Source organism: Mauremys reevesii, linkage group 15 (assembly GCF_016161935.1).
Source record: "Mauremys reevesii isolate NIE-2019 linkage group 15, ASM1616193v1, whole genome shotgun sequence".
NCBI classification, from domain to species: Eukaryota; Metazoa; Chordata; order Testudines; family Geoemydidae; genus Mauremys; species Mauremys reevesii.
Genome location: NC_052637.1, coordinates 10,368,080 through 10,440,168, shown reverse-complemented (window position 1 = coordinate 10,440,168; position 72,089 = coordinate 10,368,080). Strand labels below are relative to the sequence as shown.

Sequence of the window (72,089 nt, the reverse complement as noted above, 5' to 3'; positions counted from 1 at the left end):
TGTTAACATGTTTAAAGCACTTACCAACTGATCCTTCCCCTGATTCAGGGTCATGTTAACAGCTGGGGAGGGTTGGTGGGGCTTTCTCAGTGAGGGTGATGAAGAGATCCTGGCTGTCGGGGAAATCAGCGTTGTAAGCGCTGTCGACTGCCTCCCCCTCCTCATCTCCTTCCTCATCTTCCCCGTCTGCGAACATCGCCGAGGAACTGGCCGTCGACACTATCCCATCGTCAGAGTCCATGGACACTGATGGGGCAGTGGTGGCATACCCACCGAGAATGGCATGCAGTGCCTCGTAGAAGCAGCATGTCTGGGGCTGGGCTCCGGAGCGTCCGTTTGCCGCTTTGATTTTTTGGTAGCCTTGTCTCAGCTCCTTGACTTTCACGCGGCACTGCGTTGCATCCCGGCTGTATCCTCTGTCTGTCATGGCTTTGGAGACCTTCTCGTAGGTCTTTGCATTCCGTTTGTGGGAGCGCAGCTCCGAAAGCACAGACTCATCACCCCACACAGCGATCAGATCCAAGACTTCCTGGTCAGTCCATGCTGAGGCCCTCTTTCTATTCTGAGATTGCATGGACACCTCTGCTGGAGAGCTCTGCATTGCTGCCAGTGCTACTGAGCTCGCCATGATTTCCACACAGGAAATGAGATTCAAACTGGCCAGACAGGAAAAGGAATTCAAATTTTCCCGGGGCATTTCCTTTGTGGCTGGTCAGAGCATCCAACCTTGGACTGCTGTCCAGAGCATTAACAGAGTGGTGCACTGTGGGATAGCTCCTGGAGCTACTAAGGTCGATTTCCATCCACACCTAGCCTAATTCGACATAGCCCTGTTGAATTTAGCGCTACTCCCCTCGTCGGGGAGGAGTACAGAAGTCGAACTAAAGAGCCCTCTATGTCGAATTAAATAGCTTCGTGGTGTGGACGGGTGCACGGTTAATTTGAATTAACGCTGCTAAATTTGACATAAAATCCTAGTGCAGACCAGGCCTGAGATTGAAGGAGAGAAACTGACATGAAAAGATGGTGCTAAGGCAAGCTGAGATTTGTGTAAAATCATGTTTTTTTCCGATTGGGAACAGAATAAGCCTTGCTCCCTTCATTCTGCTCCCAAGAGCTGACACTAGTGGTGTGCAGTGGGAAAACCCGATCACCAGGAGGAGTCTGAGAAATGAAGGTGTAGGCACTGGTTTCCCTGAATTCTCACTGCCTCCTTTGGGCTGGTAAAACACCCCACAATTTTGCTGGCTGTGAATCAGCTTGGTTTGGACTTCAGAAGCTTCCATTCTCCCTGACAGAAACTAACTCACCATGAGTGAGGTTGTGCCAGTCCAAACCCTCATTTCCTAAGCCTTTTTAGGTGGTCATCATTTGATTTTATTTGTGCTGTACCATGCAGATCAGTTGTTAGGCTGCTTTGTGATCATCACATATTAACTTTTAAATTTCTCTGCCAAGGGATATTGTTGATTCAAACTGCTTAGTGACATTCTGAAAATTAAATGATCTTCTCAGTATTGATTACATAGGCTCTGAATACAGAAATGAGTCAGTGATCTCTGCATTACGTTCTAGAGTGTGAGGGATTTAGAGACCTGAAGTTGGGGCTTTGGGTGAGGGCATGTCAAAGAGTTCTCCTCTGCCTAGAGCACCACATCGGGAATTCTGTGGGCCTGATTTTAGTGGAAATCAGGCAACTGGAAGCATCTCACCTCCCTATCATCATTGAAGTCATCAGCCAGAGAGATGGCCAAAGAGCCATTTGTAGAGGAAATTCCCAGTCTCTTTATATGTCCAAACGCTCACTTTGGATAATTAAAACCTATTACTGGGGATAATCTGAATAAGAGATAATACTGCAATACATAAACTGGGATTCTGGTTGAAGCCCACACCTTGGCTAGATGCCAATTGAAAATTTTCTGATGGAAATGTTGATTTATCAAAATCAAATCTTGCTACTGGGATGTGACATTTAGTTTTACAAATACATGAAAATGATAAAATAAATCAGAAAGAAATAAAACACTATACAATTATAAAAGTAATAGAATTAAAATATAAAAAAGTAAAATTATAATAAACACTATAAAAATCTATAATAATAAATATAATAATAAATAATAAAAATCTGACTGAATGGGATGTCAGCTCTTTGTTCTGCACATCTGAAAGTGAAGCTCCACATATATACAAGAGTCTGTCCTGGCCTCATGAAAGTGAGTAGCTATTTTGACATCAATTTTTAATAGAAATGGGAATGAAGCCAATGTTGTCTCCAATATCAAATCTATGTTTGTCCCCATGTGACCCTGTAGAGAAACTAAACCTTTCCTCCATTATCTGCCCATGAGACAAATATCTAAGCAAAGAGATGGAACTTGTACCAGAACCTGGCTTTCAACATAGTCAGATTCTGTGCAAAGGAAAATTTCAGAATGGAGACAGGTAAATAGCTGGTCTCAAGGATCAGAACTAGAGCCAGTGTTGTTTAACATAGTAATAAATGATGTAAGAAAAGGAGTAAATAGTGACGTGGAAAAATGTACACACTATACAAAATTATTCAAGATAATTAAATCCAAAGCAGACTATGAAGAGTTACAAAAGGGATCTCAAAAAACTGAGTGACTCAGCAAGAAAATGGCAGATTAAATTCAATGCTAATAAATGAAAGTAAAGCACATTGGAAAACATAATCCCAGCTATACACACAAAATGATGGGGTCTAAATTAGCTGTTACCATTCAAGAAAGATCTTGGAGTCACCGTTGATAGTTCTCTGAGAAGATCTGCTCAATGTGCAGCAGCAATCAAGAAAACTAACAGAATGTTAGGCACCATTAGGAAAGGGACAGATGAGAACACAGACAATATCATAATGCCACTATATAAATTATGGTACACCTACACCATGAATACTGAGTGAAGTTCTGGCCACCCCATCTCAAAAAAGATATATCGGAATTGGAAAAAAGTACAAAGAAGGGCAACAAAAATGATTATGGGTATGGAACAGCTTCCATATGAGGAGAGATTAAAAAGACTGGGGCTGTTTGGCTTGGGGAATAAGAGGGGATATGAAAACATGTATACTGTGGAGAAAGTGAATAAGGTAGTGTTATTTACATCTTCACAAAACACATGAACCAGGAGCCACCCACTGAAATTAATAGGCAGCAGATTTAATACAAACGAAAGGAAGTATTTCTTCACGCAATGCACAGTCAAGCTGTAGAACTTATTATCAGGGGACATTGTGAAGGCCAAAAGCATAACTGGGTACAAAAAGAAAAACATCATTTCATGGAGGATAGGTCCATAAAAGGCACACGCTCTCCAAAAAGAGAAACTGCAGCTAACGTGCACCAAATGAACTCCATTTTGTCAGTGCTGCCTTCAGAAATAGAAAGAGAGCAATGAGTGATTCCAGTAGTATCTGGGTTTCCAATCAGAACCCATTTGTTGCAACTCACTCAGTGTGAGCATGCAGTGGAGTTGTAGCTGTCTCTGTCCCACAATATTCGAGAGACAAGGGAAGGGTGAGATAATACCTTTTATTGGACCAACTTCAGTTGGTGAGAGAGAAGAACTCTGTCTGGCTCAGAAACTTGTCTCTCTCACCAACTGAAACTGGTCCAATAAAAGATATTACCTCACCTACCTTGCCTCTGTGTGAGCAGACTGCTGCATCCAGGCAAATGTCAATGAGACCCCGTTGAGAGACCCATCCCTAGATAAGGAGTGGGGGAAGAATCTGGTCATGTGTAAAGGAAAGGATAAAATAAGATTAAAAAGGAATAAAAATATTCATCAACTCACCTGCCTTTTAAATGTGGATCATAAAAATGGTGAGATACTTCTGGCCTGTGGTTTTCTCTTTCTGTTATCTTAGTCTGTTTATCTATCTACTATTGATTTGTGTCTAGTCTCTCTATCTGCCTCTGCAATACACCATATCAGGATGTCAACCCTTCTTTACTCCAGTCACTTAAATCTGACAAGGTAGGTAGGGTTGTCCTTGGGAGTGGATCAAAGAGCCTTTCCTCATCTGACTCCAAACTAAGAACTGATTTTTGAGAGCTATTTAAATGCTGTCTTGTTCCCCTGGGACAAGATCCCTGCAGCTCCATCTCTGTAACAAGCTACCTGTAACACTGAGCTGGGTCAGTCCTTAAGCAGCAGAGAGTACTGAGGCTTGGATTGCCAAAGGAGTCTAATGGATTTAGGTATCCAATCTCAGTGGCAGGCTTGGATTTTAAAAGTGCCCTAGGGGCTAGACACCCAAACAGAAAACTATTTAATCTCCCATAAGCTCTTTTGAAGATGCTAGCCATAATGAGAATGGAGCAAATAGATTGCATGAGGTGGTAGGAAAAAATAGGTGGTGAGAGAGGAGTTATATTGTGTAGAGTTGGGTTGACCTCATATTATTTGCAAATTTGACACCTATTCACCAAATAAATCATCAGCAGGAGATATACATCACGATAATGCAGCCATGCTGGAATGTGGAATGGATTTCCATCTTGAGTCATCCCTTGCGAGACTTCTTCCTTCCAAAAGAGGGAGGGTTTAGATTTCCTACATTTTTCAAAATTACATCTTCCAATCTTATTCATGGTCACCCTTATGCTCTACTTCCTTAGACTTCAGCTTTCTAAACCTTCAGTAAAAGTGTATCTTCTTCTGCACATTGGACATGACCCCACCTTTGCAGCCATCATCTCAACTGATGCAAGACTGTAACTAGCTGGGATCATCAAAGCATGTCCTCGTTTGTGACAAAATCAAATCAGCAGTTGTTAAGAATCCTCTGTAATTTTGACACTGAAAACCATCTAGTGTCGTCTCCTAAGCTATCTAATGGATATGTTTCTGCTCCATATAACAGCGTTGCCATCGCTACCAAGTTGAACACTTGTCTCTTAGTTGTGAGGTAGACATTCTGCCACGCAAACAGAGGCATTTGAAAATGGTGAAGCGCCACTGACACAAGACTGATCATTCGTGTGACCTCTTTGGACATAGTCCCTCCTGCTGTCAACCAGCTACCCAGGTAGATAAAACAATTGACCCATTCAATGTCATTACCATCTTCATACACATCACCAGATCATTTATTTCTGTTTTATAGGAGGCATGGATGGCTTTCTTTTTATCATTATAGATAAATCAGTTTTTCTCAGCGCATGGTCAGTAGTCTCTACAAGTAAGGCAATATCATCCTTATATTCAAGATCCACTCACAATGAATTTTTAAATAGTAAACCTCTACCTGGGCCACAATCAATCTTGTTGTCTCATAGTCTATTATAACATTAAAGACCAAGGTTTGGAGAAACATACCTGACACAACCATGATTCTACAGAAAACCAGTCTGTAATACAACCATGGACCCTCGCACAAGTCAGTGTACCATAGTACTGTTCCTCTGTGTGGCACACTAAGCCCTCATACACCCCACAATAATGAAGCCACATCCACAGCACTGGTTGATGCAGTGAGTAAAAACCGGCAACAAAGTCTATAAACATAATGGTAACATCCTTTGATCACTCTCGGAATTTTTCAGTAACATTCTATCTATCAAGTGTGACACCTGGGTTTTCTCTTTAGTAACTGTTAAGATTGTTTCAGGATGTGTCTCTACTATGGTGCTTTTTGTACCATATAATGGAATGTGTATTTCACCCAACAGGCCACTCTGGGAACTAGAACCTACCTCCCTAGGGGAAGAGGAAGGAAGCCCTTTCCAATAGTTGTCTAACCCCTTACACTTAGTGTATCTACACAGTCAGCTAGGGGTGTGATTCCCAACTTATGCAGACTCACTCATTGTAGCTCTCATTGAGGTAACTCACTCAAAATAGTAATGTAGCTGCTGTAGTACAGGCAGTGGCACGTGTTGGCATGGGCTAGGCATGTCAAATACATACCCATAAGGTTCAGGCAGGTTTCTACTCAGTGAAACTAGTCTGTGCCTCTACTCACTGCTGTCCATGATACTACTGGTACACTGCTAATTTTGGAATGCTAGCTCTATGAACTGGGAATCACACCTCTAGCTCATAGTGTAGATGCAGCCTTAATGGACATTGAGAGTGAATATGTTAAAAGTTGTAGCATACTGCCCTGGGGGAGACCTGGAAACAGTTTGAACAGGGTGGGGCAACCACATGGAGAGTTATATGGACACACAGGAGAATCTGGGCAGGCCAAGAGAATGCAAATCAGACAGGCTGCATTCCTGTAATTTAAGAGCAAATTCAAATTAATCTATTTTTTAGTGTAGTGTGAGATTAGATGAGATTAAGTATGTGTGCAGGGCTCTGGCAGGAGCTGTCTTTCAACCGCTACCCAGGGGTTTTCTTGTGGTTTCAAGTTCATCATATCTCAGATGAAACCAAGAACATCGCCTCACTCTCTGTCATTGACTTCTCCAGTTTGGCTCTTTGAAGAGACCTTGACTAGGTAATCAGCCAGAAAAATGGGTATCTGCTCAAAGTGTTGCTTCAGAAGAATGGATTTTAGGTGGGTCATTTGCATAATCTTCAACCCCAACAATTTCCTTGAAAATCCACTTCACACGTATTATCCCAAAAAGTCCTTTGAAGTCCCTAATATCTCTTAGCAATTGCATTATTCATGTCTTCCTCCTAAAGAAGCACCATGCAATCCTACAGAAGTACATAAACATTTGAATTTTAAGTACAATAAACTCCAAGGATATGAAACTTAATTCAATAACATTTGTTCAGGATGTTACAGGATCTTGTCATATCTGCAATATAGAGTTTTGCACTCTTGCACTCTATATTGCACTCCTGTAATATAGTGTCTGAACCTCTTGCTGCACTTACTTAACTCAAATCTTCGTCAAACCTTTCTCCCATCTATATGGGGTTGGTTCTTCACAGCTTTCTTATCCATTCTAGTCTCTCTTGAATGCTATTGTTTGGAAACTCTGCAGCTAATCCTTTAATATGACATCCATCCATATAGTTCTGGGTCTTGCAACCCTTCTCTTTTCCTCCACTTTTAAGTTTAACCTCCCATATATGTTTCTGCTTTTCTTTTTACATGGCCAAAACATCTATGCCTCGATTCCCTCAGCTTTTTTTTAACTGGTGCCACCTTAACACTTCCCCTATTTCATTAGTTCCAAACATGGTCCATTCCATGTAACTCCAAGTATCCATCTTTACATTTTCATTTCCATTGTATTCAAGATCTGCTCTTGTCTGTTCCTCAGTGCCCAGAATTCGGAGCCCTGTGAAAGTGCAGGCCTAACTAATATCTTGCAGATCTCACTTTTCAGAGTGGTAGGTTTAGTGAAAATTTAAATGCTCATATAACACTGGTCTACAATTTTTGAGAAGTCATCTGCTTCAGAGATAAAATGTGCTATTTATTATATATTTTGATGTGCTGAATTCAAATATGACAATTAAAACAACTGATTGGCTACTGTTTCTAAGATATTTAAGTTTTTACATTTTATGTCTATGTATATTGTGTAGATAGTAGAGTTTTAATCATAAATTGTAAACCTAGGTCTTTTCATGTGTTTATGGTTGCTTTACATGATAATATTTCACCTCTCCTGTTTATGTAACACTTTAAAAATCAGCAAAAGGGTTATATAATTAAAATTTATTATGAAACAAAAGGCAAAAATCTATTATGTACGTAGTTTAGTCCTATTCAGTGTCTACTTGGCACTTCTTGGCTTGTCTCTTGTATTCATTAAAAGGAGCATCTTTTGTCACTGTACAGAAATAGTCTGCAAGCATTGATGGGCTCCATTTGCCCTGATAGCATTTCTCCATTGTTGCAATGTCTGGTGAAATCGCTCGCCGTGCTCGTCGTTCACTGCTCCGCAGTTCGGTGGAAAAAAATCTAGATGAGAGTGCAAAAAATGTATCTTTAGTGACATGTTACAACCAAGGCTTTTTTATGCCTTGAGGAGGTTTTCCACCAACAACCTGTAGTTCATAGAATCATAGAATCATAGAATCTCATGGTTGGAAGGGACCTCAGGAGGTCATCTAGTCCAACCCCCTGCTCAAAGCAGGACCAAACCCAACTAAATCATCCCAGCCAGGGCTTTGTCAAGCCTGACCTTAAAAACCTCTAAGGAAGGAGATTCCACTACCTCCCTAGGTAACCCATTCCAGTTCTTCACCACCCTACTAATGAAAAAGTTTTTCCTAATGTCCAACCTAAACCTCCCCCTCTGCAACTTGAGACCATTATTCCTTGTTCTGTCATCTTCTACCACTGAGAGCAGTCTAGATCCGTCCTCTTTGGAACCCCCTTTCAGGTAGTTGAAAGCAGCTATCAAATCCCGCCTCATTCTTCTCTTCTGCAGATTAAACAATTCCAGTTCCCTCAGCCTCTCCTCATAAGTCATGTGCTCCAGCCCCCTAATCATTTTTGTTGCCCTCCGCTGGACTCTCTCCAATTTATCCACATTCTTCTTGTAGTGTGGGGCCCAAAACTGGACACAGAACTCCAAATGAGGCCTCACCAGTGCTGAGTAGAGGGAAACGATCACTTCCCTAGATCTGCTGGAAATACCCCTACTTATACAACTCAAAATGCCATTATTAGTTGGCACACAAGGGCACACACACTGTTCATATCAGCTTTTTCATCACCGTAACCCCTGGGTCCTTTTCTGCAGAACTGCTGCAGCCCCCCGGGTCCCTAGTCTCTAGCAGTGCATTCTTTCCTTCTTCATCCTAAGCAGGACTCTGCACTTGTGTCCTTGTTGAACCTCATCATTTTTTTTTCCCCCCCTCTAATTTGTCTAGGTCCCTCCTGTATCTATCCCCTCCCTACTCCAGTGTGTATCTCCTCCTCTCAGTTTGTCATCATCAAACTTGCTAAGGGTGCAGTCAACACCATCCTCCAGATCGTTAATAAAGATATTGAACAAAACCAGCCCCAGCACCGACCCTTGGGGCACTCCACTGGATACCGGCTGCCAACTAGACATAGAACCATTGATCACTACCCGTTGAGCCCGACCATCTAGCCAGTTTTCTATCCACCTTACAGTCCATTCATCGAGCCCATACTTCTTTAACTTGACGGCAAGAATACTGTGGGAGACTGTATCAAAAGCTTTGCTAAAGTCCAGAAATAGCACATCCACTGCTTTCCCCTCATCCACAGAGCCGGTTATCTCATCATAGAAGGCAATTAGGTTAGTCAGGCATGACTTGCCCTTGGTGAATCCATGCTGACTGTTCCTGATCACTTTCCCCTCCTTTAAGTGGTTCAGGATTGATTCCTTGAGGACATGTTCCATGATTTTTCCAGGGACTGAGGTGAGACTGACTGGCCTGTAGTTCCCTGGATCTTCCTTCTTCCCTTTTTTAAAGATGGGCACTACATACGCTTTTTTCCAGTCATCCGGGACCTCCCCTGATCGCCATGATTTTTCAAAGATAATGGCCAATGGCTCTGCAATCTCATCGGCCAACTCCTTTAGCACTCTCGGATGCAACGCATCTGGCCCCATGGACTTGTGCTCATCCAGCTTTTCTAAATAGTCCCAAACTACTTCTTTCTCCACAGAGAGCTGGTCACCTCCTCCCCATACCATGCTGCAGAGTGCAGTTGTCTGGGAGCTGACCTTGTCTGTGAAGACAGAGGCAAAAAAAGCATTGAGTACACTAGCATTCTCCACATCCTCTGTCACTAGGTTCCCTCCCTCATTCAGCAAGGGGCCCACACTTTCCTTGACTTTCTTCCTGTTGCTAACATACCTAAAGAAACCGTTCTTGTTACTCCTAACATCTCCGGCTAGCTGCAACTCCAAGTGTGATTTGACCTTCCTAATTTCACTCCTGCATGCCTGAGCAATACTTTTATACTCCGCCCTGGTTATTTGTCCAATCTTCCACTTCTTGTAAGCTGTTTTTTGTGTTTAAGATGAACAAGGATTTCACTGTTAAGCCAAGCTGGTCGCCTGCCATATTTACATTTCTTCATACACATCGGGATGGTTTGTTCCTGCAACCTCAATAAGGTTTCTTTAAAATACAGCCAGCTTTCCTTGACTCCTTTCCCCGTCATGTTATTCTCCCAGGGGACCTTGCCCATCAGTTCCCTGAGGGAGTCGAAGTCTGCTTTTCTGAAGTCCAGAGTCTCTGTTCTACTGCTTTCCTTTTTTCCTTGTGTCAGGATCCTGAACTCGACCATCTCATGGTCACTGCCTCCCAGGTTCCCATCCACTATTGCTTCCTCTACTATTTCTTCCCTGTTTGTGAGCAGCAGGTCAAGAAGAGCTTTTCCCCTAGTTGGTTCCTCCAGCACTTGCACCAGGAAATTGTCCCCTACACTTTCCAAAAACTTCCTAGATTGTCTGTGCACTGCTGTATTGCTCTCCCAGCAGATATCGGGGTGATTAAAGTCACCCATGAGAACCAGGGCCTGTGATCTAGCAACTTCTGTTAGTTGCTGGAAGAAAGCCTCGTCCACCTCATCCCCCTGGTCCAGTGGTCTGTAACAGACTCCCACCACGACATTACCCTTGTTGTTCATACTTCTAAATTTAATCCAGAGACACTCAGGTTTTTCTGCAGTTTCATACTGGAGCTCTGAGCAGTCATACTGCTCTCTTACATACAACGCAACTCCCCCACCTTTTCTGCCCTGCCTGTCCTTCCTGAACAGTTTATATCCATCCATGACAGTACTCCAATCATGTGAGTTATCCCACCAAGTCTCTGTTATTCCAATTACATCATAATTCCCTGACTGTGCCAGGACTTCTAGTTCTCCCTGCTTGTTCCCCAGGCTTCTTGCATTTGTGTATAGGCACTTAAGATAACTCACTGATTGTCCCGCTTTCTCGGTCTGAGACAGGAGTCCTCCCCTCTTGTTGTCTCCTGCTTGTGCTTCCTCCCAGAATCCCACTTCCCCACTTACCTCGGGGCTTTGCTCTCCTTCCCCCGGTGAACCTAGTTTAAAGCCCTCCTCACTAGGTTAGCCAGCCTGCTTGCAAAGATGCTCTTCCCTCTCTTCGTGAGGTGGAGCCCGTCTCTGCCTAGCAATCTTTCTTCTTGGAAGACCATCCCATGGTCAAAGAATCCAAACCCTTCTCTCCGACACCATCTGCATAGACATTCGTTGATTTCCACATTTCGACGATCTCTACCCTGGCCTTTTCCTGCCACAGGAAGGATAGACGAGAACACCACTTGAACCTCAAACTCCTTTATCCTTCTTCCCAGAGCCACGTAGTCTGCAGAGATACGCTCAAGGTCATTCTTGGCAGTATCATTGGTACCCACGTGGAGAAGCAGGAAGGGGTAGCAATCCGAGGGCTTGATGAGTCTTGGCAGTCTCTCAGTCACATCGTGAATCCTAGCCCCTGGCAAGCAGCACACCTCTTGGTTTTCCCGGTCAGGGCAGCAGATAGATGACTCAGTCCCCCTGAGGAGAGAGTCCCCGACCACCACCACCCTCCTCCTCCTCCTCTTGGGAGTGGTGGTCATGGAACCCCCATCCCTAGGACGGTGCATCTCATGCCTTCCAATCAGTGGAGTCTCCTTCTGCTCTGTTCCCTCAGATGAATCATCCACTCCACTCTCTGCACTAGTACCTGCGGAGAGAACATGAAAATGGTTGCTCACCTGTATCTGTGTTACTGGTACATGGACATTTCTGGTACTCTTTTCTCTTCTGGAAGTCACATGCAGCCAATTATCCTCGCTGGCCTTCTGTCCCCGCTGCGTAGCCTGCTCTGAATCTTCAGAAAATTGTGCCCGCTGAAGCTGATCCTGACGTCTATCCAGGAAATCCAGAACAAGTTGTCTGCCTTGTTGTTTCTGAGAAAATTTATTGCCACTAACTGGAAGGTTTTCCATGCCGTCTTTTCCTTGCCATGCAGTGCATGGTCAAAAGCATCATCTTGAAGAAGTTCACGAATCTGAGGACCAACAAAGACACCTTCCTTTATCTTAGCTTCACTTAACCTTGGAAATTTTCCACTGAGGTACTTGAAAGCTGCTTGTGTTTTGTCAATGGCCTTGACAAAGTTCTTCATCAGACCCAGCTTGATGTGTAAGGGTGGTAACAAAAATCTTCCTTGATTCAACAAGTGGTGGATGCTGAACACTTTTCCTCCCAGGCTCCAATGACGGTCGGAGTGGCCAATCTTTCTTGATGTAGTGGGAATCTCTTGCACAACTATCCCATTCGCAGAGAAAACAGCAGTACTTTGTGTATCCAGTCTGCAGACCAAGCAAGAGAGCAACAACCTTCAAATCGCCACAAAGCTGCCACTGATGTTGGTCATAGTTTATGCACCTCAAAAGTTGTTTCATGTTGTCATAGTTTTCCTTCATATGGACTGCATGACCAACAGGAATTGATGGCAAAACATTGCCATTATGCAGTAAAACATCTTTAAGACTCGTCTTCGATGAATCAATGAACAGTCTCCACTCATCTGGATTGTGAACGATGCTGAGGGCTGCCATCACACCATCGATGTTGCTGCAGGCTACAAGATCACCTCCCATGAAGAAGAATGGGACAAGATCCTTTTGACGGTCACGGAACATGGAAACCCTAACATCACCTGCCAGGAGATTCCACTGCTGTATTCTGGAGCCCAACAGCTCTGCCTTACTCTTGGGTAGTTCCAAATCCCTGACAAGGTCATTCAGTTCACCTTGTGTTATGAGGTGTGGTTCAGAGGAGGAGGATGGGAGAAAATGTGGGTCCTGTAACATTGATGGTTCAGGACCAGAAGTTTCATCCTCTTTCTCTTCCTCGTCTGACTCAAGTGAGAATGATTCTGGTGCATCAGGAACCAGCAGTCCTTCTCCATGGGGTACTGGACATATAGCTGATGGAATGTTTGGATAATGCACAGTCCACTTTTTCTTCTTTGACACACCTTTCCCAACTGGAGGCACCATTCAGAAGTAACAATTGCTGGTATGATCTGTTGGCTCTCTCGAAATCATTGGCACTGCAAAAGGCATAGATTTCCTTTTCCTGTTCAACCACTGGTGAAGATTTGTTGCACAAGTGTTGCAGCATATGTGTGGGGCCCACCTCTTGTCCTGATCTCCAATTATGCAGCCAAAATAAAGGTGATAGGCTTTCTTAACCATAGTAGTTATACTGCGCTTTTGTGATGCAAAAGTAATTTCACCACAAACATAGCAGAAATTATCTGCACTGTTCACACAAGTACGAGGCATCTCTGCTCACTTTGGCTAAACAGAAATGTGTCCCTTTGCAAAATCAAACACTGACAAATAAGAAAGCGTGACACTATATGATTTCTAGAGCTGATATAGGGCAATTTCTTCAGCAGAGTGATGTAATCTTTGTTATGATTGCATCATCCATGACTTCTAGGAATAACATGATGCTATTCATATCATGTATGACGCAATACCAGCTTCAGATTGCATCATTCATTGTTTTGCCTAAAAAGCAAGTACTGTCCAAACCCAGTCATAGATTTATTCATAGATCCAGTCAAAGATGTATTTTAGTCATTTCTGGTTTAAATTGAGATCCCTTCCCTTTGTAACTCACTTATCTTCTGCTATTCCCAAGTCAAGGGTCGTATATACTGACCCAATAGCATATCTTGAAAACTAGAGCCAATCAATAATTTTAAGCATCATTTTCGTTCTCAGTGAACCAGAATTAGTAAAGTTGGACTATATTTATTTCAGAAGCATTTTGGCTGTAGAGCAGTGTAAATAGGCATATAGTGCCCAATCCAGCAATAACTTTACCCCTGTCAATATGTAGTACACATGAACAATTTTATTGAAATTAAGTGTGAGTACGGACTCCTAGCACGAGTGTGAATCTATCTGCAGGATGGGGATCATGCATAATGTTGATTAGTTTCAGTCCTGATGGTAGTCTTTAAGTGGAAGTCTTGTTAGCCTCAGTTGGAGTTCTGAAGGCAGACAGGCTGTAGGGGTATGTCCATTTAGTCTAAACATTCAAGTGCATGCAGTATCATGTCTATAGAGAAGAAGAGATTCACAAAAACATAATAGGGAAATGAAGACTCCCACTCAGTGGAGACCTCCTCTCTTTCATCCTGTAGGATTTTCATAAGGTAAGGTTGATGGGTTTGGTGAACCACTGTTGGGAGAGTGTTCTATGCATGTGCTGATGACATGAAGAAGACACATAATTAGAAGGGGGAACTTCTTGTGACAGAGAGACTTTGAAGACCAAAAATGTAGCAATGTTCAGATAAGGTTTGGATAAGAAAAAAATATTCAGGTGTATGATAATTAATTATGACAAGTTATTTTGAAGGAATATTAAACATCATGTTTCAGAGATTAAGCCACATAACCCAGTCACTGTCCCACATTAAACAGTTTTAAACAAGGTTCAGAGTTCAGTTTGCAGAGACCTCAGTCTGTTTAGTACCTTGGCAAACACACACAAATCTTTTATTAAAGACAAGAAGGAAAAAAAATATTTGAACTGTAAAATATTAAATCAGGCTTTCATTTTAACAACATCTCTTGTTCCCTTTTTCTTGAGCTGGAGACAGTTTTAAAAAAAAACAATTAATAAGTTAATGGAGGATATTATTACTAATAATATGATTATTAGTCCAGAAGGCCAGAGAGACAACCCCCTGTTCTGGATGCCCCTAAACCACTGACTGCCAGAAGTTGGGACTCTGTGACTCAATAATTGTCTGTTCTGTTCATTCCCTTCAAAGAATCTGGCACTGGCCATTGGCAGAAACATGATACTGGGCTAGCTGGACTGTTGGTCTGACCTGGGATGGTCTTTCATTTGTTCTTATGTTCTGACGTGATCATAGGTGGCTCCCTAGTCAATGGGCAATGCTGAGGGGTGGGGTGTGTTCCAAGCCCTGCAGCTGTCAAAGAGTTCAGTCCCCATATCCCTGTGAGGGAGACAAATCTTTCTGCTTGTCATTCTCAGCTAGGAACCCTCTAACCGCAGCTAAGGTTTTTTTACAAGAACCTGGGGGTGGAGGAAGACGAAGAAGGAATTAGAAGGAGGAGACCGCTCATAACTTTTATCCCAATGGTTAGGGTCGTCACTTGGGATGTGGTGGGGCCCCACTTCAAGTGCCTGATAGAGACCGGATTTAAAGATGGGATCTCTCCCCATCAATGTGGATGCCCTAACCACAATGATACACTCATGTGGGTCTCTCTCTAACTCTCCTGTTCAAGCCTAAATTCCTTTGTGGATCTAGCCCTCTCTGGGGAGTAAACCCATTGGCTCCAATGATTATTATATTATCCTTATTAATTTTTATTGAAAATCCTTGAGATTTTAGTAGAATAGAATAAGATATCTGATATTAAATGGTGTTTAAACAAATTAGTCAAAAAACAAAAGGACAGAGATTAATAGATTAAGAGATTCTTTTTATGGAATTGGCCGGAATCTCAGCTGGCATAAATTGGCCATAGATCGCCTTAAGTCAATGGGCCAGATTGAAGAGATCTGGAGATAGTGGAAAGGAAGAAATGTGTGAATGACTCTACAGCCCAGGGCTCAGAGCACTCACTGTGGATTTAGGAGACCCAAGATCAAGTCCCCTGTGCTCCAGTGACTCTTGTTCAACTAGGAATCCAGCCCGCTGACTTCAATGGAGCCACACTCATTTAGACCAACTGAGGTTTTGTCCCAACATGTCCATCAGTTACCTGAGCTGAGAATTTCCCAAACAAAAGTTATCCACAGTTCTATGCGCTCTGATGTAAACATATGTAATTTAATTTATTTAAGATAATCAACATTACTTGAAGCAACAGAGAGTCCTGTGGCACTTTTAAGACTAACCGATGCATTGGAGCATAAGCTTTACTAAAGCTTATCCTCCAATACATCGGTTAGTCATAAAGGTGCCACAGGACTCTCTGTTGCTTTTTACAGATCCAGACTAACACAGCTACCCCTCTGATTCTTAACATTACTTGAGAAACTTTAATTTCCCCAACATTTTCCTTAGAGCTGTTTTCACCTCCTTGTTTTTCAGGCTGTAGATGATGGGGTTTAACATGGGGGTCAAGACACTGTACTGGATGGACAATATTTCCTCCAGCACAACAGAAGACACTGAGCTGGATTTTGTGTACTGGAAAAAAGCTGCCAGGTACAACAAGCCAACTACAATAAGGTGGGAGCTGCAGGTGGAGAAGGCTTTATGCCTGCCCTCCGCAGAGCGTATCCTCAGGATGGTGGAGATTATGTGAATGTAGGAGATCAGGGTGAGGAGGAACGAGCTTGACCCAATTATCACAACAGAAGTAAGAAGCACCACTTGAGTGGTAAGGGTCTCAGTGCAGGCCAGTTGTAAAAGAGGAGGGAGCTCACAGCTGAAATGATGGATTTGGTTGGAGCCACAGAAATGCAACTTGAGAGTAAAAACAGTGTTAAGAAGGGCAAAAAAGAAGCCCATGGTCCATGCCCCACTCACCAACAGAAGACAGATCCCTTTGCTCATTCTCTCCATGTAACACAATGGGTCACAGATGGCAGCGTAGCGATCATAAGCCATGGCTGAGAGAATGAGAACTTCGGTACCAGCTGAGAAGAGGAAGAAGAATATCTGAGCAATGCAGCCATTGACAGAAATAGTTTTGTGCACTGCTAGGAAGTTCCTCATCGTGTTAGGCACCATGACCGAGGAATAACAGATATCAACAAAGGATAAATGGAAGAGGAAGAAGTACATAGGGGTGTGAAGGTGAGAATCAGCTCTTATGGCCACCATGATCACTATATTACCACCCAGAGTGATTAGGTAAATAACTAAAAACACCAAGAAGAGGAAAATCTGCATCTGTTGGTCATTGGAAAGTCCCAGGAGAATAAATTCAGTCACTGTGGTTTGATTTTCCATTGATACTTTTTTCAGCAAAACTAGGACCTATGAGACAAATAAATAAATAAAATTAACTCAGATCATAAAAGTGAATTGAACTGTCATCTAGAGGTCATCTCTTCAGTAGGATGAATATAAAGAGAGCCCTATTCTATTATATATATATCTTCTTTAAATAGACAAGATTTAGAAAACCAACAGGGATAATCTGGCTGGAATTTGTGTGTTCTACAATGACAAAATGGGCCAGATACACAATAGGACTTTGATCCCTAACTGCCACTTTAAGAACCTAAATCACAGAAACTTGCCCCACAGGTATTCACAAAATCCCCACCCAGCTGGGACTATGTGACAATCTGATGCGGGCCTTGCTTAGGCTCTCCTGTTGAATCTGTTCCACTGTGGTTAAATAATGAAAGAAGTATTGGAGAAAGGGGACTGGATACTGGATCTCCTGCATGCAGGGTGAGGGCCCTAACCACCAGTCATTCCCTTGCTTGCGGTTTTTCTCTGGCCTAATCTGTCCCTTTAACATCAGCAGAGAGACAGCTGTTTTTACTCCAGCTGGGTATCTGGCCCCTTTACTCCAATGGAGCTATGGCTGATTCACACCCACTGAATTTGGGATCTGGCCAATTTGATAATTAACTCTCTCTCTATTATATTTTGTAATTTTTGTAGAGCAGTGGTTTTTGGCCTTTTTTTATTTGTGGACCCTCAAAAATGTAGGTGCAGACCCCTTTGAAAATCTTAAACATGGTCTACGAACCAGCAGGGGTCTGTGGACTACAAGTTAAAAAACACTCTTGTAGAATATTTTATATCTATAGTATATTATTGGATTCATCCCTATTAACATATCTAGGATTTCTACAATAACAACAATAATAATAATTCATAATTAATAATAAACCCCTGAGAATTAGAAATGCTGGTTTGGGCATAGGCTGGCAACCCAGTCAAATACAGGCAAATTGATAAATATTACAACTGCCATAAAGAGGGCCTCAGAAGAGCTTAGCTGTATGACAGGCTCCTTCACTGCCAAGGCTGCAAAGAATCCTGTGGCATCTTATAGACTAACAGACGTTTTGCAGCATGAGCTTTCATGGGTGAATACCCACTTCGTCGGATGCAAGTAGTGGAAATTTCCAGGGACAGGTATATATATATATGCAAGCAAGAAGCAAGCTAGAGATAACGAGATTAGTTCAATCAGGGAGGATGAGGTCCTGTTCTAGCAGTTGAGGTGTGAAAACCAAGGGAGGAGAAACTGGTTCTGTGCCAAAAATTGGTCCTGCTAATGAAGGCAGGGGGCTGGACTCAATAATAATTCAAGGTCCCTTCCAGTTCTAGGAGATTGGTATATCTCCTATTATTATTTCTTGGCAAAACCAGAAGAGAGAGGCTGGAGGACATGAATGCACCAAGATTTGAAGAAGAGAAATGACCACAGCGAGAAAGAAATGACTGAGCATAGAGTCACTGGACAACTGAGAGGTTAATAGAAAAGAGGAGTTATTTATGCAAATGGAGACTGAAAGCCTGAAAAGGGAGATTAGTCATGTTGACCCACATGCAAACATTTTGGTAGAGCAATCACACAGGATAAACAGTAGTGTGGCACATTGCCAGGGAGAGCAAGTGGAATCAAGGGGATAAGTAAAAATTTGACATCCAAACCAGAAAGCTGCTAGTGATGCAAAGAGTATTGAACAGCAATAAAAACACAGACAAGACGTCTAACAGTGTGATACCGGAAAATATCTGCTATCCGTGGAGGAAGAAATTGATAATCAAGAATACAACATCAAAACATATTAAAAGTGAGACAGGGAAAAAGAGCATCTGGTGATGATAAAAAGCAATGACTGAGAGTGCATCCCAGCCAGGGCCGGCTCTAGACCCCAGCGGCGCGCCACCCGCGGGCGGGGGCGGCCTCCTGGGGCGGGGGCTGGGCTGTGCCGCGGGCCGCAGTCATGCCTGCGCCTGCGGGAGAGACCAGCCGGCAGCGCCCGCACGCCCGCCAGCGCGCGCGGGCGCGGGGGCGTCGCTGGAGGCTGGACCCCTCCTGCAGGCATGGCATGCAGCAGAGAGCCCGCCGCCCCGGACCTGCGAACCTGCTGCGCTGCGTCCAGCAGAGCCAGCGCGCCCAGTGACGCCGCGCTGGTCATGCGCGGGAGGTTAGGCTGCTCGCTCCGGCTCGGCGCCTCGGGGCATGACTTGGGGGGAGGCCAAACGCAAGCCGCGCCCCTGAAAGAAGAAATCATGAAAGATAGTAGAAACGAAATCCCCACAGAAAAACTCCAAAGTTTTAAACAGAAATGAGTGCTTGGACAGTGGTGGAGAAAGATCAAACATGTTAGGGGTAGAAGGTGCATAAACTCATGTCTTCTAGAAGGATATCGGAAAAGAGACAGAGAGCCTCAATATGAGTGCACAAGAGGAGTCCTTAAGGGTTATTTACATAGAAGTAAGATCAAGCAACAAACCTGCTCCTTGAACTGCAGAATGTGTTCTGAAAAGGAAGAGACTGTGGAGCGCCTGCTGAGCCTGGCTAGGAGAGAACACACACATGAGGCACCAAGTTCCTGCCCTGGAGTCTCTGTGGAAGTACATATTTAAACAAAGTGTTATTATAACCACCAAACCAGAAGTGCTGTAGATAATGAAGAGGCTAAGATTTTATGGGGTCTGGCAATTTTCACAGACTGAGCAGTGCAGAAAAATAGGCCAAATATTAATATATATCACCATGCTAGCAGATAGTGTCATAAAAAGAAACAAAAAGACAAGATTGCAAAGTATGAAGAACACTTTCACAAAGTAGATTGATTGTGGAAACATAGAACACAGATGACCCCAGCGATTATTGGAATAGTTTGAGTGATCCCTAAGGGTCTGAATGAGCAGCTGAAGAACATGTGAGATGTGCAAGACATCATGGTCAGTGACTTCCAGCAGACAGAGCTCTCAGACACTGCGAGAATGTGAGGGAAAGTCAAAGGAAAATGAGAGCATTTGATCATCTAAAATATATGAATTGTGCAGAGGGTTTAACAAAACTCCTGACTACCCAAACCTACAGACTCAGTGCACAAAGGATTTATTGATGACTTATGGGGATACATTTTAGACAGTAACGTTACCCTATTTATGCTTAAAGATCTTATATATTGTGAAAGCTCATAATAATGATCATAATAAATGAACACTCTCTAGGCACACTAACATGATTTTAGAAAGAGGGGTCTGATTGTAAGTTAATGGGAGTTTTGTTCCTAAATCACTTAAATTCTACCCAATGGGACTTTTGACTCAGGATCCTGCACATCTGAATATCAGGCTTTTCCTACATAAGAGAATCTCTCCTGCCCTAATGTAATTTACATTGATTTGTAGTGTAAATGGGAATGAAGACAATGTTCTGTCCAAGTTCATATCTGTGTTTATCCCATATATATCCCAGAGCAAAGAGATCATTTCTTCATCTTTTCCAAACTATCAGCTAATCAGACAAATGCCTGAACAAAGAGATGGACCAAAGATGTAACAAAGGCACTGTTCACAGTGAAACTAAAAGCTAAGAGTCTTCTCTAGAGAATGCCCTGCCCCTAATCTACTCAGCCCCCAACACACAGACTCCAAAAGTAGAAACTACTGTTATCCTGCACCAGCTGATCTCAGTTTCTCAGTGCTGCCTTGAGAAACACACACAGAGAGAGAGAGATGGCTGGATTGCCAGCCATGACCCCTATGCTGCAACTGACTCTGTGTGAGCCGGCTGCTGCATTCGGGCAGAAATCAAAGGGACTCTGCAGAGAGATCCACCCCTAAATAAGGGTTAGGGGCAGAACTTTGTCCTTTGAAATTAAAAGGAAAATAAAAGATTACAATGAATAAAAACATGAATCAACTCACCTGCCTTTTAACGTAGATCTTAAAGATGGTGTGATCATTCTGACCTGTGATTTTCTCTTTTTGTTTTCTTAGTCTATATACAAACTTATTGATTTGTCTGTCAAATCTCTCTCTCTGCCTCTGGAAAACACCATTTAAGACATCAAATATTTTTTTACCAGGAGCAGTGAGACCCTTTAAGTGTTATCAGTGGGAGTGGAACAAAGACCTTTTCCTTAACAGACCCCAAGACTAAGACTTGATTTCTTGAGAGCTGTTTAAATGCTGTCTTATTCCCCCTGGAGCAAGATCCCTGAAGTTCACTCTCTGTGACAAGCTACCAAGAACGCTGCGTTGGGTCAGCCCTTAAAAAACGGTGTATGGTTCATAAGAATGAGGGTACTGAGGCTTAGATTATGAAAAGAACCCAAGTGATTTAGGTTTCCAATCTCAGGGACAGTCAATTAAAATGGAATGTATTTAGGCTCAGATTCTCTAAAGCAGGCTAAAGGGTTAGACATCCAAATAGCAAATCATTTAATCTCCCTAGACTCCTCTGGAGATGATAGTCGTAATGTATAATTCCACAAGAGGGCAGTGGATGTGAAAGCGTGGGAATAGGCCAGCCATCCTTAAACATCACCAATATGGATACACAGGTTAAGGAATGAGAAAGGAGCAAATAGACTGTAAAATGGCAGGAAAGATAGGAGATGAGACAAAAGAAAAGCTATATTGTATAGAACTGGGCAAAAATTTTACAGACACACAGCTGATTCACCAAAAATGCTGTTTTAATTGACCTGATACATTTGTAAATTTGAAACAAGTTTACCAAATAGTTTCATCCGAGCCAAAGGGGAAAAAAAGGCTAAATTCACAAAGAGGCACAGGGAACCTCATTGAATTGCAGTACGTTTAACACATTGGTATGGGGACTCATCACGTGACACTCATTGGGTGTCAATGGGAGATACTCATTCATGACCCACCTCTGTCTGTTGTGGTGCAGAGATTTGAAGCTTGGTTTCCCATCTCTCAGGAAAGTGTTTTAATCTCTAGGCTAGATTGAGCCAGGGCTTTCTCAGTGTCTCCTCTTGAATCCGTTTGTTTTGTATAAATCAGCAGCACAACAGCATCAGCAGATACACATGGCTATAATGCAGCCATGGCAGTGTATAGAAATGTTTTCCATCTTAAATGGTTCCTTGCAAGTCTTCTTTCTTCCACAAGAGTCAGTATGGGAGGATTAAGGTTTCTTAAATCTCACAAAATTGCATCTTCCAACCTTCTTCTTAGTCAGCCTCGTGCTCTATTTTCTTTGACCCCAGATATAAAAAGCTTCAGTAAAAACATAACTTCTTCTGCAAGTTGAACATGACTCCACCATTGCAGTCATCTTCTCAATTGATGCCAGACTGCAACTTGCTGGGATCATCTAAGTATCTCCTCATTTGTGACAAATCAAACAAATTGAAGTTAAGAAGTTAAGAACTTTTGACACTGAAAACTGTTTCATTTCCTGTCCTCAGCTGTGTTTAATTAATATGTTTCTTCTGCATATATGAGAGAAGTCATCACAACAACATGTAACACTTGTTTCTTAGTTGTCACAGAGACATCCTGCTACCTAAGCAGGGGCCTTTGAATGATGCTGAAATGCCATTGAAACAAGATCCTTCAGACCTGTGACTTTTTCAGATATAGACCTCCTGCCATCATCTGATTACCCAGATACTTATAATTATTCACCCATTCAATGTTGTTGCCATTTACATGCTCTGTCAGCAGCTCATGATTAACCGTAGGCAAAAGAAATTGCCCATCCAAATTATTTTCAAAGCATTCAGTGCAATCAGGATGAGTTCAGAAATAAGTTAAGGGCCCAAAGCAAGGCCAGCATTCACAGTTAATGTTTGACTGACAAATGAAAACCACTGACATGGGTCTATGCCTTTTTCAAGAGATCAGAAACTGTCCCCATATTTTGAACATTTCCTGATGTGAATAGTATATTTTTTTATTAACTACATAATGTTTTACATCATGATAGACTAACAGCATTATTTCTCTTTATACTTCTCCGTGTGTCGTTTATTGTTTCATTAGCATGCCTCTCTCACACTCTGTGACAAGTTGGACCACTTTTATTAGTGAAAAAGACAAGCTTTTGAGCGACACGGAGTCCTTTTCCAGGTCACTGTTCAATGGGTAGAACATCCTCTTTGGGGCAGAGACTTCATGTCTTGTGGACATGAAGTGAGCCAGCACCATATGAGAAACAAACCTGCACCAGAAGGACATTGTTTTCCCCAGGAAAGGGAGCATGGGAAAGAGAGCCAGGAACCAGATGGACATTCTCAGGGTCTGCTGAGTGGGGTTTGCTCCTTAAATGGGACTGACTGTGCAATGATTGGTAAAGTTCAGGACAAGAGCACCTGAGTTTCCTCTGCTATGGTCAGTGAGGGCACCCAGTCTCAGGCCTCCTGCTCCCCAGCCATTACCTCTCTTGGGTGGAGACCTGCATTGTCCTTCCTTCTCATGGGGTATTCCAGGGCTGACCTGTTACCTTCCTTTACTGTGTTAATCCAAGCAAAAGATATCCTGCCTAACAGACCAGCTTCACTTCTCTCCTCAGAGACACTACACAGAGTAATTGTTATGCTTGTAAATTACCACAGAGATCTTTCTAAGCAAAACGTTTAGTCTTAAGGTAAATCACTACCCAGAAAAATATACTAAAACCAATAAAAGAAGCCTATAGATAGCTCAGTGGTTTGAGCATTGGCCTACTAAACCCAGGGTTGTGAGTTCAATCTTTGAGGGGGCCACGTAGGAATCTAGGGCAAAAATTGGTCCTGCTTGTGAAAGCAGGGGGCTGGACTCAATGACCTTTCAAGGTTACTTCCAACTCTAGGAGATTAGCATATCTCCAATTAAAAAAAAGAAAAACTTTTGAGAGATCACCCCAACTGCAAGATGGGCTTTGGCAAGAGCTGTCCTTCAATGCCCACTCAGGGATTTTCCTGTGGATTCATGTTCTTCACACCCTTACCTCAGAACAAAAACAATGCCCGACTCTGAGAGTGACTCATTTATCGAGTTTGTCTCTTTGAAGAGACCTTGCATGTATAATCAGCCAGACAATCTCTCCCCAAAGTGTAGCTTCAAAAGAAGGGTTTCCAGGTGAGTCATTTGCACAGGGTTGGCCCTAGACCTGCCACGGTAGCCCAGGAGTGGTGTGGGAGGAGGGAAGCAATGGGTGGGGTTGTTACAGGGGCACCCCCTAGAAGGGCATGCAGCTCATCATTTCTGCAGGATATCTGGGGCTCTGACCCAGAGCAGCTGTGCTCTCTGGTTCTCAGGTAGACTTGTCCCATATTCTAGGCAGGACTGACTCTATTTTTAGACAAAACATAAAAAAGGGAATGACCTGGGAAGTCATTCCCATTTTTGTCCATGTGTCGCCAGCCAACCTCAGCAAGGCCAGCCAGGAACACCCATGACAGCAGCAGATGGTACAATATGACTGGTAACCATCATTGCCAATTTCCAAAGCAGCAGATGGTGCCATAGGGCTGGTAACCGTCTCTGCTACCTTGCAAAGGTGAATGAATGCAGCTGTGTAGCACTGCAGTACCGCCTCTGTCAGCAGCATCCAGTACACATACGGTGACAGTGAAAAAAGGCTAAACAGGCTCCATGGCTGCCATGCTATGGCGTCTGCCAGGGCAATCCAGAGAAAAAGGGAGTGAAATGATAGTCTGCCGTTGCTTTCACGGAGGAAGGATTGAGTGACGACATTTTCCCAGAATCACTGTTCAAAAAAATCACTGTTTTTGCCCCATCATGCATTGGGATCTCAACCCAGAATTCCAATGGGAGGGGGAGACTGTGGGAACTATGGGATAGCTATGGGATAGCTACCCACAGTGCAATGCTCTGGAAATCGACGCTAGCCTCGGTACATGGACGCACACCACCAAATTAATGTGCTTAGTGTGGCCGTGTGCACTCGACTTTATACAATCTGTTTTAAAAAACCGGTTTCTGTAAAATCGGAATAATCCCGTAGTGTAGACATACCCTAGGATTTGTAAATCTGTATTTTGTACCTAACAACAAAAAGAGCACTCCGAGACCCATGCCCCCCAAGACCTGGGTCGCCTCCCCTAAATCTGGGCCTGCATTTACATTCCTCCCCCCTCCCCAAAAAATGTTCTTGGACCTCCACTTCACTTGTATTGTCCCCAATAGTCTTTTGAAGTTCCTAATAGCTACCAGAGATTGCATTATTCATGACTTCTTCCTAAAGGATTTCCATGCAATTTTACAACAGTACCTAAACATTTGCATTTTTAATACAACAAACTCCAAGCATGTTAAACTTAATTCAGTAAGGTTTTTCCAAGATATTACAGGATATTGTCATTTCTGTCACAACGACAATCTTGCAATATAGTGTCTGAACCTCTGGCTGCACTTACCCAACTCAAATCTTCTTCTAGCCTTCTTCACATTTATATAGGTTTTGGTCTTCATGTTCTTCTTATCCATTCTAGTCTGTCATGTATATATTTCCTCTGAAACCAAGAAGCTAACCAAATCCTTTACTATGACATCCATCCATCTAATGTTGGGTCTTCCAACACTTCTCTTACCCTCCACTTCTAAATTTAACTCCTTCTTTCCTATATGTTCTCACGATTTTCTTTTTGCATAGCCAAACCATCTAAACCTGGATTCCCTCAGCTTTTTTAAATAATTGGTACCACCTTCCCACTTCTCCTACTTTGTTTGTTCTGAACATGGTCCATCCTTGTAACTCCAACCACCCACCCTAAAATTTTCATTTCCCCTGTATTCAAGACTTCCTCCTTTCTCTTCTTCGGTGCCCAGAATTCTGAGCCCTGGAAAAATGAAAATCTAATTACCATCTTGTAGACCTTACTTTTTCAATCTGGTTGGCTTAGTGAAAACTCAAATGCTCATATAAATATTCATATAGTGACCAATACTGCAAAATGGCTACTCCAGTGCATAGGATGAACACATGAATAATCATATTCCAGTTAAGTATGACTATGGACCACTACCATGATTCTGAATCTGTCTGCAGGACTTGGATCACACACAATATTGACTGGGCTCAATCCCTCAGAAAGTCAAAAAGAGGAAGTCCTGTTAACCTCCGTTGGAGATCAGTCTCTAGATATTACCATTTAATCTAAATACTCAAGTGTATTCTATATATCTATAGAGAAGAAGAGATGCACATAAACATAATAGATGAATGAAAAAGCCCATTCATCCAAGTTATACTTTGTTTCTATAGGGTTTATGTAAGTTGAGGGTATTTGGTGAACCACAGTTGAGGGGGTGTCACTACTGAGATACATAATTAAAATGTGCAACTCGTTGCCCCCGGGAGACATAGAGACCAGAAATGTAGGAAGAATCAGAAAAGGATTGCAGAAGAAAAATAGCCAGAGCGATGATAATTCTTTATGATAAGATTTTTGGTAGGGATATTAAATCTCAAACTTCAGGTTTTAAACCAAACTCTAATAATTAGAGACTCTGCTATGGAGACAGATTATCCCACATCTGTGTACTGACAGGTTATTGAGTCTTCCTCTGAGAAACTGGTTCTGGTCACAGCCAGAAAGAGGAATCTAGACTAGATGGCAGGTCTGACTCAATATGGTAATTCTTATGTTTCCACAACACAGACAATGGCAGTACAAGAGGCGAGCTATTTTCTTCTGCAGCTTTCTTTATCCAAAGATCTCAAAAGACTTCATGTGCAGCACTATTATCATGTGCATAGTCTATTAATTTAGATGGAAAAAATGCCCCAACGGGGGGAAGCAAAAGGGAGGGAGGGAGGCATAGCTCAGTGGTTTGAGCATTGGCCTGCTAAACCCAGAGTTGTGACTTCAATCTTCAGGGGGTCATTTAGGGATCTGGGGCAAAATAACTTGTCAAGGGGAGTACTTGGTCCTGTTACAAAGGCACAGGACTGGGCTCAGTGACCTTTTAAGGTCCCTTCCAGTTCTACATTTCTATGATTCTACAAACATAACCCAATCACTGTCTAACACTGAACAATGTTAAACAGGCTTCAGAATTTGGTATACATAGAGCTCTGCCTACTTGTTACCATGACAAACCCACCATTAAAATATTTTTTAGCTTTTATTAAAGACACAGAAAAGAAGGGGGAAAAATAAAGTCTTTGAAAAGGAAAGAGTTAAATAAGGCTTATATTTTAACAACCTCCATTATTCCCCTCCACTTTAGCTGAAACACTTTTAGATGGTGTCATAAACAGATAGTTAAGAGTTAATGTCTCTTTTACCTGTAAAGGGTTAAAAAGCTCAGTAAACCTGGCTGACACCTGACCAGAAGACCAATAAGGGGACAAGATACTTTCAAATCTTGGTGGAGGGAAGTCTTTTGTTTGTGCTCTTTGTTTGGGGGTTGTTTGCTCTTGGGACTAAGAGGGACCAGACATCAATCCAGGCTCTCCAAATCTTTCTGAATCAGCCTCTCATGTTTCAAACTTGTAAGTAATAGCCAGGCAAGGCGTGTTAGTCTTATTTTTGTTTTCTCAACCTGTAAATGTTCCTTTTTTGCTGAGAGGATTTTATCTCTGTTTGCTGTAACTTTGAACCTAAGGATAAAAGGGGTTCCTCTGGGCTATATGAATCTGATTACCCTGTAAAGTATTTTTCATCCTGATTTTACAGAGATAATTTTTACCTTTCTTTCTTTAATTAAAAGCTTTCTTTTTAAGAACCTGATTGATTTTTTCCTTGTGTTAAGATCCAAGGGGATTGGATCTGGACTCACCAGGAATTGGTGGGGGAAAGGAGGGGGGATGGTTAAATTCTCCTTGTGTTAAGATCCAATTATATATATAAATACATTTGGCCTGCATGATACAGGAAGACAGACTAGGGGATCACAGTGGTCCCTTCTGGCCTTCCCCCTACCCTACCCCCCTCACTCCTCCCTCTCACCCGCTGAGCCTCTTACAACCATGAAACAGCTGAATCTATGAAATTTTTCCTTGTTGTCCTTGGCATTGTACAAATATTAGAGACGATACAGAAATTTCCATCACCCAGGAAGCTCTGTATTTTCATATTTTGTTTACTCCCAACAGGGTCCAAAAAGATGAAATGTCAATTTTTTATGAGATGAAAAATTCTAAAAGATATAGATGCAGAAATGTCTAAACATTTCATCTTTAAATTTGATTGTAACAAAATATTTCCTCTTGAAGTGTCCATTTCTAATGAAAACTTTCATGTTGAATTAATAATTTAATTTACAACGAGCTTGAGAGGAGTCATTTTAATGTCAATTTAAGTGAAAATGTCTATTCAAAATGAAAATTTTCATTTTAATTGGACATATTGAAACAAAATTTCATTTCATTTTGAGACATCAAATTGAAATGGAATCATCCCCCCCGCCCCAAGGAAAAAAATATTTCTTCAAAATTCAGATTTTTCCATAGAAAATTTCTATCTTGATGAAATAACACTTTCAAATTTTATTTTCTGAACATGGGAAAAATTTTGACCAGAACTAACACACAGAAGTGGGTATTCACCCACGAAAGCTCATGCTGCAGAACGTCTGTTAGTCTATAAGGTGCCACAGGATTCTTTGTTGCTTTTACAGATCCAGACTAACACGGCTACCCCTCTGATACTTGACACATAGAAGTGGTCATCACTCCTGTTCTAAACAAATTACAGTCCAACAGAGTGACACCCTGCAAAAGCAGGAGGTGAGAGTAGCTAAATCATGCTATTTTCTTTTCAATGAGAAGGTTGCAAAAGTTGTGAATTTTAGTGAGAAAGAGGGACATTTTTTTTTCATGAAAATATTCCCATTTTCCACCAGCTCTATTCATTTTTGTGAAGAATGTGAAAGAAGAAATTCTCCCTGTGAAACCAGTAGGAGAGGGTGGTATCTTTCTTAATGGGTACAGGGAGTGCATTCTGTTAGTCCTAGGCTGAGATGGGAAGAGATATGGGACTACCAGCAGACACATGGATGATCGTATGATCCAAGGCAGAAACAGGGATGAAAGACATCAGACGTCAATATCTTCCTCTCCACCGACTTTCTGACTGACCTTGAGCATGTCACTGGGACTACATTTTTCCCATTCAATAGGAGTAGGGCACCTAACTTGCCTAAAATCTTTTGAAAATCCCAGCCTGCTGGTTGGCTCTTCATTTACCTGAGACCATATCTCTGTAAGTCCAACTTTGACAAAAGGTGGATTCTGAATCATAACTTTATTCCCTGAGGCAAAGTCCTCAGCTGACATATATTGGTGTAGCCCTGTTTCTTTCAGTGGACTTATGTTGCTTTCCATCAGCTGCGGTGCTGCATCTAAGGGTGAATTTCACTGGGGTGCATAATGCCAGCACCACTTCCTATTATGTTTAGGATTTAAGTGGAAACTCGATGATACACTGGTCTTTCCAACTCAATGGTGAGGGAAATTTGAGGAATGTAAAATCAATTTAGAATATGGACACTATGGGCCAGATTCCCAGTTCATGTAAATCAACCTAGTTTCATTTATGCAATGTTGCTATCTCAATTTACATCCAGAACTAGATTCACAAGGGGATGTAGCTGTTCTAATGCTGAACATTGCAGTGGATAATTTTTAGGTTATTTTTGTAATCATTTGGTTCCCAGAGCCTGAATTGGACAGCCAGGCTCCCTACACAGTAAAAGTGGAGACATAGACACCTAAGAATGAGATTTTAAAAAAGCCAACATGACAGATGGTTCCTTAGCCAATGGGAAAGGTCAAGCAGAGGGTTGTGTTCTAAATGCTGCAGATATCACAGGAGTTCAGTCCCCATCTCCTCTGGGGGAAGACATCTCCTTTGCCTTGGAATTCTCTCTTGGAAGCCTCTAACCCCACCTAAGGTAGCAAGAAACCATGGCAAGAGAGGGAAGAGAAAAAGAAAGAATTAGGTGGAGGAAACCCCTCAAATTGTATCCTAGCAGTTAGAGATGTAGGAGACTCTCTTCAAGTGCCTAATAAGGAGAAAGATTTTAAAAAGGGATCTGCTTCCTCCCATGTGGGTGCCCTGTGATATGGGATACCTGATATGTGTCCTTCTCAATCTCACCTAATAGAGCTTTACTTTCTTTGTGCATCTTGACCCAGCTGGCGATCACACTCATTATTAATTATTGTTATTATTGGAGACAGAGACATTAATAGGGATTAATCCTATAAGATATTACAGTTATTAAATAGGGTTTTCAACAAAACACTCTAGAAGAACTACAGAATGCAATAGACACAGCTGTTCTTTTCATAGAACTGGCCATATCCTCAAGTGGTACAAATTGGCCACAGCTGAACTGAAGAAAGAAAGAAAGAAAATGTGCATGAATGGCTCTAGACTCTGGTGCTTCTAGCATGCAACCTACATGTAGACCTAGGATACTGTCCCCCTTGCTCCAGTGTCTCTTCTACGCAATGTGGATGTGGCCTGCTGAGTTTAATGGAACCACACTGATTAAGACAAGCTGAGGCTTTGGCCCAAAGCGTCTGATATCTGAGCTGAGAATCTCCCAAGCACATGTTATTCTCAGTTCAATTCCCCTTTATTTTTATTTTTTTTTAAAGATTGACACTACTTGAGAAATTTGAATTTCTGAAACATTTTGCCTATAGCTGTTTTCACCTCCTTGTTTTTCAGGCTGTAGATGATGGGGTTTAACATGGGGGTCAAGATGCTGTACTGGATGGAGAACATTTCATCCAGAACCACAGAGGAGACCGAGCTGGGTTTTGTGTACTGGAGAAAACCTGTCAGGAAGAATAAGCCAACCACAATCAGGTGGGAGCTACAGGTGGAGAAGGCTTTACACCTGCCCTCCGCAGAGCGTATCCTCAGGATGGTGAAGATAATGTGAATGTAGGAGATCAGGGTGAGGAGGAAGGAGCTTGATGCAAATATCACAGCAGAAGTAAGAAGCAGCACTTGATTGGTGAGCCTCTCACTGCAGGCCAGTTGTAACAGAGGAGGGAGTTCACAGCTGAAATGGTTGATTTGACTGGGCCCACAGAAATGCAACTTGAGGGCAAAAACTGTGTTAAGTAGGGCATGGAAGAACCCTATTGCCCATGCACCACTCACCAGCTGAACACAGATCCCTTTGCTCATTCTCTCCAAGTAACACAATGGGTCACAGATGGCAGCGTAGCGGTCATAAGCCATCGCTGAGAGAATAAAAAATTCAGTAGTAGCCAGCTGCAAAATGAAGAACATCTGTGCAATGCAGCTATTGACAGAAATAGTTTTGTGCTCTGCTAGGAAATCCACCAACATATTAGGGACAATGGCTGAGGAATAGCAGATATCAACAAAGGATAAATGAGACAGGAAGAAGTACATTGGGGTATGAAGGTGAGGATCAGCCCTTATCACCACCATGATCACCATGTTTGCCAAAAGCGTGATTAGGTAGACAACTAAAAACACCAGGAAGAGAAAAATCTGCATCTGTGGGTCATTGGAAAGTCCCAGGATAATAAATTCAGTCACTTCGGTTTGATTTCCCATGGATCCTTACTCAGGAAAACTGACCTGTCAGACTGGAAACAAAATAAAATTAACACACAAATAAATTTAAATGGCCTGTGGAGATCATCTGATCAGTAGGATGAATGTAAAGAGGCCTACTACATCCTATAAAATGTGTTTTTAAAATAGAAAAAATGGAGCTAGATGCAGAAAAGGACTTTGGCACCAAACTACTCCTTTAGTTCCCTAAATGAAAGGATAAGACCCCATTGGTACTTACAGAAACACTGTTCAGCTGTGATATTGGGATAGTTGGACATAGAGCTCCCTCGTTCTCTCCTGTTGAAGCTGCTCCACTGTGGTTAAATAATAAAAGAGCTTTGGAGCAGAGGGACTGGATCCTTGGCCTCCTGCATCTGGAGGTGAATGGCCTAACCACCAGGATATAGAGTCACCCTTGCTGTCTCTGTCTAACCTAATATCTCTTTCATCAGTCCCATTAACTTCAATAGAGCTATGGCTGAGTTACAGCAGCTGGAGATTTGGCCCATTGATGCCTATGGAGCTATGGCTGATGCACACCAGCATGGGATCTGGCCAATTCTATAAATACTCTACAAAAACTACAGAATGTAATATCTGTAGAATCTTATTGGATTGATCCCTATGAAAATGTCTAGAATTCTAGAAGAGGAAGAAACCTCTGAGGCCTAGAAATTTTGGGTTTCCACCCAACAGGGTATAGCCTGTCAACCCAAACCAGTATGGAGAATATGGCATTCATAATAATTATCAATTACCTCTAAAGTGGGCCTCAGAAGACTGTATCTGGATGACAGCCTCCTCCCCAGCAGAGTGTTTTGTGTGGAGGTGGGCAACCTCATGTATCATGCAACTGTCCAAACAACCAGAGATCATTTCTGACAACAGAGAGAAAACAATTTGTCTTATAAACCACAAAGTGATCTGTGGTTGTCTTTTAGCAAAACCAGAAGAGAGAGCCTAGAGAAAAGAAAATGCTCCAACACTGGAAGGAGAGAAACGACACCACCAAGAAAGAAACGACCAAGCATAGACTCACTGCACAACTGAGAGCTTTATTCCAAAGAGGAGAATTTACACAAATGCAGATTGAAACCCTGAAAAGAAGATTAGTCATGTAGAACTATGTACAAACATTTTGGTGGGAGAAGTGACATAGATAAACAGAAGCCAGAAATGGAAGTAAATTTGAGGACAAATATGAGTGAAAGAGCACCTGAAGAAAGTACAGAAAATATGAAGGATTTGTTGATTGAGATCATGCAGAGTGTAAAAGATATTGAACACCAGCACTACCAACTGAAATTTGTAGACCATCACACATTGGATGATACAATGCAAGTACTTAATGATGTGCTCAAGGAAACTACAACGATTAGCCAGTACAATTATATAATTTATGCTACAGTAACAGTAGCAGATCATTGGCTTAACATCAAGCCACCTGAACATATGAACCATTGGAAAACTTCCTGTCTTCAAGAACCTCCATGGAAATGAAGGTTAAAAAAAAAAGTATGCTTTTTCATTGAGATACCAGCCTACTGGATGAATATGAGAAAAATCATTTGAAAAGAAAAGAGCAGCAGCCTTGGAGATGAAATATCAGCTGAATGAAAAGATGTGAGAGTTATGAAGGAACAATGTAGAGAGAAACTGATCACTTAGTGATGATGAAGGAAATCTGGTCTGAGACTGTACAACATAAGCAGAGAGCGCACCAGATTAGAAATGAAAGAAAAAGTTTACAAAAACAAAGCACAGAGGAATACACAGAAAGACCAAAGAAAGAAATGAGGTACTGAGATAAATGAAAAACTGGAAATCACCCGGAGCAGATGGGATGCTTGGATTCTGGCTGAAAAACCTTGCAATACTCCATGATTGTTTATTTGAACAACTTAATAAATGTTTGAAGAATGGATTTCAAAAATGGATGGTGACAGGGACAAAGAAAGAAAGAAAGAAAGAAAGAAAGAAAGAAAGAAAGAAAGAAAAGTAGTGATCTTATGAATTATAGACTGACCACATGTTTGCCAACTATAAGGAAATTTCTAACAATAATTCTGGGAAAGACGATCTGGATAGTGTTAGCTCACAATGAAAAGCTGGTTCCTGAGCAAAAAGGCAGCACAGTAAACATGAAAGGAACAAAAGGCCACCTTTGGCTAAATAGGAGGATCACAGAAGATTGAAAACATAGAAAGTTTACCCACACAATGGCTAAACTTTTTTCTACCAGAGAGCATCCAACAGTGTCTCACAATCAAGGATCACCGAAACACTGAAAATGTCCAAGTTTTATCTGCAGATAATTTCCTTTCTGCAGCAATCTGTGTTTAACTGGAGTACTAGACTCTAACCCTAGACTCTTACCTGGAAGGGACACATTGATAAGGTTCAAATTACAAGAGAAATCTTTCAAGAGGATTCCTTAGCACCAGTGCTGTTTATGATAACCATGCTGCCATTGACATGGATGCTTGTTGAGATAACCAAAATTTATCATATCAGCAAAGACCAACAACCAGTTAACAATTTGTTAGACATGAGCAATCTGAAACTACACAAACAGTCGCAAAAAGGAGCTACGGAGATCGATGATGTGTGGAAATGTTTGGTGAAGATATAAAGCTACGAGTTGACTTGGCTAACTCTGTGTCAGCATCTGTAAACGTGGCCAGACTGGTACAATCTAATGACATACAAGTTAATGATGGAACTATCCATGATATCTCAGCATGACCCCTACAAATATCTTGGAATCAGGGAACTGTCAGAGCTACAAAATGAGAAATTGAAAGAAAAAGTGAGAAAAGAATATTACAGGTGTACAAGATCAGCTGTATGGACAAAACTGAAGTCTAAGAATTTGATCTGAGCCATTAATATGTGGGGGGATGCCAGTAGTACAAAATATTGCTGGAGTGAACAAGTGGAATCGAGAGGAGAAGAAAAAAAAATGACATCCAAAGAAGACAGCTGCCGGTGACACATAGAGTATTAGATAGCAATCAAGTCATGGACAGAATGTACATCCCATGATGTGATAAAGGAAAACCTCTGCTATCTGGGAGGAAGCAATACATACTGAAGACTATAATATCAAAATATATGAGGAGTTAACCAGAATAAAGATCATTCGGTCATGATAACAAGCAATGACTGAGCTGCATGCAAGCCCAAGAAAGCATGAAAGAAAGGAGAAAGCAAACTGCCAAAAGAAGATTTGAAAGGTTTACATAGAGATCAATACACAGACAGCAATGGAGAGAGATCAAACCTATTGGTGATAGAAGATTGACAAACTCATGACTTGTAGAAGGATCCCTGAAAAAAGGAGGCAGAACTTCATTATGAGTGGATAAGAAAAATCCTTACGGGGTTTAATTATGTAAGAAGTAAAATTCACCGAGAACTGCTCCCTGAGCCGCAGAATGTGTTCTAAAAAGGAAGAGATGGTGGAACATGTGTTGAGCAACCGCTAGAGCCTATCTGGGATAGAATATATGAACAGATACTCTGAATTTGCTAATTGCCTGCACTAGAGCCTCTGTACAACTCCATACTTGCCACAAACTGTACTATTATGAACACCAAGCTCTAAAAAATGAAGATGGTAAGATTTATGGAAACTGGCAATTGTCACAGACCAAATGGTGCAGTCAAATAGGCCAGACATAGTTGTGGAAAAAGACAGCAAACAAGCCCATGTTAACTGATGTTGCTGTGCCAGCAGATGATCAAAAAACCCAAGGAGACAGGATGGTGAAGTATGAAGAATGCTGCCTTGAGGTGAGCAATTATAGAAAACTAGAACAAACACAATCCTAGCAGTCACTGGAGCTAGGGGTAAAACATACTAGGACTGCAAGACATCGTGGTCAGTGACTTCCAGCAGACACCGCTATTAGGCACTATGAGAATGTGAAGGAAAGACCAAGGAGAATGAATTAATTTGAGCACCTGAAATACAGGAATTCTGATGAGGGTTTAACAAGACTCCTGACTACCTAAACCTACAGAATCTGGTCAGTCAGTATTTATAGGTGACACATGGGGATACATTTTATTCAGGAACTTCCTCTTTTTGACTCTGAATATCAGGCTGCTCATACATAAGAGAATCTGTCCTGCCCTCTTGGCAGTGAATGGCTATTTTGACATTGATTTTTAGTGGAAATGGAAATGAAGCCAGTGTTCTGTCCAATGCCAAATTGATGTTTAAACCCTTATGTATGCCAGAGAGAAACTAAATCTTTTCCCCTTTATCAGCTCATCAGACAAATGCCCAAGCCAAGAGATCTTGTACTAGAACCAGAATGTCAAAGTCAGATTCTGTGCAAAGGGAACTCCAAAGCTAAGCGCCATCTCCAGAAAATGCCCTGCCCCAATCCTCACCACCCCCAAACACAAACACTACTGCTAACATGCACCAATTGATCTAATTTGTCTCAGTGCTGTTGAGAGAGAGAGCGAGAGAGCTGGGTGATTCATATAGTAGCTGGGTTGCCAGACACAGCTCCTGTGCTGTAACTGACAGTCTGAGCAGAGTGTTGAATCCCAGCAGAAGTCAATGGGACTCTGCAGAGAGACCCACCCCTAGATAAGTGGAGCAAAATCTGGTCCTTTGAAATTGAACATTAAAATGAATAGGAATAGAAATCAACTCAACTGCCTTTTAAATATGGATCATAAATATGGTGAGATCATTTTTACCTGTGATTTTCTCTGTATTCTTAGCCAAAACAATAAGTAGGTAGATTATCTAATCTATCTGTATCTGGAATACAGCATCTCAAGACATCCAACAGGTCTATGGATGTGATCCCTGGACCCTTTAGCTGGAGAAGTGAAACCACTTGAGGTGTGTAGGGTTATCTGTGGTAGTGGAGCAAACAGCCTTTCCTGAGCTGCCTCCAAAATTAAAAGCTGATTTCTTGAGAATGGTTTAAATGCTGTTTTGTTCCCCTTGGGACAAGTTCCCTGAAGTTCACTCTCTGTAACAAACTACCAGTAACACTGGGCTGGGTCAGCACTCAAGCAATGCTCTATAGTGCCTGAAAATAAGAGCAATGAGATTGGGATTATCACAGAATTTAGGTACACAATCTCAGCAACAGCCAATTACAAAAAAAAAAGGGTGTATTTAGGCTGTGTCCAATACGGGGTGCCACATTTCAGGAAAGATGTGAACAAATTAGAGAAAGTTCAGAGAAGAGCAACAAAAATGATTAAAGGTCTAGAAAATATGACCTGAGGGGAGATTTGAAAAAAAAAAGGTTTATTTAGTCTGGAGAAGAAAAGACTGAGAGGGGACATGTTAACAATTTTCAAGTACATAAAAGGTTGTTACAAGGATGAGAGAGAAAGTTGTTCTCCTTAACATCTGAGGAAAGGACTAGATTCAAAGGGCTTAAATTGAAGCAAGGGTGGTTTATGTTGGACATTAGGAAAAATGTCCTAACTGCCAGAGTGGTTAAGCACTGGAATAAATTGCCTAGGAATGTTGTGGAATCTCCCTCTTTGGAGAATTTTAAGAGCACGTTGCACAAACAGACACCTGTGAAGGATGGTCTAGATAATACTTAGCCCTGGCTTGAGTATAGGGGACTAGACAAGATGACCTCTTGATGTCCCTTCTGATTCATAGAATATCAGAGTTGGAAGGGACCTCAGAAGGTCATCTAGTCCAACCCCCTGCTCAAAGCAGGGCCAATCCTCAGACAGAGTTTTGCCTTAGATTCCTAAATGGCCTGCTCCAGGATTGAGATCAGAATCCTAGGTTTAGCAAGCCAATGCTCAAACCACTGAGCTATCCCTCCCCCCGTAAGAAGTCACTGATGCAGTCCAGAATTAAACCCAGCTCTCCTGTGTACCAGTCCAGTGCCTTAACCACTGCCCTACAATCAGCAGCCCCAATTCTATGATTTTATGATAGAAGTAAATAACTGTTGAGACAAAGGAGGAGATAAATTGTAAGTTTATTCACCAAAAAAGAAGGTTTGGTCAACTCAAAATTATTCATAATTTTAACACAAATTTTACTGAATTATTGCAGCCAGAAAAATAAAGATTGTGCTAAATTCACAAAACACTAGGAAGAAGCGGAGTCCCTCTGCTGCTGCTTTTCTTGTAACTTCAGTCCATTGGTTAGATCATTTTCCTTGCATGTGGGGGACCATGGTTTTCTTCCCCTCTCTACGTGGGGATGGGGGCAGAGATTTGAAGTGAAAGCTCCCCTCTCTGGGGAAAGTGCCTTAATATCTGGGCTATAAGGTGTTCTGGAATATTGAAGCTGTTCTTCAATGTATAAATAAAAGTTATTTATACTCTCAATGGACCAATGAGTTGAACCTACCAAAGGAATCCCCTAACACTGAGCTATAGTGTAATTTTAGCCTCATGACTAGCCAAGTATTTTATATAAGTGGAATATCTTCAATGGGAAAGCTTAAAAAACCTCCACCCCTGTGTACTTATATACTGGTGGTTAGGGCCCTCAGCTGGGAAGTCAAAGTTTCAGTCCCTGCTCTACAGGAGGTAGAATGGGGAATTGAACTCAGGTCTTCCAGAACACCAGTAAGGAACACTGGGCTAATGGTTGGAAGAAGGAACACCACCTCCTCTTTCAGGTAACTTGGTCAAGCAATACCCATTGACTTGTGCTCTAAATCATTTAGCCACTTCTAGAAATGACACCTGCAGTTTCCATTTCATGAGAAAAAATGTTGTATATTGTTATAAAGGAGAAACGCCCATGGTGCTCTCTCAGGAAACTTGACTTTGTTCTTCCTTTTTTTGTTGTTCGCCTTAAGGTCTGCCTGAGAAGAACGAAATTATGATTTGTGTGTGTAAAGCAATGGAGGCTGGGATTTTCAAAGGAGCCTAAGGGAGTTCAGCACCCAACATGCATTGAAATGCAATTTTCACTCAGTCAGTGGGAGTTTTACAGGGAGTAAGATCTTAGTAAAAGGTGAGATCAAACCTAAGGATCTGAGTATTAAAAAAGTACATTGGATAGGAATCTTGCTCATGCAGTCAAGGAAGAAACCAACATCTATTGCCTAGCACAGCTGATCTCAAACAGTGATTCGTTGCCCTCCAAATGTCTGTGGGCCATAGTTTTAAAGGTCTTTAAATGACTGAAGACACAGATAAGTAGCTAGGAGTACCTAGCTCCCATTGACTTCAAAGGGAGTTATGTAAATGGATGCTTTTGAAAATCCCAGTAGGCATCTATCTTTGGAAATCTGGCCGTATGGTTCTCTTCCTTCTGGCCTGGAGAGAGGAAAATTTTCAAAATCAAGAACTGGGCAGTCTGAAGTATTGATAGAAGCAGTACAGAAATGAAAGACCACTGGCTCAAAGGAAAGAAGGTATGGTTATATTTGAGAAAACTTTACGGGGAGAAAAGCAAAGAACTTAAGGAGAATATTTAATGTCTGAGTCTAAGGGAGACAAGATGAATGTGATCTTACATTTTCAATGGAGATTAAGGGACTTATGCTCCAAAATCCCTTTGACTGTAAACTAACTCCCTTGTGCCCTTTGAAAAATCTCAGCCTGTGTATGTATAGGTAGATGGTTAGATATCAAGAGGGTGAGTGGATAGGTAGGCTGGCCTACCAGGAGGGTATAAAATGGTATAAGTTAAAGTAGGCTGCTATCTATTTTATTGTTCACCTTTTATGGTTCATAGGATCTATGTTATGTCCCAACTTTTAAATAGCCCCTTGGAAAAACCCCTTCAGTGTGCCAGACCTACACAAGGTCCTACTTTTCTTTAAATCCTTGTGGCCTTTCACACCCTGAGATCTGGACAATGAGTCCTTGTGTTGGTATAGAGAAGCACAGCCTGCAGTCCATCCTGGTCCACCCAGCCAAGCTGCCGTGGAATCCATTTTTGTCTCTCTCCCTCTGTTAGTCCTAGGTGAGGGCTGCTGAGCTGCCCTTAACCCAGCCACCTGACACCTCTTGGCCCATCCTCCTCCTCCTGCAGGCCTATGCTGAGTTCACATATTCCGCCTGCTTGAGTTTCCCATGGGCAGTTGTCAGTTGTTCAATCCCTGAGGCTCCCATTGTTTTTCTGGATTCTCCATTGAATTTGGTCAGTTCCAGATGGTCCTTAATGACATATTGCTACCCTCCGCCCAACAGTGATGTGACACACACACACACACTGTATCTCCTGCTCAGCCCCTGGACAATTTTAACCCTTTGCATCCACTAGGTAGCAATCCCTAGTCACATAAGTCACTGCTTGCATGTCATTCATTATATTATTACAGAAAATTCCCACTTCATCACACAAACTCTGACTGGGACCTATAGAATACACCCAAATCACTTTACACAACCTGTCCAGTGTAGCCTGTTGTATAGGTTATGTATTAATTATATGGGTCACTTGAGAATTCCTAGTTCTCTCTTTGAGGGTTGATAAGTTCTTGTCTCAAAACCAGTATTATTAAAATTACTGTATGATTGGGATCCCCAATGTGCACAGTTGCAACAGTCACACTATAGGAAGTCTTGTATATTTAGAAATAGTTCATTATTACATTTAGCAAAGTCACAAACACTCTAATTTAGTAAGGTAGATAGAGAGACTGCAGAACGTACATCTGCACATCCATATACTCACACCATCACTTGCAGAACAACCTGAAATATTAGCCTTTATCTTCACCCTCATCACCACTGACCATCATTCTGGTCCCTCCCAAGGGATAGATCTCTCTCTCCTGCCATCCACAGACTGAGATGCAACTTCTATAATATGTTATGCCAGAGGTTCTGAAACTGGAGGGTCGTGACCCCCCTCTGAGGGTGTGATGTGGTTATTACCTATGTCACAAGCTGACAGCCTCCACCCTCAAATGCCACTCCACCTCCAGTATTTTTAATAGTGTTAAATATTTTTAAATGTGTTTTTAATTTATAAAGGGGGTCACACTCAGAGGCCTGCTGTGTCAAAGGGATCATCAATACAAAAGTTTGAGAACCACTGTATTACACTGGCACCACTATATCTAATGCATATTCAGTAGGGTTCCCCCCCTTCCCCTTATTTGTATTTCTTCATCTTGCTAATATTGAGGTGTCTTTCTTCTATAGGTTAGTATATTAATACATGTAACGACCATTTCAGCTCATGACCAAACCCATCACCCCTTGCTTAAGCAGATTTGCAGTTATTACTTCCATCTTCCCTATGGCAACACTTACTGGACCATTCTAACTCCTGCCATTGAGCAAGCTCTTCTTAGTTCCCAAAATCTAAAGGTAACAGTTGATCTGTGCCAAGGGTTACTGTCTACTTAACCACACTTCTTCTAACTAATGCTTCAGCTAATATCTTACAGGATAAAGGCCTGTAGGTTTCTTGCATTACAACTGAATATAATGAAAATAGCTAAATATAATGAAGGAAAGGCACTGAATATACTCAAGGCAAGCTAGCCCTATGAGCTACGCCACTCCCCAGTTCCATGGGATATTTGGAAGATTATCAATATCAGGAACTCAAAAAGGGCAATCAGGGCCAAGAGGCAAACCTGAGTGTAGGAGTAGCCAAGGAGTTCATAGTCAGTTCCAGGCCAGGGTCAATACTTAGTGTCAGAGTCTAAATCAGGTTTCAGGGTCTGAGTCAGGAGGCGAAGTCCAAAACAAGCCACAGTCAAGCCAGGAGTGCAAGAACATAGAGCCAGGACAGTCAGAGCAACTACAGAAGATCCACAGTGTTCCCTGGAGCATCCCTTGGGTTTATATAGGGCAGGGAGCCATTCAGGAGCCATGGGGCTGCTGCCTATCAAAATCTTGGGGTGGAACTTCCCATGAGCTGTCTCCACAGCAGTCATGGGAAGTTGCATGCCAGCTGGTTGCACCTAGTGCTGTATAGTATTGGAGATTGCTTAAGTGCCTAATACCTCTGCAGACCTGGGTTCTGAACCCATGGGGTCTTAAAATTCAAATATATAGAAATATGAGTCTTGGTCTGGTATAGGGTTTTAAAGTCAATGGGAGAATTAATAGGATTTGAGTGCCTCCCTTACAATCCTTTAAAATACCAAACCTGAACTCTCTAACAACCAGAGTAAATCTTCATTGCTTATGTAGGCTATTACTCTGCAATGACCCCATTTGGGACCTCAGAACTGCAAAACTTAGCTAGGCAGGTTGGTCCAGAGTGGGAGTAAGGGGCTTAGCTGGGGAGTGGGGGTCAGAGTGGGGATGAAAGGTGTGACTATGGGCCATTTTACACTTGATTCTAACCAACAGGGAGGAAGTGGTTGCAAATCTGCAGGCAAAACGCAATTTTGGGTGAAAGTGCTTGTGAAATGATAGATTTCATGACTGTAAGGAAAAGAATTTCTGCAATTTCATATCTGAGTTTCTTCAGGGCTCTTATAATTACTATTTAATTTATCAATTTGTTCCAAAACCTCCTCTATCAACAGCTCAGTATGGGACAGTTCCTCCAATTTATCACCAGAGCTGAAGGGAACTCACTCCCATCCTCTGCACTGAAGATTAATGCAAAGAATTCATTTAGCTTATCCACAAGAGCAATGTCTTTCCTGAGTGCTCCATTAGCATTTTGATCATCCAGTGGCCCCACTGATTGTTTGTCTGGCTTCCTACTTCCGATGTACTTAAAAAAAAGTGCAGTTAGCTTTTGTGTCCTTAGCTAATTGTCAATCAGTTAGTCCCTGATTATGTGAGCAAGATCAGTGTAGGCAAACATCTGAGAGAGAGAAAACTTAGTACCATCTCAGAGCCCTGGCCCATCCCATCCAAGATCCTATCTCCAACTGTGGCCATCCCTGATGCTTCAGAGGAAGGAGACAAAAAAACCCTCCCAGAATGTATTAGTGGGAGGATGTAGGATTCCTTCATGAACTCTTGTGTCCGGCGGAAACCCTGAAGCATGTCCTTTAGGAACATAAGACATGAACCAGAAGTGAGCCCCAGGGTTGCTGAGCCCTGCCCCATCCCATCACACTGTCATAAATTTATCCAACACTTTCTTAAAACTACTTAAGTTGTGCATCCCTACAGCTCCTATTAGAAGGTTGTTCCAGAACTTCACCCTTCTGAGGGTGAGAAACCTTTCTCTAATTTCCAACTGAATTTGTTCATGGCCAGTTATATTCATTTGATTTTGTGCAAACAAGGAGACAAAATTAGGAATAAGAGCCCTGCCATAACTTTTATCCCAGTGGTACTCATCTCAGATGTAGGAGACCCTCGCTTCAAGTGTCTGATGAGGAGAATTGATTGAAACAGAGATCTGTCCCCTCCCATGTACATGCCCTGGCCACTGTGTTATGGGATATCTCTCAATTTCTCCTGTTCAAGACCCTTTGTGAGTCTAACTCCAGCACCCATTGATTCCAATGGAGCTATGCTGATTTACACATGCTGGGGATCTGGCCAATTGACTTCAATGGATCTGCACTGATTTAGACCAGTGGAAGATTTGGCCCAAAGTACCATTCATTTATCTGAGCTGAGAATGTCCCAAACACTAGTTACCCACAAATCTCTGCTCTCTGACTTAAAATATAGACAGAGAGAGAGAATCAACACTAATTGAGAAACCAGAATTTCCCCAATATATTCCTTAGAGCTGTTTTCACCTCCTTGTTTTTCAGGCTGTAGATGATGGGGTTTAACATGGGGGTCAAGATGCTGTACTGGATGGAGAATATTTCATCCAGCACCACAGAGGAGATCGAGCTGGGTTTTGTGTACCGGAGAAAACCGGTCAGGTAGAATAAGCCAACCACAATATGAAGGTGAGAATCAGCACTTATCACCACCATGATCATTATATTACTTCCCAGAGTGATTAGGTAAATAACTAAAAACACCAAGAAGAGCAAAATCTGCATCTGTGGGTCACTGGAAAGTCCCAGGAGGATAAATTCAGTCACTATGGTTTGATTTTTCATTGTCATTCATTCAGGAAATCTGTGACCTGGAAGACCAGAAAAAAACACTTATTATGAAAATAAATTGCAATAGTATGTGGAGATTATCTGTTTCAGAGGATGAATGTAAAGAGAATCCTATTCTATTCTGTAAAATGTGTAGACTAAATTGAGAGTGGGACAGAGGGTGACACCAGATGGTACTTGTGTGTTTTAAATAAACAAATTAAGCTGAATACACAAAAGGACTTGGGCAGCTAATTGACACTTTATATGCCTAAATCCCATAATCAGGTCCTACTGGTATTCACAAATACCCTGCTCAGCTCTGACTAAGGGATAGTCTGATGTGGGGCTCCCTCAGTCTCTCCTCTTGAAGCTGTTCATCTATGGATAAATCACAAAAGAGGCAGTGCAAGGTTCCTGGATACTTGGTCTTCTGCATGCAGGGTGAATGTTCAACCTATCAGGGTATAGAGGGATTTATTCTCTCTCTGCAATCTGGCCTTATGACTTCAATAGAGCTACAGCTGTGTCACACAAGCATGGGATCTGGCAGATTGGTTGCAGTGAAACTATGGCCTAATGACAATAGCTGGACATTTGGCCAAATCTATATAAATAATCTCCCTCTCCAATACAGTCTGTCAGTTGTTCTAGACTATTCTGTTGAAAACACTATTTAATATCTGTAGTATTTAATTGGATTCTTACCTATTAAAATCATTAGGATTTTTCAATAATAATAATAGAATAATAGAACTGATAGGGACCTCAAGAGGTCATCTACTCCAGTCCCCTACACTCATGGCAGGATTAAGTATTATCAATACCATCCCTGGCAGGTGTTTGTCCAACCTGCTCCTAAAAAACTCCAAAAATGGAGATTCCACAATCTTTCTAGGCAATTTATTCCAGTGCTGAACCACTCTGACAGTTAGGAAGTTTTTCCTAATGTCCAACCTAAACCTCCCTTGCTGCAATTTAAGCCCATTGCCTCTTGTCCTATCCTCAGAGGTTAAGAAGAACAATGTTTCTCCCTGCTCCTCGTAACAACCTTTTATGTACTTCAAAACTGTTAGCATGCCCCCTCTCACTCATCTCTTCTCCAGAATAAACAAACACATTTTTTTCAATCTTCCCTCATAGGTCATATTTTCTAAACCTTTAATCATTTTTGTTGTTCCTCTCTGGACTTTCTCCAATTTGTCCACATCTTTCCTGAAATGTGGCACCCAGAACTGGACACAATACTCCAGTTGAGACCTAATCAGTGTGGAATAGAGCAGAAGAATTACTTCTTATATCTTCCTTACAACACTCATCCTAACACATCCCAGAATGATGCTTTTTTTGCAACATATTTAGCTTATGGTCCCCTATGGCCCCCAGATCCCTTTCCGCAGTACTCCTTCCTGGGCAGCCATTTCCCTTTTTGTATGTTTGCAACTGATGGTTCCTTCCTAAGTGGAATACTTTGCATTTGTCCCAGTTGAATTTCATTCTATTCACTCCAGATCATTTTTATTATAATCCTATCCTCCAATGCACTTGCAATTGCTCCCAGCTTGGTATCATTTGCAAACTTTATGTGTTCTCTCTATGCCATTATCTAAATCTTTGAGGAAGATATTGAACAGAACCCGAAGCAGAACCATTTCCTTTCAGGACTCCACTCGTTATGGACTTCCAACATGACTGTGAACCACTGATAACTAAACTCTGGGAACTGTTTTCCAAACAGCTATACACCTACCTTATAGTAGCTGCATCTAGGTTGTATTGCTCTAGTTTGTTTATGAGAAGGTCATGCAAGTCAGTATCAAGAAGAAATGAATGTGACCAGCAAACATTATCTCGACATAGTGACATAATTTTGAAAAGAGGGACCTGATAGAATATGAAGGGGATTTTTGCTCCTAAGTCACTTAAACTCCGACTCAATAGGATTTTTGACTGAGCTTTCTGCACGTCTGAATATCAGGCTGTACATACAGTAGAGAAGTTATCCTTCCCTCCTGGAAGTGAATCTCTATTTTGACATCAGTTATTAATGGAAAAGGCAATTAAATCAATGTTCTGTTCAATGTCAAAATTATGTTTGTCCCCATACAAGCCTAGAGAGAAAGTGAACTTTTCGTCTATTATCAGCTCATGAAACAAATGCCTAAGCAAAGAGATGGACCTTGTACTAGAACCTGAATGTCAACACAGGCAGATTCTGTGCACAGGGAAATTCAATTCAGTTATCTCAGTATTGCCTTGAGAAAGAGAGAGAAAGAGAGAGCTGGGCGATTCAAGTAAATCAGGTTCACCAGCCATGGCCCCTGTGCTGTAACTGAGTCTGTGTGAGCAGACTGCTGCAGCCAGGCAGAAGTCAGTGGGACTCTACAGAGACTTACCCCTAGATAAGAGCGGCAGAATCTAGTCCTTTCAATGAAAAGAATATAAAAATTAAAAAGGATTAAAAATATGAATCGACTCACCTGCCTTTTAAACGCAGATCATAAATGTGGTAAGATCATTCTGCCCTGTGATTTTTCTTTTTTCTAAGTCTATCTACCTCCTTATCAATTTGTCTATCTAGTCTGTCTCTCTCTGGAATACAGCATCCAAGGAGATCTAATATCGTTTACCTGGAGCAGTGAAACCCGTCAAGGTGTGTAGGGTTATCAGTGGGAATGAAGCAAAGAATTTTCCTTAGCTGACTCCAACACTAGATGCTGATTCTTGAGAGTTGTTTAAATGCTGTCTTTTTCTCCCCGGGACAATCCCTGGAGTTCATTCTCTGTAACAAGCTCCCAGTAACATTGTGCTGTGTCAGCTCTTGAGCAATGGTCTACGATACCTAAAAATGAAAGCATTGAGGCTTGGGTTATCATATGCATCCAAGTGATTTAGGTACCCAATCTCAGAGACAGTCAATTTATGCTCAGATTCATAAAGCAGCTGAAGGAGTTAGATGCACAAATAGCAGCACATTTCCTCTCCCTTAGACTCCTTTGAAGGTCCTAGTCTTAATGTATAATTACCACAAGAGCATAGTGGACGAAAATGAATGATGACTGGCCTGCCATCCTTAAAAAATCCCCAATAGCTGGATACACAGGTTAAGGGATGAGAAAGGAGCCAATAGACTGTATACGATGGCAGGAAAGAACAGGAGATGAGACAAAGGAGGAGCTTTTCTGACTATATCAGGTAAAATTTTTCAGACAAGTAGTTTATTCACTGAAAAATGCAGTTTGTTTGACCCAATAATATTTGTGAATTAGGGGAAAAAAAGCCAAATTGTTACATCCAGGGCAAAACAAAACAAAAAACCAAGTAAAGTCACAAAGCAGCACAGGGCACCTTCTGCCTCCCCAGTACCTTTAACTTAGTGGTTAGGGAACACACCTGGATCATGGGAGATCCTCATGCAATTCCTTCTAGGTCTGATATAGAGCACAGATTTGAAGTTTGGTCTCTTATCTCTCAGGAAAGTGCTTTAATCTCTGTGCTATAGGCTTTGCTAGAAACCTAAGCCTAAGTAATTATATTAACCGAAGGTTGGGAACTTCATTAACGATCTGGAGGATGGTGTGGACTGCACCCTTAGCAAGTTTGCAGATGACACTAAACTGGGAGGAGTGGTTGATACGCTGGAGGGTAGGGATAGGATACAGAGGGACCTAGACAAATTAGGATTGGGCCAAAAGAAATATGATGAGGTTCAACAAGGACAAGTGCAGAGTCCTGCACTTAGGACGGAAGAATCCCATGCACTGCTACAGACTAGGGACCAAATGGCTGGGCAGCAGTTCTGCAGAAAAGGACCTAGGGGTTACGGTGGACGAAAAGCTGAATATGAGTCAACAGTGTGCCCTTGTTGCCAAGAAGGCTAATGGCATTTTGGGTTGTATAAGTAGGGGCATTTCCAGCAGATCAAGGGATGTGATCATTCCCCTCTACTCAGCACTGGTGAGGCCTCATTTGGAGTACTGTGTCCAGTTTTGGGCCCCACACTACAAGAAGGATGTGGATAAATTGGAGAGAGTCCAGTGGAGGGCAACAAAAATGATTAGGGGGCTGGAGCACATGACTTATGAGGAGAGGCTGAGGGAACTGGGATTGTTTAGTCTGCAGAAGAGAAGAATGAGGGGGGATTTGATAGCTGCTTTTAACTACCTGAAAGAGGGTTCCAAAGAGGATGGATCTAGACTGTTCTCAGTGGTAGAAGATGACAGAACAAGGAGTAATGGTCTCAAGTTGCAGAGGGGGAGGTTTAGGTTGGATATTAGGAAAAACTTTTTTACTAGTAGGGTGGTGAAGAACTGGAATGGGTTACCGAGGGAGGTAGTGGAATCTCCTTCCTTAGAGGTTTTTAAGGTCAGGCTTGAAAAAGCCCTGGCTGGGATGATTTAGTTGGGTTTGGTCCTGCTTTGAGCAGGGGGTTGGACTAGATGACCTCCTGAGGTCCCTTCCAACCCTGAGATTCTATGATTCTATGAACTAGAATAGGCCGGGCTTTGACAGACCAGCAATGCACCAGGTAGGGCCATTCCTGACCACAGAGGATGATACAAAAACACACAGATCTCTCAAGTAACAATGTAACCACATTCTTAAGAGATGGTACAAGAGCATACTGTCCTTTCATAAAAAAAGGATGGGATGACAGGATAATGGGTGAGGATGTTTTGTTCTATATAGCAGGTACCAGGATAAGGGTGGTAAGTAACAGCATCTAAAGTGTAATACATCACTTGTTTGTATCAGTGTATAAAAGAAGAAGTCCTATGAGGGGCATATTTCTATTGGCCGAGGGGACAGGACCCTGTTGTCCCATCTTGTCACAGAAATACACGTGTTAGTGTCCCTGTGACCCATTGGACAGGGCGCTGGTACTGTGCTTTGCTGACAATAAACCTGGCCGAGGGCCTTTGCCACCAAACCGAGCCTTTGGTCTTTCTTTAGGAATAAAATCAAGGTCTGCTGAATTGGTAAGCTGCATTCCCTGCTCGTGCAGCTGACACTGGAGCTCCAAGAAGAGCAGCACTGAGCAGCTTTAACAATTTAGCAGCCTTAACAACTCTCCTCAGCATCAACAACTTGGTCCATAATGTATTTTGGGGCAGGGCTTTTTAAGCATCTCTGAAGCTGATTTGCTTTGTAAAGTCATCAGCACATCATCATCAGCAGAAACACATGGCTCTAACACAGCCATGGTGGCAAGTAGAATGGGTTTCAACCTTGAATGGTCCTTTGCAAGTCTTCTTCCTTTCACAAGAGTCAGGATGGGATGATTTAGGTTTCTGAAATCCCACAAAATTGCATCTTTCAATCTCATTCATGGCTGCACTGGCGCTCTACTTCCTTCTATCTTAGCTCTATAAACCTTCTATAAAAACATGCGGTCTTCTGAACATTGCACATACCCCCACCATTGTAGTCGCCTTCTTCTCAACTAATGCAAAACCAAAACTTGCTGGGATCATTTAAGTATCTCCCTGTTTGTGACAAAATCAAATCTATGGATGTCAAGGATATGTCATAACTTTTGACACTGAAAACTGTTTAATTTCCTCTTCTCAGCTGTTTCTAATTAATATGTTTCTGCTCAATATAACAGAGTTGTCATCACTACCATATTGAATACTTGTCTTTTAGTTATCACATAGACATCCTACCTCCCAAACGGAGGCCCTTGAAGATGCTGAAATGTCATTGGCACAAGACCCATCAGATGTGTGACTTCTTCAGAAACAAAAACTCATGCTGTCAAACAACTACCCAGATAGAGAAACTTATTCACCCATTCAGTGTGGTTACTATCTATATGCACCATCAGCAGGTCATGAGTAACCCCATGGCAAAAGAAATTGCCCATCCAAGTTATTTGCCAAAGCATTCAGAGAAATCAGGATGACTTCACAAATAACTCAAGACCAACATTCACCACTAACTAACTGACTGATTAATGAAATCCAGCAACATGGGTCTGTGCCTTTTTCAAGAGAGCAGAAAGTGCCCTGTACATTTCTGAGCATTTCATCATGTGATTGCTATGCATAACTGTGGATTTTATAATATGTTATGTCAAAGTACACTATCAGCATTATTTCTCTTTATTCCTCTCTGTGTGGCATTTATCCTTCCACCAGCATCTATCTAATCTATCTAGGTGAGTGACAAGATAGGTGAGGTTATATATTTTATTGGGAAACTTCTATTGTTGAAAGAGACAAGCTTTTGAGATATACAGATTTTTTTTCTGGTTACTGTGCAATGGGTAGGACATCTTTTATGAGGCAGATAATCCGTATCTGGTGGACATGAAGTCAGCCAGCATGTCAAGGGAGCTAAACCTGCATTGGGAGGACATTGTTTTCCCTAGGAAAGGGCTTATTGAAACCTATCAGAATATTAAATAACATAAGTGAGAGATCACATCCCTGGTGTACCCCTGATTCTACTGAAAACCAGTCTGTAATAAAACCATATGGGCAGTGGTGTGTGGTGGTATGGCTAGCTTTGTCAAATACATACCCACAGGGTTCAGTTGAGATTATTACTCCATGAAGCAAGCCAATGCCATTGCTCACAGCTGCTCACGCTACTACTGCTACTAGCTTGATGAACTAGGAAACACCTCTAGCTCATAGTGTAGACACAGCCTTATTTGTCATTAAGAAACTGCCTTAAAGGCTGAGGTCTGCTGCTCTTGGGGAGCACTGGAACCAGTCTAAACAGGCTGGGTCACACTGGCCAAGAGAATGCAAATCCGACAGGCTGTGTTCCTGTAACTTAAGAGTGAAGCCAAATTAATTTAGCTTTTAGTGTAGTATGAGATTAGATGAGATTAAGTATGTGTGCAGGGCTCTGGCAGGAGCTGTCCTTCAACCCCTACCCAGGGGTTTTCCTGTGGTTTCAAGTTCATCATATCTCAGCTCAGACCAAGAACATCTCCTGCCTCTGTCAATAATTGATTTCTTCAGTTTAGCTCTTTAAAGAGACCTTGACTAGGTAATCAGACAGACAATGTGTATCTGCTCAAAGTGTAGCTTCAAAACAATGGATTTCAGGTGGGTAATTTGCATAATCTTCACCCCCCAACAATTTTCTTGAAAATCCACTTCACATGTATTATCCCCAAAAGTCCCCAATATCTCCCAACAATTGCTTTATTCATGTCTTCCTCCTAGAGAAGCACCATGCAATCCTACAGAAGTGCATAAACATTTGAATTTTTAATACAATGAAGTCCAAAGATTGTGAAACTTAATTCAATAAGGTTTGTTCAGGATGTTACAGGATGTTGTCATATCTGCAATATAATGTTTTGCACTCTTGAACTCTATATTGAACTCTTGCAATATAGTATCTGAACCTCTTGCTGCACTTACTTAACTCAAATCTTCTAGCCTTATTCCCAACTGTATGGGGTTGGTTCTTCACCTCCTTCTTATCCATTGCAGTGTGTCTTGAATGCCATTCCTTGGAAACTCTTCAGCTAATTCTATCCTTTAGTATGACATCCATCCATATAGTTTTAGTTTTCTGCCAACTCTTCTCTTACACTACACTTCTAAGTGTTTTGCGCTCTTACAGTATAGTGTCTGAACCTCTTGTGTACTTACTTAACTCAAATCTTCTTCTAGCTTTACTCCCATCTACATGGGGTTGGTTCTTCACATTATTCTTATCCATTCCAATCTGTCTTGAATGCTACTCCTTGGAAACTCTGCAGCTAATCATACCCCTTGGTATGTCACCCATCCATCTAGTTGTGGGACTGTCAACCCTTCTTTTTCCCTGCATTTAAGTTTAACTCCCTGTTTCCTATATATTCTTCCAATTTTCTTTTCACATGGACAAATCATCTATGCCTCGATTCCCTCAGCTTTTCTATAACTGGTACCAACTTCATATTTCCCCTACTTCACTCCTTCCAAACATGGTCCAACAATGGAACTCCAAATATCCATCTTTACATTTTCATTTCCACTGTATTCAAGATCTGCTCCTCAATGTCCAGAATTCAGAGCCCTGTGAAAGTGCAGGCCTAATTAACATCTTGCAGATCTCACTTTTCAATTTGGTAGGTTTAGGGAAAATACAAATGCTCATATAAATAGGCATATAATGCCCAATCCAGCAAGAACTTTACTCCGGTGAAGATGTTGTACACAAGAATAACTTTATTGAAATTACGTGTGAGTACCGTCTCCTAGCACGAGTGTGAATCTATCTGTAGGATGAGGATCGTGCATAATGTTAATGAGATTCAGTCCTGCAGGTGGTCTATAAGTGGAACTCTTGTAAGCCTCAGTTGGAGGTCTGAATGCAGACACGCTATAGGGGTATATCCATTTAGTCTAAACATTCAAGTGCATTCAGTGTCATGTCTATAGAGTGGAAGAGATTCACAGAAACGTAATAGAGAAATTAAGAAGTCCACTCAGGGGAGACCTCCTCCCTTTCTTCCTGTAGGATTTTCATAAGGTGAGATTGATGGTTTGGTGAACCACTGTTGGGAGGGTGTTCCGTGCATGTGCTGATGGCATGAAGAAGACACATAATTAGATAGTGGAACTTCTTGCCACATTTAGAGTTTAAGACCAAAAATGTAGCAATATTCAGATAAGGTTTGGATACGACAAATATTCAGGTTTGTTATAATTAATTTTGACAATATATTTTGAAGGGATATCAAACAACATGTTTCAGGGATTAAGCCACATAACCCCATCCCTGTCCCACGTTAAACAGTTTTAAACAAGGTGCAGTGTTCAGTTTGCAGAAACCTCAGTCTGCTAGTTCCCTGGCAAACACACCATTAAAAATCTCTTTTTATAACATTTTAATTAAAAGAGAAGATGAACAAAAAGCATTTGAAATGTAAACTATTAAATCAGGCTTCATTTCCATATTAACAACATCCTTTATTCCCTTTCTCTTGAGCTGGAGAAGATTTAAAAAAAAAAGAATTAGATAAATTCATGGCGAATAGGTCCATCAATGACTATTAGTCCAGTCCAGAGAGGCAAGCCCATCTTCTTGGTGTCCCTAAAACTCTTACTGCCAGAAGCTGGGAATGGGCAACAGGGGATGTATCATTCAATGATTGTCTGTTCTGTTCATTCCATCTGAAAAATCTGGCACTGGCCACTGGCAGAAACATGAGACCATCCCAGATGGTTCATTGGTCTGATCTGGGATGGTCTTTTGTTTATTTTTATGTTCTAACATGATGATAAGTGGTTCTCTAGTCAATGGGAGATGTCGAGGAGAGGGGTGTGTTCTAAACCCTGCTACAGTCAAGGAGTTCAGACCCCATATCCCCTTCTTCTACCTCCATAACAACTCCTTCTGCTTGTAATTCTCAGCTGGGAACCCTGTAACCCACCTAAGGGGTTTTTTTTACATGAAGCTGGGGCGGGAGGAGGAAGAAGATGGAATTAGAAGGAGGAGACTGGTTATAACTTTTATCCCAATGGTCAGGGTAGTCACCTGGAATGTGGGAGGGCCCCACTTCAAGTGCCTGATAAAGAGACAGGATTTAAACAGGGGGTTTCTCCCAACCAGTGTGGGTGCCATAACCACCAGGATACACTCATGTGGGTCTCTCTATAACTCTTGTGTTCAAGTCTAAGTTTCTTTGTGGATCTAGCCCTCCCTGGGGAGTAAATCAATTGGCTCTAATTATTATTATTATTTATTATTATTATTATTGGGTAGAATAAGGTAATTGATATTAAATAGAGTTTCAACAAATTACTCAAAAAGAAAGAAAGAAATTAATAGATGAAGAGATTATTTTTATAGAATTGGCCAGATCCTCAGCTGGTATAAATCGGCCGTAGCTCCCCTGAAGTCAGAGGGCCAGATTAAAGAGATATGGAGACAGAGGAAAGGGAGAAATGTGTGAATGATTATAAACCTGGTGCTCAGAGCACTTGCTTTGGATTTAGGAGATCCAAGATCCAGTCCCCCGTGCTCCAGTGACTCTTGTACAACTGGGAATCTGACCCACTGACTTCAATGGGGATAAACTCATTTAGACTAACTGAGGTTTTGTCCCAACGTGTCCATTAGTTATCTGAGCTGAGAATTTCCCAAACACAAGTAATGCACAATTCTATGCTCTAATGTAAAAATATGTAATTTAATTTATTTAAGATCATTAACATTACTTGAGAAACTTCAATTTCTCCAACATTTTCCCTACAGCTGTTTCCACCTCCTTGTTTTTCAGGCTGTAGATGATGGGGTTTAAGATGGGGGTCAAGACGCTGAACTTGATGGAGAATATTTCATCCAGCACCACAGAGGAGACCGAGCTGGATTTTGTGTACTGGAGAAAACCTGTCAAGCAGAATAAGAGAACCACAAACAGGTGGGAGCGGCAGGTGGACAAGGCTTTATGTCATACCCTCTTATGTATCCTATCCTCAGGATGGTGGAGATGATGTGAATGTTTGAGATCAGGGTGAAGAGGAAGGAGCTTGATCCAAATATCAGAACAGAAGTAAGAAGCACCACTTGATTGGTGAGGGTGTCAGTGCAGGACAGCTGTAACGGAGGAGGGAGCTCACAGCTGAAATGGCTGATTTGATTGGGCACACAGAAATGCAACTTGAAGGTAAAAACAATGTTAAGCAGGGCATGGAAGAAACTTATTGCCCATGCACCACTCACCAGCTGAACACAGATCCCTTTGCTCTTTCTCTACATGTAACGCAATGGGTCACAGATGGCAGCATAGTGGTCATAAGCCATGGCTGAGAGAATGAGAATTTCAGCACCACCTAAGAGGAGGATGAAGACTATCTGAACAATGCAGCCATTGACAGAAATAGTTTTGTGCACTGCTAGGAAGTTCCTCAGCGCATTAGGCACCGTGACTGAGGAATAGCAGGTATCAACAATGGATAAATGGAAGAGGAAGTAAATAGGGGTGTTAAGGTAAGACTCAGCTTTTATCACCACCATGATCCCTATGTTACCACCCAGAGTGATTAGGTAAATAACTAAAAAACACTGCAAAAAGGAAAATCTGCAAATGTGGGTCACTGGAAAGTCCCAGGAGAATAAATTCTGTCACTGTGGTTTAATTTTTCATTAGAAGCAGCAAAGAATCCTGTGGCACCTTATAGACTAACAGACATTTTGCAGCATGAGCTTTCGTGGGTGGCCACTGCTTGCATCCGAAGAAGTGGGTATTCACCCACGAAAGCTCATGCTGCAAAACGTCTGTTAGTCTATAAGGTGCCACAGGATTCTTTGCTGCTTCTACAGAACCAGACTAACACGGCTACCCCTCTGATACTTAATTTTTCATTGGCATTTATTCAGGAAAACAGTGACCTGGAAGACAAGAGAAAACAAAGAAAATTAACACGTATATTAAAAGTAAATTGAAACAGCATGTGAAGTTAATCTGATCAGTAACATGAATGTAAAGAGAGCCCTATTCCAGTGTGTGCAATGTGTATTTGAAATATACTAAATTCAGTGAGAGAGAAAAAAAGATGCTGGATAATATTTGTGTGTTTTAAAAAGACAACCTGGGCTGGATACACAAAAGGATTTGGGCACCTAACTGCCACTTTAGATGCCTAAATTGCAGAATCTGGCCCCACTGGTGTTCACAAAAACCATGCTCAGCTGGAATTAGCAGACAGGCTGATGTGGGGCTCCCTAAATCTCTCCTCTTTAAGCTGAGCCAATCTAGCTCAAATATTAGAGCGGAAGCACAGCAAGGTTCCTGGGTACTTGGTGTTCTGCATCCGGGATAAGTCTCTAAACACCAGGCTATACAGTCTCTCTCTCTCTCTCTCTCTGTCCTAATGTTTCTTTAATCCGGCCTTATGACTTCAACAGAGCTACAATTAAGGTACAACAGTATGGGAATTAGCAGATTGCCTCCAATGAAACTATGGCCAATTTACAATAGCTGGGCATGTGGCCAAATTAATAAAAAGAAATCTAGTTCTCTATTACTTTCTGTCACTTGTTCTAGACTATTTTGTTGAAAACACAATTTAATATCGGTAGTATATAAATAGATTCTTACCTATTAAAATCATTAGGATTTTTCAAGAAGAAAAAGAAATGAATGAGATCTGATTTGGATATGGATGGAGACCTCTTTAATGTTTTTAATGAAGTAAACACTAACGGGAATTGTGTGATTATGGGAGACTTTAACTTCCCATATATAAACTGGAGGACAAGTGCTAGTAGTAATAATAGGGATCAGATTTTCTGGGTGTGATAGCTGATGGATTTCTCCACCAAGTAGTTGAAGTACCAACAAGAGGGGATGCCATTTTAGATTTGATTTTGGTGAGTAGTGAGGACCTCGTAGAAGAAATGGTTGTAGGGGACAACCTTGGTTCAAGTGATCATGAGCTAATTCAGTTCAAACTAGATGGAAGGATAAACAAAAATACATCTGGGACTAGGTTTTTTTTGTTTCAAAAGGGCTAACTTTAAAGAATTAAGGAAATTAGTTAGGGAAGTGGATTGGACTGAAGAACTTGTGGATCTAAAGGTGGAGGAGGCCTGGAATTACTTCAAGTCAAAGTTGAAGAAACTATCAGAAGCCTGCATCCCAAGAAAGGGGAAAAAACTCATAGGTAGGAATTGTAGACCAAGCTGGATGAGCAAGCATCTCAGAGAGGTGATTAAGAAAAAGCAGAAAGCCTACAAAGAGTGGAAGATAGGAGGGATTACCAAGGAAAGCTACCTTATTGAGGTTAGAACATGTAGGGATAAAGTGAAAAAGGCCAAAAGCCATGTAGAGTTGGACCTTGCAAAGGGAATTAAAACCAATAGTAAAAGGTTCTATAGCCATATAAATAAGAAGAAAACAAAGAAAGAAGAAGTGGGACCACTAAACACTGAGGATGGAATAGAGGTTAAGGATAATCTAAACAAATACTTCGCCTCAGTCTTTAATGAGGCTAATGAGGTGCTTAGGGATAATGGTAGGATGACAAATGGGAATGAGGATATGAAGGTAGATATTACCAGATCTGAGGTAGAAGTCAAACTCAAACAGCTTAATGGGACAAAATCGGAGGTCCCAGATAATCTTCATCCAAGAATATTAAAGGAACTGGCACATGAAATTGCAACCCCATTTGCAAGAATTTTTAATGAATCTGTAAACTCAGGGGTTGTACCATACGACTGGAGAATTGCTAACATAGTTCCTATTTTTAAGAAAGGGAAAAAAAGCGTTCCAAGTAACTGTAGGCCTGTTAGTTTGATATCTGTAGTATGTAAGGTCTTAGAAAAAAAAAATAAAGGAGAAAGTAGTTAAGGACATTGAGATCAATGGTAATTGGAAAAAAAATACTACATGGTTTTACAAAAGGTAAATCGTGCCATACCAACCTGATCTCCTTCTCTGAAAAGGTAACAGATTTTTTAGACAAAGGAAACACAGTGGATCTAATTTACCTTGATTTAAGTAAGGCATTTGATATGGTTCCAAATGGGGAATTATTAGCTAAATTGGAAAAGATGGGGATCAATATGAAAATTGAAAGGTGGATAAGGAACTGGTTAAAGGGGAGACTACAACGGGACGTACTGAAAGGTGAACTGTCAGGCTGGAAGGAGGTTACTAGTGGAGTTCCTCAGGGATCAGTTTTGGGACCAATCTTATTTAATCTCTTTATTAGTGACCTTTGCACAAAAAGTGGGAATGTGCTAATAAAGTTTGCAGATGACACAAAGCTGGGAGGTATTGCTAACACAGAGAAGGACCGGGATATCATGCAGGAAGATCTGGATGACCTTGTAAACTGGAGTAATAGTAATAGGATGAAATTTAATAGTGAAAAGTGCAAGGTCATGCATTTAGGGACTAACAACAAGAATTTTAGTTATAAATTGGGGACACATCAGTTGGAAGTAACAAAGGAGGAGAAGGACCTCAGAGTATTGGTTGATCATAGGATGACTATGAGCCGCCAATGTGATATGGCCGTTAAAAAAGCTAACGCAGTTTTAGGATGCGTCAGCCGAGGTATTTCCAGCAAAGATAAGGAGATGTTGGTACTGTTATACAAGGCACTGGTGAGGCCTCATCTGGAATACTGTGTGCAGTTCTGGTCTACAATGTTTTAGAAGGATGAATTCAAACTGGAACAGGTACAGAGAAGGGCTACTAGGATGAGCTGAGGAATGGAAAACCTATCTTATGAAAGGAGACTCAAAGAGCTTGGCTTGTTTAGCCTAACCAAAAGAAGGCTGAGGGGGGATATGATTGCTCTTTATAAATATATCAGAGGGATAAATATTAGGGAGGGAAAGGAATTATTTAAGCTTAGTACCAATGTGGACACAAGAACAAATGGATATAAACTGGACACTAGGAAGTTTAGACTTGAAATTAGATGAAGGTTTCTAACCATTAGAGGAGTGACGTTCTGGAATAGCCTTCCAAGCGGAGTAGTGAGGGCAAAAGACATATCAGGCTTTAAGTCTAAGCTTGATAAGTTTATGGAGGGGATGGTATGATGGGATAGCTTAATTTTGGCATTTCATTTGGCAATTGATATTTGATTATCAGCAGTTACCTGCTGTATGCCCAGTGGTTGGTGATACCACTGTATGCCCAGTGGTTGGTGATGGGATGTTAGATGGGGTGGGATCTGAGTTACTACAGATAATTCTTTTCTGGGTGCTGGCTGGTGAGTCTTGCCCACATGCTCAGGGTTTAGCTGATCACCATAGGTTTGGGTCAGGAAGGAATTTTCCTCCAGGGCAGATTGGCAGAGGCCCTGGAGGTTTTTCGCCTTCCTCTGCAGCATGGGGCACGGGTCACTTGCTGGAGGATTCTCTGCAGCTTGAGGTCTTCAAACTACAATTTGAGGACTTCAGTAACTCAGACATAGGCTAAGGGTTTGCTACAGGAATGGATGGGTGAGATTCTGTGGCCTGCATCGTGCAGGGGGTCAGACTAGATGTTCATAATGGTCCCTTCTGACCTTAAAGTCCATAAGTCTATGAGTCTATGAGAATGTGACAAGCAAACATTCCCTCAGCACAGTCACATAATTTTGAAAAGGGGGACCTGGTAGAAAACCAATGGGACTTTTGTTCCTGAGTCATTTAAAGTGCAACTCAATGGGACTTTTGATTCATTGTTCTGCACATCTGAATATCAGTCTTTACATATAGTAGAGAATCTATCCTGCCCCCATGGAAGTCAGTGGTTATTTTGACATGTTTTCACAGGGATTGGGAATGAAGCCAATGTTTTCTCCAATGACCAATCTATATTCATCTCCATATGATCTCAGAGAAAAAATAACCTCTATTTCATTATCAACTCATGAGACAAATACCTAAGCGAAGAGGAAGACCATTTTCTAGAATCTGAATGTCAACACAGGCGGATTGTGTGCAGAGGGAAATTTGGCTAATTCTATAAGAAGTACCTTTTTCTATTACATTTTGTAATTTTTGTAGACCAGTGGTTTTCAACCTTTTTTTCAGTGGTGGACCCCTACCCAGATACGTAAAAGTATTCACCCATTCAATGTTATTGCCATTTACATGCTCTGTCGACAGGTCATGAATAACCCCGGGCAAAAGAAATTGCCTATCCAAATTATTTGTCAAATCATTTAGTGAAATCAGAATGAGTTCACAAATAACTCAAGGGAACAAAACAAGGCCAACATTTGCAGGTAACGTTTGACCGACTAACGAAAACCACTGACATGAGTCTCTTGACTTTTTCAAGAGATCAGAAACTGCCCCCTATATTTCTGAACATTTCCTGATGTGAATAGTATAAATTTTTATTAATTGTATAATGTGTTACATCATGATAGACTATCAGTATTATTTCTCTTTCTACCTCTCTGTGTGACATTTATTTTTCCATCATCTCTCACTCTGCGACAAATTGGACCACTCTGATTAATGAAAAAGACAAGCTTTCGAGCGACACAGAGTTCTTTTTCATGTCACTGTTCAATGGGTAGAACATCCTCTGTGGGTCAGAGATTCCATATCTTGTGGACATGAAGTGAGACAGCACCATATGGAAAATAAACCTGCACCAGAAGGACATTGTTTTCCCTAGGAAAGGGAGGATGGGGCTGGGAGCCATAAACCAGATGGAGATTCTCAGGGTCTGCTGAGTGTGGTTTGCTCCTTACATGGGGCTGAATGTGGAATGATTGGTAAAGTTCAGAACAACTGCACCTATGTTCCCACACTATGGTCCAGTGAGGGCACCCAGTCTCAGGCGTCCTGCTCCCCAGTCATTACCTCTCTTGGGTGGAGACCTGCATCACTCTTCCTTCTGACAGAGGTATTCTCTGGCTGACCAGTTACCTGTGTTCACTGTATTATTCCTAACAGACCATCTTCACTTCTCTCCTCAGAGACGGTACACAGTGTAATTGCTATGTTTGTAAGTTACCACATGGCTGTTTCTAAGCAAGCGTATTTTAGTCTTAAGGTAAGTCACTACCCAGAAAAATATATAAAAAAGAATAAAAGAAACCTATACAACAAGCTTACCAGAGATCACCCTGACTACAGCATGGCCTTTGGTAAGAGCTGAAAAAAATTGACCAGAACTAAGAAACATAGAAGTGGTCATTATTCCTGTACTAAAGAAATTACAGTCCAGCAGAGTGACGCTTAGTAGGCAGGACACCCTGCAAAAGTGAGAGGGGAAAGTAGTTAAATCATGCTATTTTCTATTCAATGAGCTGGTTGCAAAAGTTGTGAATTTTAATGAGAAAGAGGGATATGATTTTTTTCATGAAAATATTCCCATTTTCAACCAGCTCTATTCATTTTTTGGGAAGAATGTGAAAGAAGAAATTCTCCCTTGAAATTGGGAGGAGAGGGTGGTATCTTTCTTAGCAGGGATAGGGAGTGCATTCTGTTAGTTCTAGGCTGACATGGAAAGAGATATGGGACTACCAGTGGCCCATGGATCAAGCTTCAATATCTTGCTCTCCATTGACTTTCTTACTGACCTTGGGCATGCCACTGTAGGGCTCCTAACTTGCCTAAAATCTTTTGAGAATCCCAGCCTGCTGCTCGACTCTTCTTTTACCTGAGACAATATCTCTGTACGTCCAGCTTTGACAAAAGGTGGATTCTGAATCATAACTTTATTCGCTGAGGCAAGATCCTCAGCTGACATATATCAGTGTAGCCCTGTTTCTTTCAGTAGAGTTATGTTGCTTTCCACCAACTGTGATGCTGCATCTAAGGGTGAGTTTAATTGGGGTGCATAGTGCCAGCACCACTTCCTATTTTATTTAGGAATTAAGTAGAAACTCAATGATACACGGGTCTTTCCAACTCAATTGTGATTGAAATTTGAGGAATTCAAAATCACTTTAGAATATGGAAACTATGGGCTAGATTCTCTGTTCATGTAAATCTACCCAGTTCCATTGATTTAATGGTACTATGTCAATTTACATCCAGAGAAAATTGAGAAAGGGCGTAGCTGTTCTAATGCTGAGCATTGCAGTAGATAACTTTTAGGTGATTTTTTTCCCCAATCACTTGGTTTCCAGAGCCTGAGTTGGGCAGCCAGTCTCCCTAGACAGTGAAAGGAGAGACATAGGCACCTAAGAATGGGATTAAAAAAAGCCAACATGATAGATGGTTCCTTAGCCAATGGGAAAGGCCAAGCAGAGGGTTGTGTTCTAAATCCCGCAGCTGTCACAGGAGTTCAGTCCTTATCTCCCTTGGGCAAAGGCGCCTCCTTCCCCTTGGGACTCTCAGCTGGGAAGCCTCTAACACCACCTAAGTTGTGATACCAGTCAGCTCTGTGTTTTCAGGGAACCAGGGTGCAGTATCCAGCCTGTCTGACTCATGAAGGACACATCCCTAGCATCTGCTTGAACCAAAGCCAGAGAAAAGACTTACAGAGAACAGTGAAGGGTGGTGGGAGACACACCAAGACCCCTCCTGACAATGCTAGTATAATTAAGGAAACTCCCCTAGCCTGATCTGCATCAAAGATAGGACAAGGAGGCATCTCCATTAGCATACAGAATGGAGAACAGAGATTCCAAGGGAAGAACCACACTGAACTCTGGGACCAGACAAAGCAAGTAAGCATTGCATCCTGGGGGATCTCTGCTCCAGATGTTAATGAACCTACACCTGCACACACCCAGCTCAGCAGTTATCGGACACAATGTCGTTGGTCTAGGGGTATGAGTCTTGTTTTGGGTGCGAGAGCTCCCGGGTTCAAATCCCAGACAAGCCCTTTGGGGGAGGGATAGCTCAGTGGTTTGAACATTGGCCTGCTAAACCCAGAGCTGCAAGTTTAATCCTTGAGGAGGCCACCCAGGGATCTGGGGCAAAAATTGGTCATGCTAGTGAAGGCAGGGGGCTGGACTCAATGACCTTTCAAGGTTCCTTCCAGTTCTAGGAGATTGGCATTGGCATAGTAATGAATCCTTGATTTGTATCCAAAATACTAAAGCTGCCTAATTGCATTTTGAGCTGCCTGGAAGGAACACCACCCATAGCCAAGAGTGATCAGCTCCTATTGTCTAGCCTAAAGAAAGCCCTTGAGTCATCAGTTTACCCATAAACTAATCAAAACCCAGTGTTCTCCCTTGAACCATTGTTGTTTCCCTACAAAACAAACAAACAAAATACCTACCCATTCTCAAGTAAGTGTTCTGATGAATGGATCCACTAAGACTTCATCTTCTCCTGACTGATTGTGCTGGGGGCTCTCCCTGTCTCCAGCACTCAGGACACTGAGCTACCACCATCACCTGGGAACCCCGACCAGTTCAAGCTTCAGAGCCGGCTTTAGGCCTATTCCACCAATTCCCCCAAAGTGGGTCCCGCGCCTAAGAGGGCCCTGCACCCAGTGAGAATCCCTTCCCTGGGTAGAGGCGCCTTTTTAATTTTTACTCCCCTGGCGGCGCTCTGGGTCTTTGGTGGCACTTGGGTGGCGGGTTCTTCGCTCGCTCTGGGTCTTCGGCGGCACTTCACCAGTGGGTCCTTCGCTTGCTGTGGGTCTTCGGCGGCGGGTCCTTCAGTGCTGCCGAGGCCCTGGAGCGAGTGAAGGACCCGCCGCCGAAGTGCCTCCGAAGACTCTGAGCTCTGTCCAGTGAGTACAAGCCCCACATGCTTTTTTACATTTTTTTTTGAGTCATCCCTGCAGGGGGCCTGTCAAAACTGTTTGAATTGGACCCCGCACTTCTTAAAGCCGGCACTGCCTGCAGGGAATACATCACATCTCTCTATGTGAGACAGATGCATGTATATCTATCATTCTCTATAGAGATAGAAAGAGAGTCATGTACCTTTATTTGCTATTTTTCTCACTTTCTCTGACACTATGGGATAGTATTAAAATGGAAAAAAGTCAATGATGGTTATGAAGGAGATTAGAGAGATACAATGTCAGATAGTAAACTGTCAGTATGAATGTTTTAGAGTTCACTTAAATAGCTGAAAGCTAAGAAATAAAAATGATGACATAAGATGACAAAGCACCAGGTTTAATTTTTAAAGCAAATTTTACTTAACATTTTCTTCTGATGCCCAGGCAAATTTCCATCTATGCAGAGCCCTTCCCTTCTGTGGGGATACTGAATACACAATGTCAAGTAACACAAAGACTGAAACAATGTTAATGTCAGCTTTTGTCTTCAGGCCCCGCTGCCCCGGCCGGAGCCCCGCAACCCCGCGGTCGGACTCTCTCCACCAGAAACGTGCAACCCCACAGGCCCGCTCCCCCGGCCGGAGCCCAGTAACCCCGCAGTCCCGCTCCCATGGACGGAGACCCGCACCCCGCGGTCCCGATCCCCAGACCTGAGGATGGCAAGTCCCATGGCCCCGCTCCCTCAGCTGGAGCCCTGCAACCCCACTCTCCCGGCGAGAGCCCCGCAACCCAATGGCCCCGTTACCCCAGACAGAGCCCAGCAAGCCTGCAGCCCCCTCCCCGGCAGGAGCCCCGCAACCCAGCAATCCCGTAGCCCTGCTCTCCAGGCCGCAGCCCCACAACCCCACGGCCACGCTTTCCTGGCCAGAAGCTCACAACCCCGCAGTCCCGCTTTCTCGGCCACAGCCCCGCAACCTTGTGGTCCCGCTCCCCCGGCCAGAGCCCTGCAACCCTGTAGCCTCGCTCCCACGGCTGGAGCTCCGCAACCCCGAGGTCTCGCTACACTGGCCGTAGCCCCGCATCTCTGTGGCCAACTCTCCCGGCTGGAGACCCACAACCCCGGGGTCTCCATTGCCTAACCGGAGCCCCAGGGGCCCGCTCCCCCAGCAGAAGCCCCGCAACCCTGCAGCCTCGCTCCCCTGGCCGGAGCCCCGCAACCCCCAGGTCCCGCTCTTCCAGCTGGAGACCAGCAAACCCGCGGTCCCGCTCCCACGGACGGAGCCCGGCAAGTGCCATGGCCCCGCTCCCCTGGCCGGAGCCCCGCAACTCCACAGCACCGCTCCCCCGGATGGAGCCCCGCAACCCCGCAGTCCCGCTCTCCCGGCCAGAGTCCCACAACCCCGAAGCCCTATTCTTCCGGCCGAAACCCCACAACCCTGCGGTCCCGTTTACTCGGCCACAGCCCCGCAACCTCGCGGTCCCACTCCCTAGTCCAGAGCCTGGCAGGTCCCAGGGGCCCCGCTCCCCTGGCCAGAGCCCCGGAACACCACAGCCTCGCTCCGCCAGCCGGAGCCCCGCAACCCCGCAGCCTCGCTCCCCCGGCCGGAGCCCCGCAACCCCGCGGTCCTGCTCTTCCGGCCGAAGCCCCACAACCCCGCGGTCCCACTTTCTCGGCCACAGCCCTGCAACCTCACGGTCCCGCTCTCCAGGCCGGAGCCTGGCAGGTTCCACGGCCCTGCTCCCCTGGCCACAGCCCTGGAACCCTGCAGCCCACCTCCCCAACCGGAGACCCGCAACCCCACGGTCCCGCTACCCCAGCTGGAGCCCAGCATCCCCGCGACCAGCTCTCCCAGGTGGTACTCCACAAACCCGCGGTCCGTTCCCTGACTGGAGCCCCAAGGCCCCGCTACCCTGGCCAGAGCCCCACAACCCCGCAGCCTCGCTCCCCAGGCTGAGCCATGTGAACCCAGGTCTTCCAGAACACCAGTAAGGAACACTAGGCTAAGGGTTGGAAGAAGGGAAACCACCTCCTTTTTCAAGGGTCAACCAAGTCCCATTGACTTGTGCTCTAAATCATTTAGGCACTTCTAGAAATGACACCTGCAGTTTTCGTATCATGAGGAAAAATGCTGTAGTTTGTTAAAAAGGAGAAAAGCCCATGGTGCTCTCTCAGGCAACTTGACATTGTTCTTCCTTGTTTTGTTGTTCACCTTAAGGTCTGCCTGAGAAGAGTGAAATTATGATTTGTGTGTGTAAAGCAAGGGAGGCTGGGATTTTCAAAGAAGTCTAAGGGAGTTCAGCACCCAATATGTATTGAAATGCAATTTTCACTCAGTCAGTGGGAGTTTTACAGGGAGTAAGGTCTGAGTAAAAGGTGAGATCAAACCTAAGGATTTGAGTATTTAAAAAGTACATGGGATAGGAACCTTGCTCATGAAGGCTTGTCAGTCAAGGAAGAAACCAACATCTATTGTCCAGCACAGCGATTCATTGTCTTCCAAAGGTCTGTGGGCAATACTTTTAAAGGTCTTTAAGTAACTGAAGACACAGATAAGTACCTAGGAGTACCTAGCTCCCATTGACTTCAAAGGGAGTTATGTAAATGGATGCTTTTGAAAATCCCAGTAGGCATCTATCTTTGGAAATCTGGCTGTATGGTTCTCTTCCTTCTGGCCTGGAGAGAGGAATATTTTGAAAATCAAGAACAGGGGAGTCTAAAGTATTGGAAGAAGCAGTACAGAAATGAAAGAAGTTGGAAGGCCACTGTCTCAGAGGGAGGAAGGCATGATTATATCTGAGAAAAACTTTACAGGGAACAAAGCAAAGAACTTAAGGAGAATATTTAAAGTCTGAGTCTAAGGGAGATGAGTTGGATGTGATCTTACATTTTCAATGGAGATTAAGGGAGTTAGACTCCAAAATCCCATTGACTGTCAACTAACTCCCTTGGGCTCCTAGAAAAATCTCAGCCTGCGTATATATAGGTATATGGTTAGATATCAAGAGGGTGAGTGGATAGGTAGGCTGGCCTACCAGGAGGGTATAAAATGGTATAAGTTAAAGTAGGCTGCTACCTATTTCATTGTTCACCTTTTATGGCTCGTAGGATCTATGTTATGTCCCAACTTTTAAATAGTCCCTTGGAGAAACCCCTTCAGTGTGCCAGACCACCACAGGGTCCCACTTTTCTTTAAATCCTTGGGGCCTTTCAGACCCTGAGCTCTGCATAGCGAGTCCTTGTGTTGGTATAAAGAAGCACAGCCTGCAGTCCATCCTGGTCCAGCCAGCGCGCCACCCAGCCACGCTGCCGTGGAATCCATTGTTGGATCTCTCCCTCCATTAGTCCTAAGTGAGGGCTACTGGGCTGCCCTTAACCGAGCCACCTGACACCTCTTGGCCCATCCTCCTCCTCCTGCAGTCCCATGCTGAGTTCACATATTCCGCCTGCTGGAGTTGCCAATGGGCAGGTGTCAGTTGTTCAATCCTTGTGGCTCCTGTTGTCTTTCTGGATCTTCCATTGAAATTGGTCAGTTCCATATGGTCCTTAGTGACCATAGAATATCAGGTTTGGAAGGGACCTCAGGAGGTCATCTAGTCCAACCCCCTGCTCAAAGCAGGACCAATCCCCATACAGATTTTTGCCCCAAATGGCCCCTCAAGTATTGAGCTCACAACCCTGGGTTTAGCAGGCAAATGCTCAAACCACTGAGCTATCCCTCCCCTCTTAGTGACCCATTCCAACCCCCCCAAACAGTGACATCACACACACACACACACCATGTCTCCTTCTCAGCCCCAAGACCATTTTAAGCCTTCTCCATCCACTGGGTAGCAATCCCTAATCACATAAATAACTGACTTGCTTGTCATTCATTAAATTATTACAGAAAATTTCCACTTCATCACATAAACTCTGACTGGACCCTTAGAATACACCCAAATCATTCTACACAACCTGTCCTATGTAGCCTGTTCTGTAGGTTATGTATTAATTATATTGGTCACATGAGAATTCCTAGTTCCTTCTTTGTCCCAAAATCAATATTATTAAATTTACTATATGGTTGGGAACCCCGATGTGCACAGTTGCAACAGTCACACTATAGGAACCCTTCAGTATTTACAAATAGTTCATTATTACATTTAGCAAAGTCACAAAAACTCTAATTTAGTAAGGCGGATAGAGAGACTACAGAATGTACATCCGCACATCCATATTCTCACACCATCCCTTGCAGACAACCTGAAATATTAGCCATTATCTTCATTCTCATCAGCAGTGGCCACCATTCTGGCTCCTCCCAAGGGATAGATCTCTCCCTCCTACCATCCACAGACTGGGATGCAACTTCTATAATATGTTATGCCAGAGGTTGTGAAACTGAGGGTCATGACCCATCCCCCAGGCTCTCATGTGGTTATTACATATGTCACAAGCTGACAGCTACTCCACCTCCAGGATTTGTAATAGTGTTAAATATTTTTTTTAAATGTGTGTTTTAATTTATAAGGGGAGGGTGTGTGTCAGACTCAGAGGCTTGCTATGTGAAAGGGATCACCAATACAAAAGTTTGAGAACCACTGTGTTATACTGACACCACTATATCTAATGCATATTCAGTAGGGTTCTTCCCCCCCCCTTATTTGTATTTCCTCATCCTACTAATATTGAGGTGTCTTTCTTCTATAGGTTAGTATATTAATATATGTAACGACCATTTTAACTCATGATCAAACCCATCACCCCTTGCTTAAGCAGATTTGCAGTTATTACTTCCATCTTCCCTATGGCAACGCTTAATGGACCATTCTAACTCCTGCCATTGAGCAAGCTCTTCTTAGTTCCCAAAATCGAAAGGTAACAGTTGATCTGTGCTAAGGGTTACTGTCTACTTAACCACACTTCTGCTAACTAATGCTTCAGCTAATATCTTACAGGATACAGGTCTGTAGGATTCTTGCATTACAGCTGAATATAATGAAAATAGCTAAATATAATGAAGGTAAGGCACTGAATATACTCAAGGCAAGCTAGCCCTATGAGCTACACTAGTCCCCAGTTCCATGGGATATTTGGAAGACTATCAATATCAGGAACTCAAAAAGGGCAATGAGGGCCAAGGGGCAAACCTGAGTCAAGGAGTTCATAGTCAGTTCCAAGCCAGGGTCGATACCGAGTATCAGAGTCCGAGTGACTTTTCAGGGTCTGAGTCAGGAGGCAAAGTCCAAAACAAGCCACAGTCAAGCCAGGAGTTCAAGAACATAGAGCCAGAACAGTCAGAGCAACTACAGAAGATCCATGCTATTGCCTGGACACTTCCCAGAGCACCCCTTGGTTTTATATAGGGCAAGGAGCTATGGGGCTGCTGCCTATCAAACCCTTGATGTGGAATGTCCCATGGTCTGTCTCCATAGCAGGTCATGGGATATGGAGTGCAGGCTGGTTACAGCTGCTGCTGTGTAGCATTTTGGAGTGGTTAAGTGCCTAATACCTCTGCAGACCTGGGTTCTGAACCCATGGGGTCCTACCTTCAAATAAATAGAAATAAGAGGCTTGGTCTGGTTTATGGTTTTAAAGTCACTGGGAGAATTAATAGGATTTGGGCACCTCCCTTACAATCCTTTAAAATCCCAAACTTGATCTAACAACCAGGGTAAACCTTCATTGCTCATGTAGGCTGAACTGAGTGTTTTCAGTGCAAATGGCTTCTTAGGTTTTCTGAAAACACAAAACTAGACAAAACCCTCACACACGTATACAATAAGAGTCTATGGATGTGACCTATTACTCTTCAGTGGCCCCATTTGGGACTGCAGGACTGCAAAACCTAGCTAGGCAGGTTGGGCTAGAATGGGAGTAAGGGGCTTAGTTGTGGGGCAGGCAGGGGCACAGCCAAGCGCCCAGCGCAGCCGGGGGGGGGGGCGGGGGGGCGAGGGCTTGGGGCTCCGATGGCTCCCGCCCGGCATGGCGACGCGGTCCCCGGCTCCGGGCCGGTCGCCTGACCTTGGCATGTGTGCGGCCGGAGCTCGGGGCGGGAGCCCACCCCCCGCCCCCCAAGCCAGGAGCGGAAGAAGGGGACCGCCCGGGCGGGACTGGGGGGGCGGCGCGCGCGCGGCGCGCTGCTTGGGGCAGCCTACTTTGTAGAGCCGCCCCTGGGGGCAGGAGGTCAGAGTGGGGGTGAAAGGTGTGGCTGCATGGCCATTTTACACTTGATTCTAACCAACAGGAAGGAAGTGGTTGCAAATCTGAAGGTGGAAGGCAATTTTGGGAGAAAGTGCTTGTGAAATGATAGATTTCATGACTGTAAGGAAAAGAATTTCTGCAATTTCATATCTGAGTTTCTTCAGAACTCTTGGATGAATGCCACCTGGTCCTCGTGACTAATTACTGTTTAATTTATCAATTTGCTCCAAAACCTCCTCTACTGACAGCTCAGTATGGGACAGTTCCTTTAATTTATCACCTAAGCTGAAGGGATCTCCCTCCCATCCTCTGCAGTGAAGATTAATACAAAAAATGCATTTAGCTTCTCCACAACAGCAATGTCTTTCCTGAGTGCTTCTTTAGCATCTTGATCGTCCAGTGGCCTCACTGATTGTTTGTCTGGCTTCCTGCTTCCAATATACTTTTAAAAAAAGTGCAGTTAGTTTTTGTGTCCTTAGCTAATTTTCAATCAGTTAGTCCCTGACTATGTGAGCAAGAACAGCGTAGGCAAACATCTGAGAGAGAGAAAACTTAGTACCACCTCAGAGCTTTGGCCCATCCAATCCAAGTTCCTATCTCCAACTGTGGCCATCCCTGATTCTTCAGAGGAAGGAGACAAAAAAACCCTCCCAGAATCTATTAGTGGGAGGGTGCAGGATTCCTTCATGAACTGTGTTGTCCTGCTGAAACCCTGAAGCATGTCCTTTAGGAACATAAGACATAAACCAGAAGTGAGGCCCGGGGTTGCTGAGCCCTGCCCCACACTGTCATAAATTTAACGAACACTTTCTTACAACTAATTAAGCTGTGCATCCCTACAGCTCCTATTAGAAGGATGTTCCAGAACTTCACCCTCCTGAGGGTGAGAAACCTTTCTCTAATTTCCACCTGAATTTGTTCACAGCCAGTTATATCCATTTGATGTTGTGCAAACAAGGAGACAGAATTAGGAATAAGAGCTCTGCCATAACTTTTATCCCAGTGGTACTCATCTCAGATGTAGGAGACCCCCTCTTCAAGTGTCTGATGAGGAGAATTGATTGAAACAGAGATCTATCCCCTCCCATGTACATGCTCTGGCCACTGTGTTATGGGATATCTCTCAATTTCTCCTGTTCAAGACCCTGTGTGAGTCTAACTCCAGCACCCATTGGTTCCAATGGAGCTATGCTGATTTACACATGCTGGAGATCTGGCCAATTGACTTCAATGGATCTGCACTGATTTAGACCAGTGGAAGATTTGGCCCAAAGTGTCATTTAGTTATCTGAGCTGAGAATGTCCCAAACACTAGTTACCCACAAATCTCTGCTCTCTGACTTAAAAAAATAGACAGAGAGAGAGAATCAACACTAATTGAGAAACCAGAATTTCCCCAATATATTCCTTAGAGCTGTTTTCACCTCCTTGTTTTTCAGGGTGTAGACGATGGGGTTTAACATAGGGGTCAAGATGCTGTACTGGATGGAGAATATTTCATCCAGAACCACAGAGGAGACTGAGCTGGGTTTTGTGTACTGGAGAAAACCTGTCACGTACAACAAGCCAACCACAATCAGGTGGGAGCTGCAGGTGGAGAAGGCTTTACGCCTGCCCTCTGCAGAGCGTATCTTCAGGATGGTGGAGATGATGTGAATGTAGGAGATTAGGATGAGGAGGAAGGAGCTCAAACCAAATACCAAAGCAGAAGTAAGAAGGACCACTTGATTGGTGAGGGTGTCAGTGCAGGACAGCTGTAACAGAGGAGGGAGCTCACAGCTGAAATGGCTGATTTGATTGGGCCCACAGAAATGCAACTTGAGGGCAAAAACTGTGTTAAGAAGGGCATAGAAGAAGTTCGTAGTCCATGCACCACTCACCAGCTGAACACAGATTCCTTTGCTCATTGTCTGCATATAATGCAATGGGTCACAGATTGCAGCATAGCGGTCATAAGCCATGGCAGAGAGAATGAAAGCTTCATTACCAGCCGAGAGGATAAAAAAGAATATCTGGGCAATGCAGCCATTGACAGAAATAGTTTTGTGCTCTGCTAGGAAGTTCATCAGCATTTTAGGCACCATGACTGAGGAATAGCAGATATCAACAAAGGATAAATGGAAGAGGAAGAAGTACATAGGGGTGTGAAGGTGAGAATCAGCTCTTATCACTGCCATGATCACTATATTACTACCCAGAGTGATTAGATAAATAACTAAAAACACGAAGAAGAGCAAAATCTGCATCTGTGGGTCACTGGAAAGTCCCAGGAGAATAAATTCAGTCACTGTGGTTTGATTTTTCATTGTCATTCAATCAGGAAATCTGTGACCTGGAAGACCAGAAAAAAATGAGATTCACACTTATTATGAAAATAAATTGAAATAGTATGTGGAGATTATCTGTTCCAGAGGATGAATGTAAAGAGAGTCCTATTCCATTCCTTAAAATGCGTAGACTAAATTGAGAGAGGGAGACACCAGATGGTATTTGTGTGTTTTAAATAAACAAATTAAGCTGGATACACAAAAGGACTTGGGCACCTAACTATCACTTTAGGTCCTACTGGTATTCACAAATACCCTTCTAAGCTCTGACTAAGGGTTAGTCTGATTTGGGACTCCCTCAGTCTCTCCTCTTGAAGCTGTTCCTCTATGGATAAATCATAAAAGAGGCAATGCAGGGTTACTGAATACTTGGTCTTCTGCATGTGGGGTGAGTGTTCTAGCAACCAGGCTATAGAGGAATTTATTCTCTCTCTGAAAGCTGGCCTTATGACTTCAATAGAGCTACAGCTGCATTACAGCAGCATGGGATCTGGCAGATTGGCTGCAATGAAACTATGACCAACTGACAATAGCTGGACATCTGGCCAAATCTATATAAATAATCTCCCTCTCCATTACAGTCTGTCAGTTGTTCTAGACTATTTTGTTGAAAACACTATTTAATATCTGTAGTATATAATTGGATTCTTATCTATTAAAATCATTAGTATTTTTCAAAAAGAAGAAGAATCATAGAATCATAGAACTGAAAGGGACCTCAAGAGGTCATCAAGTCCAGTCCCCTGAACTCATGGCAGGACTAAGTATTATCTAGACCATCCCTGGCAGGTGTTTGTCCAACCTGCTCTTAAAAATCTCCAAAAATGGAGATTCCACAACATCCCTAGGCAATTGATTCCAATGCTGAACCACTCTGACAGTTAGGAAGTTTTTCCTAATGTCCAACCTAAACCACCCTTGCTGCAATTTAAGCCCACTGCCTCTTGTCCTATCCTCAGAGGTTAAGAAGAACAATTTTTCTCCCTTCTCCTCATAACAATCTTTTATGCACTTCAAAACTATTATCATGTCCCCTCTCACTCATCTCTTCTCCAGACTAAACAAACACATTTTTTTCAATCTTCCCTCATAGGTCATATTTTCTAGA

The 72,089-nt window shown here is 42.6% G+C and overlaps 3 protein-coding genes across 3 annotated transcripts; all 3 read right to left on the bottom strand.

Moving 5' to 3' along the window:
* Nucleotides 1-15,971: 15,971 nt before the first annotated feature.
* LOC120383823 (olfactory receptor 5V1-like) lies at nt 15,972-16,904 on the bottom strand. The gene has a single exon (XM_039502086.1). It carries the CDS (start codon nt 16,902-16,904, stop codon nt 15,972-15,974), a length of 933 nt encoding a protein of 310 aa, XP_039358020.1.
* A 13,574-nt stretch (nt 16,905-30,478) lies between these two features.
* On the bottom strand, nt 30,479-31,411 carry LOC120383764 (olfactory receptor 1009-like). The gene has a single exon (XM_039501994.1). It carries the CDS (start codon nt 31,409-31,411, stop codon nt 30,479-30,481), a length of 933 nt encoding a protein of 310 aa, XP_039357928.1.
* A 38,616-nt stretch (nt 31,412-70,027) lies between these two features.
* Nucleotides 70,028-70,966, bottom strand: LOC120383734 (olfactory receptor 8S1-like). The gene has a single exon (XM_039501936.1). It carries the CDS (start codon nt 70,964-70,966, stop codon nt 70,028-70,030), a length of 939 nt encoding a protein of 312 aa, XP_039357870.1.
* Between the last annotated feature and the right edge of the window lie 1,123 nt (nt 70,967-72,089).

What these genes read in the sequence shown, in the direction of transcription:
- LOC120383823 (XM_039502086.1), bottom strand. Translation starts at nt 16,904, where the DNA reads ATGGAAAATCAAACCACAGTGACTGAATTTATTCTCCTGGGACTTTCC.
- LOC120383764 (XM_039501994.1), bottom strand. Translation starts at nt 31,411, where the DNA reads ATGGGAAATCAAACCGAAGTGACTGAATTTATTATCCTGGGACTTTCC.
- LOC120383734 (XM_039501936.1), bottom strand. Translation starts at nt 70,966, where the DNA reads ATGACAATGAAAAATCAAACCACAGTGACTGAATTTATTCTCCTGGGA.